This window comes from Nicotiana sylvestris, chromosome 11 (assembly GCF_000393655.2).
Source record: "Nicotiana sylvestris chromosome 11, ASM39365v2, whole genome shotgun sequence".
Lineage (NCBI taxonomy): Eukaryota > Viridiplantae > Streptophyta > Magnoliopsida > Solanales > Solanaceae > Nicotiana > Nicotiana sylvestris.
Window position 1 is genome coordinate 80,344,169 of NC_091067.1, and position 72,089 is coordinate 80,416,257.

General features: G+C 38.5%; 2 protein-coding genes across 3 annotated transcripts; both read right to left on the reverse strand.

The window, feature by feature from the left end:
* Positions 1-29,839: 29,839 nt before the first annotated feature.
* On the reverse strand, positions 29,840-33,683 carry LOC104221891 (aspartic proteinase A1-like). Of its 2 annotated transcripts, none has more exons than XM_009773033.2 (14): positions 33,557-33,683; positions 32,895-33,273; positions 32,541-32,601; positions 32,337-32,431; positions 32,121-32,233; positions 31,839-32,007; positions 31,714-31,753; positions 31,577-31,641; positions 31,360-31,473; positions 31,205-31,269; positions 30,684-30,837; positions 30,497-30,616; positions 30,318-30,406; positions 29,840-30,185 (listed from the first exon to the last, which is right to left on the reverse strand). In XM_009773033.2, the coding sequence occupies exons 1-14, from the start codon at positions 33,586-33,588 to the stop codon at positions 30,101-30,103; spliced, it is 1,581 nt and encodes a 526-aa protein (XP_009771335.1). In that variant the 5' UTR covers positions 33,589-33,683; the 3' UTR covers positions 29,840-30,100. The 2 variants fall into 2 exon arrangements, with proteins under 2 accessions (XP_009771335.1, XP_009771336.1); XM_009773034.2 differs by having other exon boundaries at positions 33,493-33,592.
* Positions 33,684-40,089: 6,406 nt separating this feature from the next.
* On the reverse strand, positions 40,090-43,054 carry LOC104221890 (glucan endo-1,3-beta-glucosidase 3-like). Its single transcript, XM_009773032.2, has 4 exons — positions 42,824-43,054; positions 40,961-41,677; positions 40,740-40,875; positions 40,090-40,658 (listed from the first exon to the last, which is right to left on the reverse strand). The coding sequence occupies exons 1-4, from the start codon at positions 42,906-42,908 to the stop codon at positions 40,469-40,471; spliced, it is 1,128 nt and encodes a 375-aa protein (XP_009771334.1). The 5' UTR covers positions 42,909-43,054; the 3' UTR covers positions 40,090-40,468.
* Between the last annotated feature and the right edge of the window lie 29,035 nt (positions 43,055-72,089).

Consider the following 72,089-nt stretch of genomic DNA (forward strand, 5'->3'; position numbering starts at 1 on the left):
ATGAGCATCCGCCTGAGCCTTCAACTTATCATAGTTGCGCTTGGCTCAGCCAACCTTATCTCTAAGGTGCTCCAATCCCTCCGCCTTATTCTGCAACTAAATTAAACAAAACATTAGCTTAGGGAGCTAGCAGGAGGAATGATCGCTCGCTCGAGACAAAAAATACCTTCTCCTTCATGTAGCTCTCATAATTTGAGCTCCGACTCGCCTCATACAATAAGTATGCCAATTCAACTTCCCTTTCATCGCAAAGGAGCCTCATGGATTTCTCCTCATCCAGAGCTTTCCGCAGCCTGGCCTCACGGTGAAGCATCTCAGACTTAAGCTTGTCGAAGGCCTACAAAAGAAAACTCAGTAAGGAAGGGAAGGCGCGAAACTCAAAAGGCCTGTGCCAAAAACTCACCACAGAGTGAAGTTGTTGTTCTTTCCCGAAGGTTGAGTGCACATCTGCTAACCTAGTTCCCTTAGCTCTGAAAAAGTTGACCCCTGCCGAGGCACGATCGCACGGTGCATATGATCCCGGGTTTCGAGTATCCCTCGAAGCACCTCTAATGGATAAAGAAGGTGACAACGGAGGATAAATCGCCTATCCAAAACCATAAATCACGAACGCGGTAGGCTCAATGAATACTTCCACTTTGGGGCCCCGGCCTAGGTTCGCCTTGCCCTGAGCGTCATCGCACTGCAAAGGTATCTATTGCTTATTGTTATCATTCTTTAGCCCAGAAGCTAATGCTACTTCTTCCCCTCCCCCCAAGGGGACACGGCCACACCTTGGAAGGCTCCCCGATGCCTATAATAACAGGGCTAGCACGTAGAAAGAGAAAGTGCTTTTTCAACTAAAAGAAGGGAATAGATCGCACGGCATATACCATGGTATTTTTCCTCCTATCTATCCTTAGATAAAGTTCACCACTTACACTCGTTGTAAGTAGAGTGGGTCACTAACTTCTAAACTCAATCCGGCAGATCGTGAACCTCGCCCGACATCCACAAAATTGTTGTAGAAAAAAAAGGCACACTTACGAAACACCCCTTCGCCATGATTGAAGAATTGTGAAGGCATGAGTGTACCATTTACGTGTATAATTCCATTCCTCATGGAATGGCATAAACTCCATGGGGATAATATCTACATTTCATACTCGAACGAATTGACTCATCTACTCCCGACCCCCATCTTCTTCATCATCGACAATGAACGGTGTGGCCAACTGGCATCGTAAGGTTAGTAGACCTTGATGATGAAAGGGCAGGTACCGTCTGATAAGATGGCTAAGCATAAATTCAAGCCCTGCCTTCTCCGCAAATAACCTTACCATCAACACTATCTGCCAAGATGACGGGGGAATGTGGGCCAAGGTAACCTGATACTTTCTATAGAAGTCAAGCACAATCCTATCAAAAGGGGCCCAGCATGAAGGGATATGTGAACACATTAAGAAACCCCTCGGCACGGTTCGTAACACTCTCATCCGGGGAAGGTACCTGCAGTACTACCTTTTTCCCCCATCCACAGTCTTTTCTCACCGACCCAAGGTGTCCCTCTCCTATCAAAGAAGTAAATTTCAATGTATGCTCCCATTGATCCTGAGCATCGGGGAGCTTTTCTGATGAAAAGTCCCCTCTCAAAGCATAATGCCCTAAGCCAACAAGGCGAGAACTGGAAGCGGAGACCTCTCCTCCCTGCCAAACGGGTCCTGATGTAGCAGTCATGACCACAACAAAATAGGAGAAATGGAGCGGGAATTTAGGCTAGAGCGTCAATACTGAAATAATGAAAAGCCTAATACAGGAAAAAAGGGTAACTTCTCAGAATGGTGGAATCTCCTAAAAGGCGAAAGTAGCCCTATAAAGGGAAAAAGCGGCAACGATCCACCTGCCTATTAAAATGTTGGCCAAAACCACTTTGGGAAGATGTGTCGGCGGAGTCGCCTTGGTTATTTTACAGCCGTGTCGTCCATTTGACAAGCGTCGTGTGACCTTTTTGGGGTTGGAGACCCCCGTACCAAACAAGTTTTGAGGTGGTGCCCGACCTCAAGGACCTCCATCAAAAAGAAAAAAGGATCCAAGAAGCCATTAATATTACTACCAATTCCGAGGTGGTACCCGACCTCGAGGACCTCCATTAAAAAGAAGAAAGGCCCCAAGAGGCCATTAATACCACTACCAGTCCCGAGGTGGTACCTGACCTCAAGAACCTCCATCAAAAAAAATGTTAGGCTCCAAGAAGCCTTTGGTATCATCACTAGTCCCGAGATGGTACCCGATCTCGAGGACCCCCACGAAAAAGAAGAAAGGCTCCAAGAAGCCATTAATATCACTACAAGTCCCGAGATGGTACCCGATCTCGAGGACCTCCATCAAAATGAAGTTAGGCTCCAGGAAGCCTCTAGCATCATCGCCAGACCCAAGATAGTACCCGATCTCGGGGATCTCTCCAATGGGCCATCGACGTCATTACAAGACTTGAGATAGTACTCGGTTTCGAAGGCTCCTCTCAAGGAGAAAAATAAGCACTTAAAACTCTATTCACACGGGCTTGGCCTCGGGATACCATCTAAACCCGGACAGTCCCTCATCCGGGATCTACCTACAACACCTTAAGGCTATATACACTAAGTTCAAGACAAGTTTCTAGACGGCCCGAGTTAACCCTCACTCGGGGACTGCTCTCGAAAGCCTAAAGGTAGTCTCCATTCTCGAGCTTCCGAGCGAATACCCCCTTGAAGATTATCACCGGGTGTAAAGGCTAAATCTCGATTTGGGGGTCCGAAGCCCTACTCTCATTCAACTCGAAGTCAGGGTCCTGATGACCTGAGTTTATCAGTCCAACTTGGGCTTGATATTTGCACCAACCGATGGGGTCATGCACTTAGATTCTACACAAGAATAAATAAAGGTAAAATAGTATGCATCAGAGACAAACAAAACATTTTTCATTCATAAACATTCGATTACAAAAGCCCACGAGGGGTCTTTACATATAATTACAAAAGCCCACAAGGGGTCCTTACACAGAAACAAAGAAGCAAAAAAGGTACATATGCAAGAACATCCTAGAGTCTAATCTCTGCTCGAGGTTTCATCCTCGGTGGCAATATCTTCGAGCACCATCCCCTCAGGTATGATTCCTTGGCGGTAGTGTCTTCGACCACCACCTCCTCGGGGGTCTTATCTCGGTCCTCTAAAATGGTATCTCCAAGGGAGAAGATGAAGAAGAGGAAAGTGAAGAGGCAGAAAGGGATGAAAAAACACCATAGCCCGCCACAGAGCAAAGGCTTTCACCATACCAGGAAGATCACGACCCAGTAGAAGACTTGGCAGGCATCGGCCTCGCATGCACGACTACTTTGAGTCCACTTCTTGGCATATTGTGCCGTGCAAGCCATCGGCCATAGGTACCACTGCACTCTACGGAAAGCAAAAGGGGTGAAGTGCCACACTAGGTCGGGGTAGGAAGGTGAGAAGCGATGTATAGTCTGAACACCCTCATGAGTAGCAATATATAGTCCAAATACCTTCCCAAGATGGAAGAGATCAGCCTCCCTATCTCCTCGTCTCGAGCCAACAGTGACAGCAGTAACAACAACAATAACAACAACAACAACAATAACAAGAAGAAGAAGTTGTTGTAATCTTGCTCGACAAGAAGGGGCCCCGAGAAAAGGCCACAGGCCTCAGGCATGGAAAGAAGAAATGGGAGAAAGGCTAATTGAAGAACACTTGAATAAGGAATTGTTTCCAGAAAGCCCCATTTATAGAGAAAGGGAAGGGTAACCGGCAGGCACAATCAATACTCTTTTGAAAAATGCAACTGACGGTGCCATCAATGTCCTTGAAAGACTTATCGACAGATGCAATTAATGCATTTTGGGAACTAAATTGGCGGCGATATTATCGTCTAGAAGGACAAGAATCGAAAGTACATTGAAAGGTACTGAAAAGACAAGTCAACAAGATGCCTGGGTTGCCACAAAAGCTATGTCATAAGTATGATGTCATCAGTATAACATTATCGTGGGAAATTCGGAAAGATGATTATCAAGATCGGTTCTTGTCATTCTACTCTAACGGGACAGCACGATTATGCTCGACAAAGGGAAGTCCCGGCAAAGGGCCACAGCACGATCTAAGAGAGCTCCGCTAAACGACTTTGAGTCCATGAGCCCCAAGCATGATGTTCAATGATAGAAGAAGATAATAATAAGGAATAGGCAAGCAAGCCAACGAAGGCACTGGGATAGGAAAAACAACACCAAAACACCCCCATTTATAGGGGGTTACAAAAAGGTCATCAAGGCTTTGAAAGATTGACCGACAGACGACATTAATGTATCCTTGGAAGACCGAATCAACGGTGGTACCTTAACCTTGGGGAGAGGAAATTGGGAGTGCATTGAATGAAGTCAAAAATACATAAGCCTGCGGATGCCCCGGTTACCACAAAGATCGCACCAGGAGTCGCATCATCGGTATGACGTTTCCATAAAGAGCTTGAGGAATCAAGTGTTAAAATTGTTTCCCATCACTTCACTCGGGGAAACGCGAAGACTATCTGTATGCGGCAAAATCATATGACTTGATTTCTCGCTCTCAAGTCACTTTGCAAGAATGCCTCAAGACCCCGAGGATAGGAAGCCACGGCCGAGTTCCCGAGCTTGGGGCTCGTCGAGGCCCGACTCAGAGAAAACGGAGATCGAAGCCAGGACAGAAGGGGAAGCTCCCAAGGCACACGGTTAAGTCTGACAAGGCTGGCCTATCCACAGCCTATGTTGAGGCATCGCATCAGGCCATCCCATCTCCAGACTTTGTAATTAATGCCCACGTACTTGTAGCCGAGTTCCCCTCCTATATAAAAGGGACTCACCCTACCTTGTAAAGGGCTGATGTTGCTCCATTTCTCCACGAGTGCAATAATATCTCTCTCTCTTTTCTTTCTAACTTGCTTGTTCTCATTGGCCCGAGGTAACCTTAATACCCATCACTCTTCTACTTGTTCTTCATCATATAGCTTAGTATTGGCCGTGAAGAGCCTTGTTTAATCATATCTTTAACTGTTATCTCATCCCCGACTATCCCCGATAGCTGGAACTCAACCCTGACGTCGACCTTGAGGTCCTCTATCGACTAGAGCTATACCCCGGCAGCAGGCCCATCGGTTTGATTACTATCTCGTTTTAGCTCGCATTCCATTATTAAACTGCATATTATTAGCATCAACTACTCTAACAACTAGCTCGGGAATAGATCACGTATTTTTAGAATCCCATTTACAAATTTAATTGTTGTTACCATTTTTATGGTAAACAAAAGTTTATCCGGAAAGAATATTGAGATTTTTACATATTTTCATGCATTTCACCCATTTATATATGTGCATTGACCCATGACCAGATGGTGTTATACACACACACACACACACACACACACACACATATATATATATATATATATATATATATATATATATGGGAAAAGATTACGGCATTATATATGCACGACCACCTGATCAGCTGGTATATGTTGATGATGTTGCCCAAAGTGGCCGAGACGATATGATGGGATGCCTTCAGTGGCTTGATAATATAATGTACACCCATACTATGCATGGCACGACATTTATATGCATGTGCATGACATTATAAATGTTTTAAAATTCACAAAGTTATTCAGGTTTAAAGATGTGTTTCTATATTCTATGTTTCATCTATGTCTTTTACGTACTAATTTTCATGTCTTACATACTCAGTACATTTTTCATACCGACGCCCTATTTCACGGGGCATGTGTTTCAGCAAGAGTTAGCTGACAGTCCCCCTTCTTAGGATCCCTGAGCAGCAAGAGTTGGCGTGCTCCACTTGATCCGAAGCTGCTCTTGATTTTGGTACAATATGTTTATATATATATATATATATGGGTATGACGTGGCTCAGTCTCATCTTTGTACAATTATGTTTCAATTAGAGGTCTGTAGACAGTATGTTTCCATTTCGGTTATTGGATGTATAGTTGTCTGTAGCAGTCTTACCGGCTCGCCTACTGTATTCTACATGTATACGTACATATGCCTTGTTGGCAGGTCTCCTTCATGTATGTTATCTTCATAATTTAGTAGATGTTATACAGGTTCATATCCTAGACGTATGCTTAGGGGTGTTTGACAGGTAGGACTCAGGCACCCGTCGTGGCCTATCGATTTGGGTCGTGACATCTGAGAAGGTTCAGGTTGTTGCTGATTTTAAGCTTCTGTAGTTATTTGAATAGGCTCTTCATGAACAATATGATCATTTAGTTCAGTGTACATATAGTTTGTTGGTATGTCTGAATAGTTTTATTCTCTTATTTCTTGATTTGCATTGGATTCTGCTCTTTCAATTCTATCTGACTAATTATTGCTTGTGGTAATTTCTTATCTTGTTTCAAAAAATACTTCATTGTTGTCAAAAGATACTCCTATTTTTGATATGTTATCCACAAACACAGGCTTTGAGATACATTCTTTATTTCCAACTGGAAATATATCTTTTCTAAAAGTGACATATCTTCTAACAAAGAAGGATTGATTAGAGAGATCATATAAGATATAGCCTTTTTGGACTTCTGAATAGCCTATATGAACAGATAGTTTTGCTCAAGGCCTCATGCTCCTGTACAACTTTTGCAAAGCATAGGCAACCTAACACTCTAAGGTGTTGTAGAGAAGGTTTTCTTTTATGTAGCTTCTCAAATGAAGACATATTTCCCATAACTGAACTAGGCAGTCTATTTATTTGATAAACTGTAGCTAGTATGCAATATCCCTAGTACTTAATAGGTATTTGATCTTGAAATCTTATAGCTCTTATAACTTCCAATATATGTCTATGCTTCCTCTCAGCAACTCTATTTTTCTGAGAAGTATATACACAAGTTCTTTGGTGTATAACACCCAAGGTTCTAAATAGATTTTCACATATAGAGTTTACAAACTCTATTCCATTATCTGTTCTGATGATTTTTATTATCTTCTCAAATTGAGTTTTGACATAGTTAAAGAAGTGCTGAATTTATACACACACATCAGACTTTTGTTTTAGCAGAAAAACCCATGTCATTCTGGAAAGATCATCTATAATAGTCAAGAAGTATATGTTTCCATCCAAAGTAGCTATTTTATATGGCCCCAACAAATCTACATGTATTAAATCAAAACAACTTCTACTCTGAATACTACTGGTAGGAAAGAGCAGTCTAATCTGCTTGGCACAAGGACAAACAATGCACTTATTTATTCTACTCTTGATAGTTTCTAAATCTACTGGAATTAACTTCTTTAAAACATGTATAGATACATGACGAAATCTTCTATGCCACAGTATTACATCTGATTTTTTTAGCTTCAAGTGTCTCATTACTTATTGCAGTTAGTGCCACCACTTTCTCCTTTTCTCTTGTATCAGTATATAGTAGGTAAAGTCCATCATATTCCTTACTAATACCCTTCACCTTCCTAGTGAAGAGCTCCTGAAACACACAAGAATCAGGAAAGAATGTAGCTGAGCACTGTAATTCTTTGGTAAGTTTAGAAACTGACAGTAGATTGCATTTGAATTGAGGAACATAAAACACATTTGTTATCATGATGCTTTCTGATATCGAACTGGACCATATATGAGTGACTACTGTAATGACACCATTAGGTAACAAGATTTTCTTTAGATTTCCTGTTTCAACAACTGTTTCTTTCTTTAACAAGCTAATATCAGAAACTATGTGATTTGTAGCCCTTGTATCTATAATCTATTGTCTAAGGCAATCAGTAACTAGTAAAGTTGTGTCAATACCTGCTACATTAGATGCTGAGGTAGTGTTGCTTGGCAAAGTGTTTTTGTTCAATATTTGAAGAATCTACTCATATTGACTCTTTATAGGTGCATAATTTCCCAGCTGACTCAGGATTCTCAGTGTTGAAATTGTTAGAACCACTTTTAATAGTCTGTTATTCACATTAGTATTCTTTCCATAGTTAAATGCAGGCCCTTGTTAATGATCTTGAGCAGCTGAACTATAAACAGAATTACCATTTTTTGTTAGAAGGTTGACATTATAGGCTACATTTGTACTTGTACTAACATTTCCTCTTCTTTTGTTCTTGAAATCTACAGGGTATCCAATAATCTTGTAGCAATTTTCTTTGTTATGTCCCTACATCTTGCAGAATTCATAATATGCATTATAATTCCTTCTACACCTTTAATTTGGATTCTGATTTCCTCCAGCCTTGGAGTACATTACAGCTTCAAAACGTCCCATTTGACGTGTTAGGTTAGCTCCCAAGGTTCCTGTAGTAGCAACAACAAATTTTTGTCTCTCATCACTCACAATTAAGGCATATGCCTGATTGACAGTAGGAGTGGGTCTTCTCATTAGAATCTGACTCCTAGATTGAGAATAGGAGTCATTTAATCTCATCAAGAACTGATACAACTTTAATTTCTACAGGTAACTTACAAATTCCCTTGATTTTGTACAATCACATCCAGGTGTTGGCACCAAGGCTTCAAATTCTTCCCACAGATCTTTCAATTTTGAAAAATACACGTAAACTGAAAATGTACCTTGTGATAAAGTAGTTATTTTCTTATGTAGATTGAAAGTTCTTGAGCCATCCCCTTTGTTAAACCTTTCTGGTAGTTATTCCCAGACTATTTGTGCACTAGATGCATGCATGATTCCTCCAAGAAGACCTTTTTTCCACTGAATTCATGATCTAAGAAAGCATAATTGCGTTCACTCTTTCCAAATAATTCCATATGATTTATGAAAATCTTTCTTTCTTGCATGTGTCATCCACCATATCAAGCTTGTTTCTTCCTAACAAGGCAACTCGCATAGATCTAATCTAGATAGAGTAGTTTTCAATCCTAGTCAATTGAAATGATATGATGTGAATTCCACTCAAATAAGGGATGATTATAATTAGTCTCATTAGCTTGATTCCCGATAGATTGGCTTGCATGTTCAGTAGTGAACTGAATTCCTGGACTTTGACCCAATGAATCATCAGTTATCGCTATTTTCTTGCTAATTCAAGAGTTGAATAGATCTGATACTAATTTCACTAAAAATGAACAGAGATAGGAAATAGTGGTTAGGATCGATATACAAGCTATGAATTTTAGTTTGAATGCTTTGATACCATGATATAATTCACACAGTAGTGATTAGAGTTTCAGAAAGATGAAGGAAGAAGAAAGAGGAAGAAGAAGGACATGGAGCAGTCGTTTGAAAGAATAGAGATAAGACAATGAAATATTATTTCATTACTCAAAAGTAGGCAAAATATATAAGTTGTCACCTAGCCTATGGCCCAAATCCCCGTTACACAGTTTCTGTGGACGATAAGAATATTACACACGCAACCTTTCTAAAGTGTATCTAGTACACACCTCTTTTGACTCGCGTGTTTACACACAAAAGAAGCGCGTGAAATTTTATTTTTTTCTATCAAATTATTTATTAAAGTGCCACGTGTTCAAACTTTATTTAATCTTTTTAATTGTGTCACAACCACAAATTGGGGGAGTGAGTTCAGTGCATGAAGATGGAGAAGAAGGGTTTGTGACTCTTGATACCCAATTTTTCCCTATATATATTTTCAAATATGCAAAATACTTTCAAAATAACATATGTATGCATATATAAGTATGTCCAATTGTTTTATTATTTTTTCATCATTTTTAAAAGGTTTTAAACCAATTTATTTCCTTATTTACATCCCTAAAATCCAATAATTTCCAAAATTAATATTTTGATGATTCATTTATTGGATTCTCATATTCATACTAAAATATAGAGAATATAATTTTTGCATATTTTTACAAAATCACTTAGTATTTTTAAAACTAAATTGCATATAATTGCAATATTAGCCACTTTTAGATTTGATTGTGTTTATATTTATAAAAATTAAGTCCAGTATTTTTAAATTGATAATTATGTATTACAAATCATTTTAGTACCTTCAATTTGTTTTTAGAAATTAATTTGCTATTTTTTATAAAACAAATAAGGGAAAAGTGGCTATTTCAAATCTAGCCCCAATTGCATTTCAATTACAGCCTGAATTGGAGCCCCAATTTAAACCCAACTACCCAGCCCAATTGCCATCTGAACTGACCCAAGCCCTAAATCCGCCTACCCGACTCAAGACCCGCTAAATCCTGGTCGTTGATCTAAAAGATCAACGGCCATCACGATTCCTTTCCTTTTTTAATTCCAACGACCCCCAACCCTAGCCTCATTTCCAAAATCCGCCACCTCTGAATCCCCCTTCTCTCTTAATCCTCTCTCAAATATTCTCAAACCCTAGCTGCAGCCATCAAATTACAACCTTAATACCTCCCAAATCTATGGCTTTTGAGGTCATCGAAGACTTGTATCCACCTCTCATGGCTTCTACGTGTTCGATTTTGTGGTCTCATGACCAGATCCTGAAGGGGCTTTGTCCAGTCTTTGCTCGATGACTGTTTTTCGGTCGACTCTGACCTTTCTCCAGGCCAGAAATGGCTATTCGAGTCAAACTTTTGACTCTCCTGCTTAGATCGAGGGTTTTCAAAGCCTTTCTCATCATTTGGGGTTCTTCTGAAACCCTAACTTCTAAGGTTCTTTCGATTTCTCTTAGATCCATTTCAGATCTATGTTTGCTCTGAACTCTTAAGCGTTTTTCTCGAAGTTTCTTTTAAAACTCTGCTTTCAAAACTCCTTATCTTTTCAATTAGGGTTCTGTTAAGTTATTTCAAAAACTTTTTCTTTGATTTTTGACATATTTTGCTGTGTTTGCTCGTATTATTCTTCTGCCTGAGTTTGCATGTTAAAAGTCTTAATTCCTTTTGAATTGTTTATTAGACTAATGTTGGTTTGCTTGAGTTTTGTCCGATTTATTTTTTATCCATCTTTTAAAATTCTTCTATTGTTGAAAACCCTACTGCTTTGGATCTGAGACTGTTAGTTTAAGTACAAGGCTCTACTTGAAGTTCTTTATTTCGAAACCTCTATTACTTTGTGTGATCCTTTTGATTCTGGGCTCCTATTTCCTCAAGAACTCAAGTATGCTCGAAACCCTAATTTTTCAAGAGGGGTTTTCCTTACCTGCTACTGCGAGACCTTCGCATGCTTTTGATATTCTATGTTTCTTCACTACTGATTCAATTGACTATCATGCTTCGAGTGTTGCTATCCATTGAATTTTCTTTTTGTGCTACTATTGTACGCTATTTTCCTTTTTCCAACAGGTTTGGCCTCGCATGTATAATGTTTATACACCCTATTTTTATGCCGAGTCTCCTTCCTTGACTAATTTTCAAACTTGTGACTGATTTCAAACTTTTCCCTTGTGAAGTTCTGATTTTACCCGCCTGTTAAGGTTAATTGATTTCTTTTCCTATTTTGCCTTACTGAATCCTTTCCAAAATTAGAGTATTTCTATACCCAGACTCTATTGTTTGCTTAATGTTTTACTATTTCTTTTATGGCAATTGTCAGCCTGCTGACAAATTGATTTCTTTCCTTGTTTTGAATCTGTCAATGCCCATTGAGCAAGTGATCCCTTAATTAAAGGGAATCACTTGTATAATTGATTCCAAACCATTATTGTTTCCATGTTTGTATCTTATTACCTCTCTCTTACTCGTTTTCAAAAACTATAAATACCCTGCACTTCTTCTCTTTCAAACACACGAACACAAGGCATAAGCACTTGAGTTCAAACACACACTACACTAAACCTCTCTCTCTTCTCTGCTACTACTATATTGTTGTCTTGCCTAGCCGGCTGAAAGCCAAGGCTAGGCTGTGGGGAAATTTGCTTATTTTCTGCATTTGCATTTCTTAATGGTATGTTCTAATTAAGTTTTCTGCACCAACAACAACATGTGTATCCACAGTTTCTTGCATTCTTGTCTGCCTACTCTTTGTATTTAACCCAGTATCATTATTTAGCATGTTGTAGTTTCCTTTCTCCTGTTCTGAATCAATGTATTATGACCTGTGAATCCCAAATCCCTACCCCGGTGTGTTTAATACTTGTGGTTGGTTTGGGGCATGATAGCATTGGAAATTGTTGTGCAAGACCCAAAGTTAATCCATGCCTAAGTGTATAGGCTCCTTGCAATGGATTCCCAATCCCCTACCCCTTTGTGTGAAGTTATTGACTCCCTGAAATGTTAATGGTTGTCTCCCATCACCCTTCCCCTCTCCTTTATTCCCTCAGCTCCTAAAACTCAGTTTCTGCACTTTCACTCTCTTCTTATACTTATGTTCTGCCCCCCTCATGTGAGCCTTGCCTTGGGACCCATGAGCTCCATCCAAACTTGGACACACGAGGGCTGGCATTTTCACAATGCACTCATCTCTATTCTGGTTATGTAACTTGGGTGTGATCACTGGCTGGGGTCCTATTGAGGCCCTTAGAGAACTCTAACACACTCAATTCTGAGAAAGGCTTTGGATCAATGGCTTTGAGGTGGTTTATTCCATAACTCAGAGAGGAAGTCAAGAATTAGGCTTCCTCTGGCTGTAACTTTTCTTTGCACTCTTCTGATGTAATTTAGTATTCTTGGTTTGTAATAATTTGTAATGAACATTTGGGGCTGGCAAGTGAAAAAGGGTTAGGTAGTTATGCATGCATAAGGGTAAAAAAACATGCCTATAGGACTGCTTTTTGTACATGTTCAATTCGCATTTAGAAAACATGCCTATAGGACTGCTTTTAATTCTGCGTATTCACATCACATTTAGAAACCATGTCCATAGGACTTACTTTAAATCCTGCTTGTTCACATCTAGATAAACTGCCTATAGGAATTATATAAAATTATGCACGTTAGTCACCGTTTAGATATCATGTTTTTAGGGCCCAATTGGTTATAACCCAATAGAATGTTAAAATTGGTATAATGTATAGAAATCATGCTTATAGGAATTCCTAGTAAGAACCTGCCTGTTTCCATTGTCTACTAGATATTATGCCTATAGGGGTTTGACATTATTCAGATACTAGGGTTAAAATCAGCAATTATGTTAATAAGGGTTTAAAATCAGTAATCCTAGATATCATGTTCATAGGAGTAAAAATTAGCGATAGTGGATACTGTCATCTGCAGAAACTGTAAGTAGTCTAATTTAAAATTCGTCCATTCTGAACTTTTTTTTTAATAACCTAATTCCCTTATTTTAACAAGGTTTAGCAATCATGCCTATAGGATTTCAAGCAATTCGTTTTCAGTTATCGCTATTTCACCACCTTCTGAATTAAGTAGATATCATGCCTATAGGACCCCGTCTAAACACTCAAGCAAGCCTTAGAGTAATAGCTGTAAAATTGAATTCGCTTTTTTTGTTAATTGCTACAACCAGCAGGCAGGCCTGATTCGTACTTCTTATCTGATTTATGTAATAAACAAGCCTGCTTCAATAATCAAACTCCCCTCGTCTTTAGTATTTTTAATCAGACCTAAATACTATGTGCAAGTCATGCTCTATATGTGCTTTGTTTGAGGAGGCATACTTGAGCTTTTATTTGCTTGCATGCTTTCCCCTAATGTGCAGTGTTATTTGTTTTGTATGTCGCCTTAGACTTTTATCCTTTGAAACCAGTCAGCCTAATATCCCACCCTTTAGGACTAGTAGTCTTAAGTGTCTCGGGACTGATAGGAATGGGATGGGTAATAGCATGCAATAGTAATCGATACCAATTTGCGCTTTAATACCTGGGTGGGAAGGGTAGATATGGATATGATGACCGGTGCACTAATGTCACGTGTAACCCATCTTTTGAGGAGTGATTACCGGGTATTGCATTGACGTGATCCATATTAAATATAAACCTAGGACCCCCCCCCCCTTTCATTTATTAACAAACTCTTTTTACTCTTCTTTTAATTGTTCTTTCTTTTTATGTGTTTAAATCCCCCAATATTTGAGCCCGTACTTGTATATTTGCTAAATTCACAAAAAAACTATCTGGCCGAGAACCACACTAGTGGATCCTGAGGGTTGCCTAACACCTTTCCCTCGGGATAATTTCAAGCCCTTACCCAATATCTGGTTATCTAAACAAACTTAGAATTGAACCCCATTAGTGTCTGAATGCACCTCAAATCATTAGATGGCAACTCTTCAAAATGCAAAACCCAGTTCCCAAAAGGAACGAGTTTCCCTCCAATTATCATAAGCCCGATTTCACGAGAAAAAAAGGGGCGCGACAGCATGGCAACTCTGCTGGGGATATTTAGGCTTTTGCCGTTTCAGACTATTATTGTGGATTTATACCTCTTTATGTGCAATTACTTGTTTATTTCTTTTAAGCATTCAATTCCCTTTTCAACTGCAAAACTGACTTGTCTTCTTTGTTTCTTTCCTTGCTACTGCTTTAAATTATGAAACTGCTGTATTTACTACTTTCTTAACGTGAGAATACGTGCCAACATGCTTTTAATTATTACATAATCATGCTCAACATCATACTTCACTCATGCCAAATGAATACAATAGCAACGCTTATAATGAGTGGTTGGGCTCTTCCTATATTATTTCCCCTAAATTCGAAAAAGGCATATTTGCGATAAAATCAGTCGATCAACGGTGTAGTCGATGGTTCCGTACCTTTCCCCCTTGAGTTGTCCACTCAAGGGTACAAGTCTAAAACCCCATGGAAACCTTACTCTGTTCAAGTTGTGCATGCATCACGGTCAAACCTAGCCGGGTCAGTTATGTTGTCCACATAATGATCCTTTAAGATAGTCTTGTCCAAAGTCCACTGAGTTTCCCTAAAACCTAAACGGACACCATCACGTTCTGTGCATTTATTTGGAGAACTAAATGTTTTATGCTAATTGTTGATGTTAAATAGTCGAGTCTGGCAGGGGTAAGGGCCTAACCTTGTTTGTCTTGCAGAAAATGAAGAACGAGGTCCCCAGTTTTAGTATGGTTAGCACGCCCCCACTCTTTCTAGACTGGTGGAGGAGTCTTTCATCAGATGACCAAATGAATGAGTGGAAAGAGAGGGCCGCCAGAGCTAGCGAAAAGTTGGAATATCTGGAATATAGTCTACTGGAATTAGAAGGAAAAGTGAGGAAGAGAGTCACTGACTGCCAGAACGCTGAGGGAAACGAAGGAGAACACCTGGCTAAGGCATTTTTACTGGTGAACCTATGCGAACTGGAGGATTTGATCAATGAGAGCATTCAACCTAAGGAAGGTCCTTCTAGGACCAAGTAGATAGGAGTTTTTCTTTTCGCTTTACAAAATGTAATAAGGCCAATGGCTATTAGTGACATTTATTTCCTGTTTGTTTAGTGTCGATTTGGGATTTGTCTTATTTTCTATCAATAAAATGAGGCATTTAGCATTCTATGTTCTCCAAATTAATTTGTCGCTAGGCCTACCTCAGGCAGAAAGAGGTTCCCAAATTAGGACACATTTTACATTCCGCACTACGTGTTTAAATATTGCAACATTTTTATGATCCTCACTAGCTTGTTACCTTTTGTTTTTACTTTTGTCTTATTACTCCCCTCCCACGAGATCCAGGGGCCCTCCACCCACTCCTTCTTTTAGTCTTGTCAAAAACAAGAACAAAGGGAAGATGGAAGATTTGAATAACGTCAAAAAAGAGAACTCAACTGAACGGGTAGAGGTCACTCATGGTCATGGTACTCAGGTTCCTAAGGAAAATGCATCCCAACTCGAACAAAAGCTGTTGAAATTCCAAGAAGAACTTGATCAGGTTCGGAATCTGGCAAATCTGTCATTTTCCCTCACCACCCCGGAAATCAATTTCCCAAATGCTCAGAACCTTACACCTCCACAGAATATCCCAAAGCAACAAAACCATCTCGTGTCTCACTATCACTACAACACCTGCCATACCTCAAACAACACCCCATTACTCATTCCAAAACCCCAAAACTCCACAAACAACCACTTTCACACCCACCATAACACCCCTATCTATATGGAGACTATGCCACAGTCTACCCAACCCATCTCAAGTACACTCGAGACTGATGATAAATACTTGCTCATCAGGAGCTTGGCTGAAGAACTTAAGAAATTGACTAGCCAGATTCAAGGCGTTGAAGGGAGTAAGGGAATGGAAGGGCTGAACTACGAAGATCTTTACATACAACCCGATGTCGAACTGCCCGAGGGGTACAAACCTCCGAAGTTCGAAATGTTTGATGATACAGGGGATCCAAGAGTACATTTGAAAACGTACTGTGACAAGCTGGTTGGGGTAGAAAAAGACGAAAGAATCTGCATGAAGCTTTTCATGAGAAGCTTGAAAGAAGATGCTTTGTCCTGGTACATTAGCCAAGATCCGAAGAAGTGGTTGAACTGGGTAGGCATGGCGTCCGACTTTATGGATAGGTTCAGGATCAACACAGAGAATGCACCTGATGTGTTTTATATTCAAAATCTAAAGAAGAAGCCTACAGAAACATTTGGCGAGTATGCTACTCACTGGAGGTCCGAAGCTGCTAAGGTCAGACCTGCCATAGAGGAGGAACAAATGAACAAATTCTTTGTCCGGGCTTAGGACCCATAGTATTATGAAAGGCTAATAATGATCCAGAGCCACAAATTTTCTGACATTATCAAGCTGGGTGAAAGGATTGAAGAGTGTATCAAAAATGGTATGATTACAAACTTTGAGGCCTTGCAAGCTACAAATAAGGCCTTGCAGTCAGGTGGTGTGTCCAAGAAAAGGGACGTAGGAGCCGTAATAGTTACACAGAGAACCAAATCTCCGGTCAAATACTAAATTTACCCAACACCTCCACTCACATATCAACCAACTCCGAACTACCAAGCACCCTCACCCTCCTACCAAACTCCACCACCCACTTATCAATCACCTCCACTTCCCACATATCAGCCTACTATTCCCAACCCACACATGTTTGCCAAGCCTACAATGCTCAACCATCCTACTATCAATCCCCTCCTACACGCCAAAACTTCCCTAGACCTCGACCAAATCACAAACCTCCGAAACATTATACAACCATTGCTGAACCCATTGACCAGTTGTACGAAAGACTCAAAGCTGCTGGTTATGTCACCCTCATCCCTGCTGCAACCCTTGAGAACCCTTCTCAGTGGGTTAACCCAAACAAATCTTGTTTATACCATTCCGGCATGAAGGGACACACCATTGACGAATGTCGTTCTCTGAAAGACAAGATCCAGACTTTAATTGATAACAAGATTATTGTGGCAAAGGAACCTGCTCCAAATGTCCGCAATAATCCTTTGTTGGACCACAAGGGTGGAGGCATTCACATGATTGAAATAGAGGATGATTGGGATCCCGAGGGATCGATCGGGTTGATCGCAGAAAGTGATGACCCAAAGAAACCAAAAGTTACTCTTAATCCGATCGTAGTCCAGATTCATCCCTCTGGGGGCACCGAGGTAAATATGTCTGTACTGCTTGAGTTTGAAGCAACGTCATCTGCAAAGACACCAATGCCAATTGAGGTCGAATTCGTGTCTTTAACAAACGCATCCACACCATTTGAAGTTGCAGTTTTACCACCCAAAGCACAGGCTCCGTTCGGAATAAAGATAGCCACACCGATCCTAGTGGCGATGTCGGCCATGACACCATTCCATACAAAGGCAGTACCTTAGGATTATACAGCCGAGGTAAGGAGAAAAGGCAAGGTTAGGTTCGAAGAGACTATTGCAGCACAAGGTATGACAAGAACGGGTAGAGTTTATACCCTTGAGCATCTAGCCGAGTCAAGCAAGCAGGCCTCCAATGGTCACCCATCATCGAGATAGGGCCGAATGATCTTTGGAGAAAGATACAGGCCAAGGAATACTCGGTCATCGACCAGTTGAACAAAACACCGACGCAAATTTGCTATCCTTGCTTTGCTACAAAATTCTGAGGCACACAAGAATGCCCTGTTGAGGGTGCTAAGTTAAGCATACGTGCCAAGCAACATCACTAGTGGGAAAATGGCTAACATGGTAGGACAGGTATTGGAAAGTCATAAAATTACTTTTCATGAGGATGAGCTGCCACTTGAAGGGTTGGGTCACAACAAGGCGTTGCACATCACCGTGCAATGCGAAGACTATTTTATCACTAGAATCCTGATCGATGGAGGTCCAGTCTCAACATTTGTCCGCTGGTAACACTCAAGAAGTTGGGTAAGGGACTACATGAAATAAAGTACGGAGCTATCAATGTGAAAGCTTTCGAAGGCTCCCAAAGGTCCATCATTGGGGAGATTAGTCTGTGTTTGCAAATGGGGCCAACTTAGTTCGATGTTGATTTCCAAGTGATAGACGTGCCAGTATCTTACAATCTGCGATTGGGACAGTCGTGGATTCATGCTGCTGGGGTCGTAGCATCAACATTGCATTAGGCGGTAAAGTTTGAATGAAATCACTAGGAGGTGATCATTCACGGCGACGGTAGTAACCCTATATACAGTTGCCAGACCATTCCGCCAATCGAAGGAAGAAAGAAGCTAGGTAGAGAGACTTACCATCACATCGAACGGGTAAATGCTGTTGACAAAGACAAATTATGGGATAACAAGATTGAGAGTATACTGAATTGGAGTGGGTACAAACCTGGCAAAGGGCTCGGCAAGAACCTCCAAGGAATCACTAAGCCCATAAAACTTAAGAAGAATGGCACCACTTTCGGTCTGGGATATGAGTACACCTGGGAAGAATTGAACAACCGGTCGCCACCATGGCGCATTCCTTACTATCCACTAGAGCAGCCAATAGCACATCTGGAGCAGACTTTCCAACCAGCCGATATTATTTATGGGTCAGATGAAGAAGAAGCACTAGCAGCTATGAAGAACTTGTTCTTAGAAGACAATGACATGGACTGTTGTGTTGTTCTCGAGTAGGAGGGGGAGGAAGGCCCTTCCATACAGGCCGTAAGCAGAAGGGCATGCCTCAATAACTGGACCATCAGGACAATCAGAGCCCGACGAGCCTCGGGGTAGCAAGGCTAAAACAAGCATCATGCACTGTTTTTATTTACTAAATGATTTTCCTTTCGCATTTTAATTCCCGCAATAAGATCTCCAATGTTCAAAACGATTATGCAATTTATCCAAGCATTTTAACTTTTCTTATAATTCGACGCTTATTATTATTTTTCTCTCATTACTTTACTTATACAGCATTACTATTACTTATCTTGATGAGCCAATGACTGTGACATGCAATGAGACAATGCAACAAACGGACATAGATTCAGGGGAAGATGACATACCAGAGGAGATCGTTAAAGAAGTTGAGAATTTTGAAAAATATAACCAAGTCCAACCTGGACGATACCGAGGTTGTTAACCTGGGAGATGCAGAAAACTTCAAAGAAACACGAATCAGCGTCCACTTATTGCCATCAGAAAAGAAGGAATACACAAATTTTCTAAGAGAATATGAGGACATATTCTCCTGGTCATATGATGACATGACTGGTTAAAGTACATCTATTGTGGCTCACAAACTGCCAATCGATCCAACATGTCCTCTGGTAAAGCAAAAGCTCAGAAAGTTCAAGCCTGATATGAGTCTGAAAATCAAGGAAGAAGTCACTAAGCAGGTCAAAGCTAAGGTTCTCAGGGTAGTAGAATACCCAACATGGTTAGCCAACATTGTACCGGTGCCAAAGAAGGATGGGAAGGTTAGAGTTTGTGTCGACTACTTGGATCTCAACCGGGCCAGTCCAAAAGATGACTTCCATTTGCCGAATATACACATCCCGATTGACAATTGTGCCAAGCACGAGTTGCAATCATTTGTAGATTGTTTCACTGGTTATCATCAGATCTGGATGGATGAAGAAGATGCTAAGAAAATGGCTTTCTTTACGCCATGGGGAATGTACTGTTACAAGATGATGTCGTTTGGGCTAAAGAATGCTGGGGCCACCTACATGAGGGCCATAACTACCATTTTCCATGATATGATACACAAGGAGATAGAGATATATGTGGGTGATGTTATCATCAAGTCCAAGAAGGCCACTGATCACAGGGAAGATTTGAAGAAATTCTTCAATAGATTGCGGAGGTACAACCTAAAACTGAATCTCACAAAGTGCGCATTTGGGGTTCCCACTGGAAAATTACTGGGGTTTATTGTGAGTCGCCGATGAATATAAATAGATCTATCAAAGGTCAAAGCCATTCAAGAACTACCACCGCCAAAGAATAAGAAGGATGTGATGAGTTTCTTGGGGAGACTTAACTATATCAGTCGGTTCATAGCACAGTCTACAGTTATTTGTGAGCCAATCTTTAAGATGTTGAAGAAGGATGCTGCTACCAAATGGACTGATGACTGCCAAAAGGCTTTCGACAGAATCAAGGAATACCTGTCAACACCACTAGTCTTAGTCCCGCCCGAGCCAGGTAGACCCCTATTACTCTACCTCGCAGTATTGGATGGAGATTTCGGCTGCATTCTGGGGCAGTATGATGAAACAGAGAGGAAGGAGCAGGCCATTTATTACCTCAGTAAGAAGTTTACCCCGTACGAGGCCCGGTATTCTCTATTAGAGCGCACCTGTTGTCCTTTGACTTGGGTAGCTCAAAAGCTGAGGCATTACTTCTGTGCCTATACTACATATCTCATATCAACGATAGATCCTTTGAAGTACATCTTTCAGAAGCCCATGCCCACTGGCAAGCTAGCCAAGTGGCAAATCCTGTTGAATGAGTTCGACATTGTTTATGTAACTTAGAAAGCGATCAAGGGACTGGCATTGGCAAATCACCTTGCTGAAAATCCTGTGGATGGAGAATATGAACCCCTAAAAATATATTTTCCTGATGAAGAGGTATCATTCATAGGAGAAGATATTGCATAATCCTATGACGGTTGGAGAATGTTTTTCGATGGAGCAGCAAATTTCAAAGGAGTTGGCATAGGAGCAGTCCTGGTTTAGAAACCGATCAGCATTATCCGGTGTCCGCCAAACTCAGGTTCCCGTGCACCAACAACATGGCCAAGTAGGAAGCCTGCATCCTAGGGCTTAAAATGGCCATTGACATGAACGTTTAAGAGTTGCTAGTGATTGGAGATTCGGACCTACTATACATCAGGTCCGAGAAGAATGGGCAGCCAAGAACTCCAATATACTCCCGTATCTACATCATGTACAGGAATTGAGAAAGAGGTTCACAAAGACAGAATTCCAGCATGTTCCCAGAATTCAGAATGAGTTCGTCGATGCATTGGCTACCCTGTTATCTATGATACAGCATCCGGACAAAAACTTCATTGATCCCATTCCAGTAAAGATCCATGATCAGCCAGTTTATTATGCCCATGTCGAAGAATAAGCAAATGGAAAGCCCTGGTTTCATGATATCAAGGAATATTTGGCAAAAGGAAAATACCCAGAACTTGCAAATCCTACTTAGAAACGCACACTTCGGAGGTTGTCCAACAACTTCTTTCACAACAGAGGAATCCTGTATAGAAGGACTTTTGATTTGGGGTTACTAAGGTGTGTCGACGCAAAAGAAGCATCCAGGCTACTAGAGGAAATTCACGCTGGGACCTGCGGTCCACATATGAACGGTTTTATCTTAGCAAAAAAGATACTCCGAGCTGGTTACTTTTGGATGGATATGGAAACGGACTGCACCCAGTATGTCCGGAAATGCCACCGCTGTCAGATACATGCAGACATGATAAAGGTACCTCCAAATGAGCTCAATGCAACAAGCTCACCATGGCCGTTCGCCGCCTGGGGAATGGAAGTCATTGGACCAATTGAGCCTGCCGCTTCCAAAGGGCACAGATCTATCCTAGTAGCAATCGACTATTTCACCAAATGGGTCGAAGCAGCAACTTACAGAGCAGTAACTAAGAAAGTCGTGGCAAACTTTGTCCTAGACCGTATTGTTTGTCGATTCGGTATTCCAGAGTCAATCATTACTGATAGTGGCTCCAATCTCAATAGTGACTTGATGAAAGCTATGTGTGAAACTTTCAAGATCAGACACAAGAATTCTACAGCCTACAGGCCTCAGATGAATGGAGCTGTAGAAGCCGCCAACAAGAATATCAAGAAGATATTGAGGAAAATGACAGAGAAGCATAAGTAGTGGAACGAGAAGTTATCATTTGCTTTATTGGGATATCGCACCACAGTCCGCACATCAACTGGAGCAACCCCCTATATGCTGGTTTACGGTACAGAGGCAGTCATTCCCGCTGAGGTAGAAATTCATTCCCTAAGGATCATACAGGAAGCTGAGCTCGACAACGCAGAGTGGGTGAAAAGTCATTATGAGCAACTAGCCCTTATAGACGGGAAGAGAATGAATGCAGTTTTCCATGGTCAACTCTATCGGAACAGAATGTCCAGAGCCTTCAACAAAAGAGTCAACCCAAGACAATTCACACCGGGGCAGCTGGTGTTAAAGAAAATTTTCCCGCATCAAGATGAAGCCAAAGGAAAATTCTCTCCCAACTGGCAGGGTCCATACATGGTTCACCGGATTCTGACAGGAGGAGCCCTCATACTTGCAGAAATGGACGGAAAAGTCTGGCCAAAGCTCATCAACTCAGATGCAGTCAAGCGTTACTATATATAATCTTTATGATTTCCTATATTATGTAAATTGAACTATGCCTGACCTGATTCCCATTTAAGAGGGGATGCGTAGGCAGCCTAATGGGTTCGGTCACAATTCAATAAAATTTCCATTTCCCCCGCAATCGGAAACTGGGGCAGAATTTTGAAGAGGACCCTCAAAATTCCGAAGTGATTTCAGCCAATCGTCACAAGCAACGGTCAGAAGCATCTACCCATTAACTAGGGCAGAATTTTGAGGACCCTCAAAATTCCATGGCAAAAGAGGTTGCAATGTCCTGAACCACATCATAGTCGTCGGTTCATCTAAAAGCATTTCTTAATTGTATACTTATATCGTATTTTTTACAAAATCATGCATGTTTATTACTGAAGTTGCCTTGTTTAGCAATGCTACCCCAATGATACATACAGTATCACCAGATCAAAGCCGAGCAGGTCAAGCAGAGCCAGCGGGGATACGAACTAACCTTCCCCCTTTACAAAACTCATGATTTTTTTTTGGATGCAGGCACTGGGATTACGAAAGCATCAGACATACTATACACTCACAAGACAAACATTGTTCAGGAATACAACTCTCAGAACTGTCGCACTTACAAACATTTGCTATCCACACACGCTAGTGATATTCCGTATGTCACAATATCCCCAGCAGTCACAATATCGCAACCTACTATCAGCTAAGAAAGCTCTATTACCGATTGCCCTTTTATTTCTTGCATAAGGCTACCATTCTGCCTTATGAGACTAAACGCTATCTCCATCTGCATTTTCTGCATTGCATAAGGCTACCATTCTGCCTTCCGAGACTAAACGTTGTCTCCATCTGTATTTCTGCATTGCATAAGGCTACTATTCTGCCTTCCGAGGTTAAGCTCTACCTCCATCTGCATCTACATGACTGAAATATCGCCACCCTATATGCATCTGCATGGCGGAAAGATCGCCACCTTATCTACATTTGCATGGCTGAAAGATCGCCGCCTTATCTACATTTGCATGGCTGAAAGATCGCCGCCTTATCTACATTTGCACGACTGAAATATCGCCACCTTATCTACATTTGAATGACTGAAAGATCGCCACTTCATCTACATTTGCACGGCTGAAAGATCGCCGCCTTATCTACATTTGCACGGATGAAAGATCGCCACCTCGTCTACATTTGAGAGCTTGAAAGATCGCCACCTTATCCACATTTGCATGGCTGAAAGATCGCCACCTACTGCATTGCATGGGCTGAAAGATCGCCAAACCATCCGAAGGCGTCATTGTTTGGAGGCACCATTTTCATAGCCCGAGAACGCCATGTCATGGCCTGAGGACCCCCTTTTAATCTTTTGCATATCATTACTCAAAGGCATCATGGTTCGGAGGCATCATCCTCATAGCCCAAGAGCATCATTTCATGGCCTTCAAATCCTTCATTATACGCTTCATGGTCCAGGACATCATGGTCTAAAGACGTCATTCTAACCGTCTGAAGACAATCCTCATGGTCCGACGGAAATTGCATCATGTTTAAATTTATGCACAATATATGCTTGTATTGCTTATTTGCAGGTAAACTGGAAAGCAAACGGCCATCTTAGCAGGAGCGATTCCGCTCCAGTTCCCGCAGCCCTATCAGACCTTAACCATTCACCCCGTCCTAGATATTGTGTCTCCATCGGCATACTCCGCCAACGGATTCTGAACTACATATGGCCTGATTCCTGTAAAATCAGGGATATATAGGCAGCTCAGAAAATAGGGCACGGCCTAAACCTCTTTGAACCGTCTCGCTCGGTCAAAATTGTCCATCATATCTTTACCCGACAACTTTTTCATCCTTCCCGGGTAAAAAGGGGCAGCTGTTGATACCTAATATTTCCCTATATATATTTTCTAATATGCACAATACTTTCAAAATAGTATATTTATGCATATATAAGTATGTCCAATTGTTTCATTATTTTTCCTTAATTTTTAAAAGGTTTTAAACCAATTTATTTCCTTATTTTCATCCCTAAAATCCAATAATTTCCAAAATTATTATTTTGATGATTAATTTATTGGATTCTCATATTCATACAAAAATATAACTAATATAATTTTTGCATATTTTTACAAAGTCACTTAGTATTTTTAAAGCTAAATTGCATATAATTACAATATTAGCCTCTTTTAGATTTGATTGCGTTTATATTTATAAAAATTAAGTCAAGTATTTTTAAATTGATAGTTATGTATTACAAATCATTTTAGTACCTTCAATTTGTTTTTAGAAATTAATTTGCTATTTTTTATAAAATAAATAAAGGAAAAATGGCTATTTAAAATCTAGCCCCAATTGTATTTCAATTACAGCCTGAATTGGACCCCCAATTTAAACCTAACTACCCAGCCCAATCGCCATCTGAACCGACCCAAGCCCTAAATCGACCTACCCGACTCAAGACCCGCTAAATCCTGGCCGTTGATCTAAAAGATCAACGGCCCTCACGATTCCTTTTCTTTTTTAATTCCAACGACCCCCAACGCTAGCCTCATTTCCAAACTCCGCCGCCTCTGAATCCCCCTTCTCTCTCAATCCTCTCTCAAATATTCTCTAATCCTAGCCGCCACCATCAAACTACAACCCTAATACCTCCCAAATCTATGGCTTCTGAGGTCATCGGAGACTTGTATCCACCTCCCATGGCTTCTACGTGTTCGATTCTGCGGTCTCATGACCAGATTGTGAAGGGGCTTTGTCCAGTCTTTGCTCGTTGACTGTTTTTTGGTCGACTCTGACCTTTCTCCAGGCCAGCAATGGCTATTCGAGTCAGACTTTTGACTCTCCTGCTTAGATCGAGGGTTTTCAAAGCCTTTCTCATCATTTGGGGTTCTTCTGAAACCCTAACTTCTAAGGTTCTTTCGATTTCTCTTAGATCCGTTTCAGATCTATATTTGTTCTGAACTTTTAAGCGCTTTTCTCGAAGTTTCTTTTAAAACTCTGCTTTCAAAACTCCTTATCTTTTCAATTAGGGTTCTGTTAAGTAATTTCAAAAACTTTTCTTTGATTTTTGACATGTTTTGCTATGTTTGCCCGTATTATTCTTCTACCTGAGTTATCATGTTAAAAGTCTTAATTCTTTTTGAATTGTATATTAGACTAATGTTGGTTTGCTTGAGTTTTGTCCGATTTGTTTGTTTATCCATCTTTTAAAATTCTTCTATTGTTGAAAACCCTATTTCTTTGGATCTGAGACTGTTAGTTTAAGTACAAGGATCGATTTGAAGTTCTTTATTTCGAAACCTCTATTCCTTTGTGTGATCCTTTTGATTATGGGTTCCTATTTCCTCTAGAACTCAAGTATGCTCGAAACCCTAATTTTTCAAGAAGGGTTTTCCTCACCTGCTACTGCGAGACCTTCGCATGCTTTTGATATTTTATGTTTCTTCACTACTGATTCAATTGATTATCATGCTTCGAGTGTTGCTATCCATAGAATTTTCTTTTTGTACTACTACTATATGCTATTTTCCTTTTGCAAACAAGTTTGGCCTCGCATGTATAATGTTTATACACCTTATTTACATGTTGAGTCTCCTTCTTCGACTGATTTTCAAACTTGTGACTGATTTCAAACTTGAAGTTCTGATTTCACCCGCCTGTTAAGGTTAACTGATTTTTTTCCTGTTTTGCCTTACTGAATTCTTTCCAAAATTAGAGTATTTTTGTACCTAGACTCTATTGTTTGTTTAATGTTTTACTACTTCTTTTTTTGCCATTGTCAGCCTGCTAACAAATTGATTTCTTTCCTTGTTTTGAACCTGTCAATGCTCGTTAAGCAAGTGATCCTTTAATTAAAGGAAATCACTTGTATAATTGATTCCAAATCATGATTGTTTCCATGTTTGTAGCTTATTACCTCTCTTACTCATTTTCAAAAACTATAAATACCCTGCACTTCTTCTCTTTCAAACACACGAACACAAGGCATAAACACTTGAGTTCAAACACACACTACACTAAACCTCTCTCTCTCTTCTCTGCTACTAATATATTGCTGCCTTACCTAGTCGGCTGAAAGCCAAGGCTAGGCTGTGGGAAAATTTGCTTATTTTCTGTATTTGTATTTCTTACTGGTATGTTCTAATTAAGTTTTCTGCACCAACAACAACATGCTTATCCACTATTTCTTACTTTCTTGTCTGCCTACTCTTTGTATTTAACCCAGTACCATTATTTAGCATACTGTATAGAAATCATGCTTATAGGAATTTCCAGTAAGAACCTGCATGTTTCCATTATCTACTAGATATTATGCCTATAGAGATTTGACATTATTCAGATACTAGGGTTAAAATCAGCAATTATGTCTATAAGGGTCTAAAATCAGTAATCCTAGATATCATGTTCATAGGAGTAAAAATCAGCGATAGTGGATACTGTCATCTGCAGAAGCTGAAACTAGTCTAATTTAAAATTCGCCCATTCTAAACCTTTTTTTAATAACCTAATTCCCTTATTTTAACAAGGTTTAGCAAGCATTCCTATAGGATTTCAAGCAATTCGTTTTGAGTTATCATTATTTCACCACCTTCTGAATTAAGTAGATATCATGCCTATAGGACCCCGTCTAAACACTCAGGCAAGCCTTAGAGTAATAGCTGTAAAATTGAATCCGCTTTTTTTTGTTAATTGCTATAACCAGCAGGCAGGCCTGATTCGGACTTCTTATCTGAGTTATGCAATAAACAAGTCTGCTTCAATAATCAAACTTCCCTCGTCTTTAGTATTTTTAATCAGACCTAAATAGTATGTACAAGTCATGGTCAATATGTGCTTTGTTTGAGGGAGGCATACTTGAGCCTTTATTTGCTTGCATGTTTTCCCCTAATGTGCAGTGTTAATTGTTTTGTATGTCGTCTTAGACTTTTATCTTTTGGAACCAGTCAGCCTAATATCCCACACTTTAGGACTAGTAGTCTTAAGTGCCTCCGGGACTGATAGGAATGGGACGGGTAATAGCATGCAATAGTAATCGAGACCAATCCGCGCTTTAATACCTTAACGGGGTGGGAAGGGTAGATATGGATATGATGACCGGTGCGCTAATGCCATGTGTAACCCCTCTTTTGTGGAGTGATTACCGGGTATTGCATTGACATGATCCATATTAAATATAAATCTAGGACCCCCCCCCCCCTCTTTTCTTTTATTAGCAAACTCTTTTTACTCTTCTTTTAATTGCTCTTTTTTTTTATGTGTTTAAATCCCCCAATATTTGAGCCCGTACTTGTATATTTGCTAAATTCACAATAAACTGTCTGGTCGGGAACCATACTAGTGGATCCTGAGGGGTGTCTAACACCTTTCCCTCGGGATAATTTCAAGCCCTTACTCAATCTCTGGTTATTCAAACAAACTTAGAATTGAACTCCTTAGGTGTCCTAATGCATCTCAAATCATTAGGTGGCGACTCTTCAAAATGCAAAACCCAGTTCCCAAAAGGAACGAGTTGCCCTCCAAATGTCACAAGCCCGATTTCGCGAGAAAAAAGGGGAGCGACAGTGACCCAATTAAAAAATTAAATAAAATTTGAGCACGTGGCACTTTAGTAAATAATCTGATAGTAAAAAATTAAATTTCACGCGCTTCTTTTGTGTGTAAACACGTGATGGTGTGTACTAGATACACTTTAGAAAGGTTGAGTATGTAATATTATTATCGTCAACAGAAAGTGTGTAAGGGGGATTTTCTCTAACAGTAATTAACGGCTCTCTAACAGCCTCAATGTACAATGACAGTTATACCCTTTATATTATTTAATAGAGTTTATCTGGAACGTCCCATTATTTGACCCCATCGCAAATTGGGAATATCGAGGTAAATATAGTTATAAACTTGTTGTATTTCTCTTGGGAGGTAGAGGCCTTATGCTTGTTAACCGAGGAGGTGCAAGAGTCAAATTTCGTGGTGCTGTCTCTTTTATAGGAAGGGGAAAAAATGAAAAATCAAGGGATTGACTCTTTAAAGAACTTATCAACATGGTGAATTGTAGTGGTTGAAATAGAAGTAGCAAGGAAGGATAAGAAGGGCAATTCCTCTACTACTGGTGTTTCTATATAGTGCATGTGTGATATGGTATGTTGATGTCTTTTTTGTTTTAAAATTGGAATGAGCTATTTGGCTCTTAAATGTCAATAACAGGATAGTCAATTGTTTTAATGTGATACTTCATGTGGTATTGTTAAGTGTCTATTCTGTTTTCTAATAGTGAATTGCTCGACTTTATATGTCTGCTCATCTTTTGCGAATACATGTACATAAATATGAGTATATTGCTCATGTAAGATCTGGGGGAACCATCATTCGATGCCTCAGTCCTTAGAAATGAGAGTTATGACTTATGAAGAATGAAGCGTCCCAACAAAAGCTCTGCATCCTTGAGGAGGATGCATTAGACCTAGTATATCGGAATGTAGAGGCAGATCCTAGATTTGAAGTTTATGGGTTCCTACGTAATATCAAATTAATATACAATAATAACTGAGTTCACAGTTATATATTTATTAATATTTAATGGATTTTTTAATAAAAATACAGAGTCTACGCAAAAGTTACTGGGTTCGCGGAAACCCTGTAGGTATACTCTACATCCGCCACCCGAATGAATTTTTGCATTGTTGCCCTAGTTGTATCTCATTCAATTCGTGTTGTGTAATAAACTATAAGCATTTCTTTAATGACAAGGATTGAGCTGTCTCCCCCAGCAGAGTTGATATACTTAGGTGCAGTGTTGTCAGATTTTACATTTGTTATTGTTGATATTTGATTTACTAGAATAATAAGTAGTTTAGTGGTAGGAGTCTGTCTTTGACTATTAACATGGAGATCAGGAATGAGGGACTCGAATTGAGGAAACTTGAAAGCATATTCTCCATCACTACACTAGCAATTTAACAAATCTAATTTTTGGTTCAACTGTAAAACCTTAAACGAGCAAGACCTGTTGACTAATGCACAAGGTAACTAACGTATTTTACTTTCACAACTGTCTCGGTGTATCACATTGCGTTCGTTGTTGCATGCATTTGTGTAAATAAGTATATATATATATATATATATATATATATGAGTCTCGTGTGTAATATATTGCAACATATTAAACAAATATTTAAGGTGAACAAACTTCATCTCTGTTTGGTAAAAAATTAAAGATATGGTCATTCTGGGCATCAATATTAACTCTCATTTTTCATTATTTTACGGCTTGAAGCAACATTGATAATACAAAAGAAAGAAAATAATAAGTGGTATACCATCAAAAAGACGCCTACGGTCGAAAGAAAAGAGAAAATTGCATCTTATTACATCACTAGGATCGAGCACACTGAATTCACCAGCATTGCTGAGCACACTGAAAACTACAATTATTCATCTATTTTACATTATTTGGAACCCAGTGAATAATGTGCAAAGAGGGGCTATCACGCAGCTTCAGCAAAACCCAGTTGAAGATTACCATAGTCAAATACAGTATGATACACCCCCATGAATACATTACCAAGAATCCTGCATGTACATGAATCTTTTCGTATGAAACAGATCGAGAAGCTTTTGAATAAATTGAGGTATTCTTGTCTATGCATGCAATTTCTATGACCTTATTAAAGCGAAATGGTTGTAAGAATAATAAAAACGTACCAAAGAGGACCACGAGGTGGTGGCACATCCAAAGCAACAAACCCACTGAGGCAAATGGTAGCAATCCCCTCTCCAGTTTTCAAAATATACTGGAAACAGAAACAAAGCCACAGTTGAAACAAGGCTGAGTATGCAACATAACAATGTAACATATATAAAATTAGGAAGAGAGGCATAACCTGATCTGGAGTCAGGACAAAATCCTTATCACCAATATTGAATGTAACATTTGGCATGGATGATATGCTATTGCAGTCGATTACGGATTGCCCCATAGGACTTGGTAATTTCTCACAAAGCTGTGAAATACCAAACATTAGGCATTAAGACAATGCTCTGCACTACTTAAAGAGAAAATTCACTCACCTGATTCACATATTCTAGCACACTCTCCTTTGTTGTCTTCTGTTTCAGCTGGTTCTGCATCCAAATTACAGCCATCTCACAGGCAGTGCACAATGGGGCCTCTCCTATGGAACTTCCTTCATTTTCCTTCTCAACCACACTTCTGATATTCGAGCTGCAAAATTGGTTGTAGATTGTCACATGGTTACACAATTCAACATGTATTGTAACAGACATAGATCCTTGGTTCAAATCTCATTACCAACCTTCATCATAATGAATTTCCAAGTACTAGGCCCATGAAAAGATCATACTTACACGTAAGAGAGCATGTCCAAGATATAATAATAATTGAATAAGATTGTGACATCTTTGACAGCTTAAGTTTTTAAACGAGATGGTTACACAATTCAACGTAAACAACATAGCTCTAGAGCCTTGACATATGTTCCAAAGACAGATTGTCCAGTTCAATTTAGTAACTTCACCAAAACCACCTTAATTCACATATGCTCCAAAGAACAGGAGAAAAGCATCCATACCTCAAATGCTGAGCTCCATTAAGATAACATAAACCTACTTGTAAACAAATTTGATCTGGTGTGACCTGCAGACAATTACAAGTAGCATTATATCTACAATGTCACATGCAGTAGTGGCCGGCTCAAATAAATAAAAGAAGAGAAATAGAACAAACCCCTGATACTAGTAAATCCCAAATCATTTCCCCATATTGAGAAATGGTTTCTTTACATTCCATGCTCAATACTCCTTCTGCTCCAATGGCATGGTTGACTTGTGTCACAACAGCCTGTTATGTACTTGCTATAATTACTTTCAAGAATTTGTTCAAGATAACTAGATAGTCGAAAGGTCTACAACTTCTGCAACAACCCAACTAAAGTAAATCATACAGTTGGACCAGCAAGCAATGATGTTCCAGAATCAACTATAGCAGCACAACCGCCTTCACAGAAGCCTGTAAGGGAAAAGTATTAAGACAAAAAGAAATTATTCTTATCTTAGGCTCGTAATCAACAGCAACGCTCACCTGTTGATTGGTTCCCAATAGAGAAATCTCCCATTTTAAACTGAAACAGAAAAAGGAAAAGAACAGATGGGGGGACAAAAGGCAAAAAGGAATGGAAACCATAGTGGAAAAAACAATTCAAGTACCTGCCAGTAACCTTTCTGAGTCAAAGGAACATAAGTATGTTTATCCTTGAAGTGTTTTGGATCAACACCACCAAAAACAAGTTCACCTCCCTCTTTTGCATTTATATCGCGATTAAGCCAGAAAGAGAACACAGGCTCCTTTACGAGATCTTGCTTCACCATATTGTACCTGCACATATATCATGAATCAAACAGACAAGATTCCAAAAACTGAGAAGAAAGGAAAACAAGATAGAATTGGTTAAAAACTGAACTGAACAAATCAATTGCAGGCCTTATTACCAGACAGGTGTAGTGTTTCCAACAGCAATTTCCTTGAAACCAAGCCCAAGTATTCCATCAAACTTTGCAACTATAAATGTAACACTTGATTCCCGTGTCGCCTCAATAAAGACCTGAAGAAATTGATGTAAAAAATTCTCATCCATTGTGTTTTCAGAAGAGCAGAAAGGACCATAATATGAGGCAGTGATGACTTATTGCCAAGCAAGATTTCACCTGATCCGTGACTACAAGATCGCCAACTTGAACATTATCTTGACTGAGAAATCCTGAAATTGATCCAGATCCATAGTGGATTGAACAAGATTCTCCTGGATTAGAATAAACATCAAATATAATCAGAAGCCATCAATAAATAACTTCTTAGTCTTTCAATTAATGTGAAAGAAATATAACATTAAACTATGATATGAACATCACCTTTTTTTGTGTATGTACTAGACTTCCTTGCCTTGTATTTGGAATGGATCCAGCATGCAATCTGGAAATAATTCAAGTTTAAGGAAAAATTCTGTATAAACCGGTAATTCAACAAAGGAACAAATAACTAAAAGAATTCAAGTTATATACACTAAAAGTGTAAGGATTTTTGTTACTATCAGTATAGTTTAACTTCTGATAGAAATAATTAAGTACCAATTATTGTTACCAATTAATGTTTTCTTATAGAGATTTACATGTAATTACCTTATAAGTGACCTGATTATATAACTAACCTTTGCACCGTTAGCACATATAGAACGTAAACATTAACTAAAAAGAAGCACAACTTACAGAGAAATAACATCTTGATGATGGAACCCAGAGATTAGAACTTCCTGTATCAAATATGACAGTGAAATTTTGAGGGGGTGAACCAATACTAATATCTCCATAATATTGAGCATCCAAGTAGTTCTTTAAGGACACTATATCTGAATTTGTGTCAGATTTCTTCTTCTTCTTCTTCTTCTCTATGTCCTTCATCACATGCTTTCCATATCTGTCTTCAAGTCTTGCTACATTGGCTACATTTAAGCTACTGATATCTAATTGTCGCTTCTTCAGACTAATTCTTAGCAAACTATCAGAGGAAGCAGGAAATACAAAGCAGGCAATGGCCAATAAAAGGAGAGCAGCCCAAAGATGCTTCCTTTCCATGTTCAAACAGTGCCTGTACAACAGCAAAAACCAAGTTTTATCAGAATGTCAAGCAGCAAATATGAATGCAACTTATCTTCAATGGGGTTGATATGCTTTATACATGGTGATGGTTGTCTTAACATGACATGAATTATCAAGTCAAATGGAGAATCAAAAGCTGTTCCTCAACAAACATATAATTCAAGAAGAAACATGCAGAGTGATGAAGATAAAGACACGAATGTTAGACCTTAAAGAGTGGTTAGAACTAGAAAAGAGTAGAAGCTTTGAGATACAGATTACATTCAGGTTACCACAGAGTACGAAGAGTTAAGAGATATTTCATGGAGAAGGTATTGCTCTTTGTCCACGACCAACTAAATAGCCGAGACCCGAGAGAAAAGAACAATATGATTGTACGTACGCTTTTGGCATGCAAAGTTTGGTAATACTAATACATTATCAGTAGTATATATATTTAGTTATGATTAAGTGGTAAGTGTTATGTAAATTAAAGCTAAGACAGGTCATATAGTCATTGATTCGGTGAAATACCAGGGATATATAATTTTTTTCCTCAAATGTGTGTGGTTGGTTTTGAGGATTTGTGCGACAACACAGATTTTTGGAAATATTTCTATGAAAAGAAAATACTTCATCTGCTTCATTTTATGTCCGTTCCAATTTATGTGAACCTGTTTGACTGGGTACGGAGTTTAAGAAAAAAAAGATTTTTGGAATTTGTGATCCTAAACAAGTCAAAAAGCGGCCCAGACTATTTGTGTGGTTATAAAAGCTTCTCATTGAGGGTAGAATTGTAAGTTTAAGCTAAATTATTACCAAATTTAGAAAGGGGTCATTTTTTTTTTGAACGGACCAAAAAGAAAATAGGTTCATATAAACTGGAACAGATGGAGTATTTGACTGGGCATAATATTTAAGAGAGAAAAAAAATTTGGCCCATGTCAAAAATACAGGGATAACTTGTAATCTTAAATATGTTATAATAATTTTATGGCTATAAGAGCATGTCAGAGAGATGGATTTGGGATTTGAAATGTGTTCAAATTCAGAATTACATGTCATTGAAGGTAAAATGAGAAATTTAAATATAAAGAGCTCTCAAATATAGAAAAATAGGACTATTCTTTTTGGAACAAATTAAAAACAAAAGAGTACATACTATTATGGAATAAAAGGGGTACATTACTCTTTAATACTCCCTCCGTCCAATATATGTGGCAACGTTGACTTATGAAAATTATGATTTAAATTAAGCCATAATATTTGTGTAACTATAAATTATCTCATAAAATTAAGATAGAATATTTTAAGTCAAATTATTTCTTAATAAGAAAGTATGATATATTTTTCAGAACAAACTAAAAAAAAAAGTAAACCACATAAACTGGGACAGAGAAAATATGATCTTTAAAAAAAAAGGTGTTTCGATAATTGTTGTTTTTCAGAAATTTGTTCTGTGTCTTAAAAAAAAGTATTTTTTTTCCGGAAGGTCTCTCAAAATTTGATTGCAAAGGTCAAAAACTTGTTATACAAATTAAGCGAAAAAGAATAATAGAACATAAAATAGGGTCATGTAAATGTTTTCAAAAAACAGAGACTCTCAAAAACCATCTCAGACCCGCCCCCCTTTTATTTAATTTCTTCTAAATAGTGTTTTTGCCCTCAATTTCATGTTATTACGTTTTCGTGCAATCCTCTCCTAGAGAATAAAGACACCTCAATATTTCGGTTCATTTATATTCTGGAAATACGCCTTCAATTTCATAATTATGTAATGGTTACGTAGTAGTTTCTTCGATATGCTTGTGAGCAGTAGTTTTTTCTAGAATATTTTTGAGAAAACCATTTTATTTGCACATACCTTGTTAGATTTTTCTTCTTTTAAAAAGACAAGCAAAAGATATTATGTTATACTAAAATTAAAGAATTTCGTTTTAAAAGTTGTACTCTAAAACATGCTTATAAACTGTCAAAACACCAAATTTTTGTATTAAGCTTTCCAAAAAACTTTGAGGTGCTTCTTTTAATAGTAACCTTAATTTTCAAATCAAATAAAATTACTTTAGATATGCTCTTTTGAAATCATATAAAATTAGTAAAGTTTCTATAAGACTTTTCCAATATAATGGCCTTACCAAATAAGGAAAAGAATACAGGTTCCAATCTTTCAGCTATTATTATGATTTTTATTCTCTTCTTCCTTTGGAATTTAATGCTGTCCAAACAAGTTAACTTAACTCTAGGGAGCACTAGTTAGAAATTGAAGAACTAACTAATCGTATTTAGGTGATAAAATTTTTATATACGTAGACAACATGTTATCCATATATTCATTTGGTGCAATGATTCAATACAAATATGTTTTTGTCTTTTTCATAAAAAAAGTTTATATGAATGTGCACACTACAGTATATGCAAAGAAGACCTTGGCATGATTTTTGGCATTTGAAAGCTCGCGCTCGTACTTGAGATATGGCAATAATAACATCTTGATTAATCTTTGAGGAAATGACCTAGAAATTTCCTTCGAACAAGTAGACAAAACGATTGATCACTAAACATGGTTACAAAATCGGATGATATAGTTACGTTATCCCTCTGCCAATACGGGGCCGCAAGGGTGAACCCTTTTCTTAAAATTATATTGTATATATAAAGTCAAAATTATTTTTTATGTATAAATAGTGGATGTTGAATTCTCTTGTCTTCTTTGTATGATTATATTTTTAAATTTTGAATCGCCTTAGTGAAAATCTTACAAAATGTAGTAAATTACAATCATCCACTGTAATTCTTTTTTTTTCCTTGTAACGATCGTTTTTATTTTCATTTCAAGTATTATCAAAATCTGCCATGTTCAATGATTTGGCGATCCCAGTAATATATAAGATGTTAGCCCTTAAGGGAAATGACGTAGAAATTTCCTCCGAAGATTTGTTGACAAAAGATTGATCGCCGAACATGATTGCAAATGAAGGTTCTTGCGATCCCCCAAAAATGTCGTGAATTGCAAATTAATTACTCCCCTACAATTTTCTTTCTTTTTTACCTGTTATAACCCTTACTGTTTTCTCTTTTTTTTCTCTTTATATTTTGACATTTCATTTTCCTATACTATTTGGTGAACTTATAAACCTTGCCTATAAATATTTCAAAAGGTTACGATGAACACTAAAAACCTACGCCAAGAAAATGTTAATCACTTTGGTATCATGTATATTTCTAAAATAAGTTTTCATTTCTACACATATTTAATAAAATATTTTATTGAGTTACTTTTGATTTTATAGTGAAATTAATCTATTTATACAATAAACTAGGTCTATTTACTACAAATTTTAGATGATGAAGACTTCTACAATATGTAAACATGTTACTCCATGTTATAATGTCATAAAGAAATATCTTAGTAGGAATTAACATCTCCTATATTTGCTATTTTTGATGTGCCAAATCGCTTTCGAGAAAACAAATAGAAAGATGACTCCCAAATCAGGATGTTGCCTTCTTTTGGTTTGTGCATATCGAAACGTCGTAACCAACCTGTGCAGTGACTCTCAGTTGATATCATAAATTTTATCTCACTTATTATTGTACCCTCAGCACCCCTATCAGTGGCTCAAAGCTTAGTTTGATGTTCACTATCTTAACATGCTCCCAAATGACCATGGCAGATTCAATTTGGTGAAGAATGACTAGAAAAGCAAATTGAATTCAAATTGATAGACTTGTGAGAAGAGGAAGATCATTGATATATAGAATCTCATTCAGTTTGTATTTGCTGGTACTGATTATGACTTGTGAGTCATAATTGTGAAAGCAAAATTTACGATATATATGAGATCTAGAGGGCCACTAAGCATATTTTTGTGACCAACTTGAAGATTTTGATGAAGACAACGAGATGCTCTATATTCCTAACAGATGTACATCAACATGCTCGATCGCACGACCTATTTATCATTATGAAATGATGCAAGAGAATTTAAAAAAGAATATGTTTTTCCTAGCTTGGTGGAGCTACAACACTCCCTTATGTGTGAGTGAGAGATATTGGAGAAAAGCTATCGGTCAGATCCACCCATAAAGTGTGCTAATTAGCCGATTAGCTTGTCCTCCTCGTTAACCTACATAAAACCTATAAGTACACATTAAAGGGTGCAGGAAAATAAGATTTGAAACAAACGACGTCTAGGTTAGTACTTCCTTGCATCATAATAGGATATCAAGACTATGAAAAAGGGAGTTCATCCGCTTTATGAAGATTTTCGATGACCGGTAATTCAAGTTTGGTTATTGCATATCCGCTTCCGCAAAGGAGAAACCCGTAAATCTCCTAAATTAGTATTTAGGATTAAACACTTCATTATCTAATGTGGATTCTGACAACCACGCAGCGCTGGAGGGCTTTAAAATTAATTTTAAACAACGCCAAAAATGTAATTTGATCATGGCGGGGCGGTGACTATGGTTCATTCGGTCATATTTGATGTGCCGGAAAAATATTAGGTGATCCGAAAATTTAGGTGTTTGGATGAAATCTCACAGAGTAGGAGGACAATAATCTTAAAATTGAATAAGTATATGTGTCTATTTGCCAATAAATTAATCATAATTTACTTGCCTGGGCTACCATGTCGCTATCGCACTGTTTACTTCTGCAGTAATGTTAAGCTCAGTTAGTAAAAGACTATGGAAGGGGTATCCTATGTCTGCCAGTGATGCTCAAATATGATTGCCGTTTCTTTACTTTACCTTTTTAGTTTTTACTACCTCAAAGTACAAAAATTAAACTGTTCAATCATCTTTCAAAGTTGCACCGAAACTGCACATGGAAAAACAGGGAAGAAATAATAAGTCAAGAATTTTGACAAAATTACTTGTCCAGAAAAAGTCTAAAAATTTTGAAAAAGTTTAATTGTCCTAAATCCAATGAATATTTACACTATTCAATTAATAATGTCATCCTATATATTTTTCACAGTTTTTTTTATCAAACTCCATTTAGTTATTCAATTTCTATTTTTTTTTGTTTTTGAGACATGTTCTTGAGTCTAAGGGTTTCAAGCTGAGCAGGACGAAGACGGAATACCTGGAGTGTAAGTTCAGCGCTGAACCGGGAAAAGTGGGCGTGGATGTGAGGCTTGACTCACAGGTCATCCCAAGTAGATGCAGCTTCAAGTACCTTGGGTCGGTTATCCAGGGGGAGGGGAGATCGACGAGGATGTCGCACACCGTATTGGGGTAGGATGGATAAAGTAGAGGTTAGCATCTGGAGTCTTGTGTGACAAGCGAGTGCCACCGATACTCAAAGGTAAGCTTTATAAATCGTTAGTTAGACCGACCATGATGTACGGGGCTGAGTGTTGGCCTGTTAAGAACTCACATATCGAGAAGATGAAAGTAGTTGAAATGAGGATGTTGAGGTGGATGTGCGGGTACACTAGGATGGACAAGATTAGGAATGATGATATTCGGGAGAAGGTGCGTGTGGCTCTCATTGATGACAAGATGCGGGAAGCGAGGCTCAGATGGTTCGGGCATATACAGAGGAGAAGCCTAGATGCTCCAGTAAGGAGGTGTGCGCGACTAGTTGTGGAGGGCTTGAGAAGAGGTAGAGGGCGGCCTAAGAAATATTGGGGAGAGGTGATAAGGCAGGACATGGCGAGGCTTCAGATTTTCGAGGACATGGCCCTTGATAGGAAGATGTGGAGGTCGAGTACTAGGGTTGTAGGTTAGGAGATAGTTGAGTCTTTCCTTACTTCGTCCCTTTGTGAGGCTAGTCTGGTAGTTTTCCTAGTCATCTAGTGGTAATGTTGTGTCTTACTACTATTTCGTTTTTCATAGCTCCCGGTCTATACATTGTCTATCGTTTTTCCTTTGCATCTACTTTCTCATTTTCATGATGTTATTTTTCCTATGTTTTCTATTGGAGGTACTGATATTGTGCCTTTGTGTTTTCATCTTCTTGAGCCGAGGGTCTTTTGGAAACAACCTCCCTACTTCTTCGGGGTATGGGTAAGGTCTGCATACACACTACCCTTCCCAGACCCAACTAGTGCAATTTTACTGGGTCGTTGTTGTTGTTATTTGCCCAGGAAAAAGTTTGAAAATTACTTGCCCTAAATCCAATGAATATTTTCATTATTCAGTTAATAATGTCATCCTATATTTTTTTCACAGTTTTTTTTTAAAAAAAATAACTCCATTTAACTATTCAATTTCTATTTTTCTTTTCTTTTCAATTAACCCATCAAAATAGTTCATAACCCAGTACTTTTAACATTATTTTCCACTATAACTAATATAAGTCAAACCGAGTATCAAACAGCCATCAAAGCAGGAGATTAGTAGTTTCCTTTTTAAACAATCTTGGTCTGTTGATCTTGTTGGCTGTATAATGTTAATCTTGTCTATAGTTGAGGGGATTTTTATCCCTGTATGGCTGTAAACTTTGCAGGGAACACATTCTTAGCGGGCATTTGGACATAAGAATTGTAAAATTTGGGGGGAAAAATAACAATAATGTCAAATGAAAATGGTTTTTGAAAATTAAATGTGTTTGGACATGAATATAATTTTGGATTGTTTTTGAATTTTTGTAAGTAATCTGAGTGAATTTTAAAAAACAGTTTTTTGGACATCTTCAAGTGAAAGTTGAAAATTTTATGACCAAATACTGATTTAAAAAAAAAAAACTGAAAAATTTTCGAAAAAAAACTGAAAAAATTTTCACGGCCAAACGGGCTCTTAGAAAAATAAGGATGACAACTGACCCAAGCGTCCATGAAGAAAGGCAAAAAGAAAAAGCAAAGAGAGCAACTGATTTTGCTGGGCTTTCTACTCATTTCATTCAACTTGAACCATAGGCAACATATTCAACCTAACAATTTCTCCCAATATTGGATTTCTGCTGCACTGATCATACAAGATCTAGGACTAGTAACCTCCTTCCTCATCATATAAACAGTTCGACTTCGGACCTATTTAATTTTGGTGGCGCGAAAGTTACTTCAGAGTACAAGACATGGATTTTGCCTCTAAAACCAATTTCTAAAATTTTCACATCTGAATAAGTAACTAACTTAAGCAGTGTATAGGTATGTCATATCTAAACCTTGAGAGGGTACTACTAACTGCTTTTGTTTCCTCCACAAAAACTGTACATAGCTTCTTACTTGAGAATTGAGCTTCTCTTTTCCTCAGATATCCAAAACAAGCTTGACAGTCATGAGGGAAGTAAACAGAATGATGCAGCTGATAAAGGGTTTCAAACTACTCGACATGGATGTCGACGTGGTAACAGTTGGAGGGATGGTATCACCGAAGCCTGTGGGCATTTCTCCCAAAGCAGGATTGCTCGCATTCAACACTGTTGGAGGTGCTCCGGTGCTGCACAAGTACATCAAAATGGGGTAAATGAAGAGCCTATAGATAATCTTTTCCATAGATATTGATTAACTTTGTTCTCACCCTGGTACTGCAACCCCTGTTGTTGATGATGTCGTTGGTACTGCTGTTCCAGGAGACGGGGTTGTGATTGTTGGAGTAGATGTCACAGGCGATGAAGTTGAAGATGCCGAATTCGGAAAAATGCAAGAACCAGTGCCTGTACATAAAAGATAAGGAAAATTCTGAGATGTAGGTATTCAGTAACAAGACACGATAATGAACGATCTTAATTTTTAGCTTACTTGGATTCGAATTGGTAATCATGGCAGTCCCCCCAAAATCACAGCTGGTTTGTGTTGGATTCTTTTGAAAATAACTATTGAACGCATAAGATGCATGATTTTGCAGAGTATTAGGATTGTAACAACTGCTACCCTGTTGGATGGCCGAGCAATCTGCACCTCCCATTCCACAAGCATAATCAAGTGCTGACTGAAGAGCAGTCTCCATCGCTCCATTCTTTGCAACACACCAGCTCTGCCCTGGAGCAATAGGTGCATTTGTCATAGCAGGAGGCGTTACTGGGGTGGTGACAGGAACACCACCTACTGGTGAAGGATTCGTCGTTACAGGATTACTCACCGGTGGATTTGTGCTCGGGGTGGTAACTGGATTGGTTATTGGTAATGGTGAATTGACAGGATTTGTGTTCGGGACAGAAACAGGAGTAGTAGAAGGAACAGCTAGAGGTGTCGACCCAGGATTTGGAAATCCAGTGTTAGGATTTGTAGCAGGGACAGTAACAATCGTCGGAGCTGAATTATCTGGTGGAGCATTAACTGGAGTCGAGACAGGATTAGTGACAGGAGTTGTAGGATAGACAGTTGGTGGATCTATCAAGTCATGTTTAGTTGCTTTAACGGGTAATAATTCAACCAATTCTTTACGGGACAAGTGGAATATTTGTTCTTTTTCCCTTTCTAGCTCTTTGTGCTCAAAGTCTTTGGCTAGTGATTTCCCTGCAAAAGAACATCTTGCGTGAGACTTGTTTACTTTACTTTTAACATTAGAGTTTAACTGATATTTTCAAGCTCTTGTAACACCAGATATCAACTCCATAAGCTGTATAAGGAAGCAGCTCATTTTCAAAGTAGACATGATCAGATTTTAACATGCTTACTTCGGATACCAACTTCTTTTTCCAAAAACTAGCGCCTGGGACCAAAGGTGAATTGAGGGTTTAAATCAGATGGGTTCAACCTTTATGTTTTCACCACTGAACCATAGCTACATTAGCAATTATGGGTTCAGAACTTGACTATAAAATTTTAGTAATCTTCACACGCATATCTGCTTACGTCTAAAAAATATTGAGTTCTATGTTGACTAATTCATCGAGAAGCCTGCTAGGTGCGAGAAAAACTAGATAGGAACGGAAGAGCTCGCGGAGTGTTGTAGACTTGTAGTTAGGATTTGTACCTACTCCACTGTCTTAACGCTTAAACCATACCATTGGAATACCAACTTCAAGCAGTACAGACCAGCTTTATGGATGTCCAATTCATTAAGCCATTTTCTCCACTTAATCTCTGAGCCTAAACACACTTCGTACAGATATTTTGTCTTAGATTTAAACTCCATTCTTCCTCCCCCAGGCCTTAACCCTACCCCACCCCCACCCCCAACCTTAAGGCCCAAAAGCAAAAAGGTGTAGAGACCAGTCAATATCCATGGAACAACTGGGGTAGGTTGAGAGTTTCACTTGAAAAAGATAAAAAAATCAGATCTTTACACACTACATAGCCATTTCCTTAGAAAATTAAAAACCTAGTCTAAGACTGACATACATAGAACAGTGGCTAATCCTTCCAGGAAAAAAAAAACTAGCACTAACTCACATTTAATCCTTCAGGTATATCTTATTTTGGAAAATAAAAAGAAGAGCAGGAAAAGCAAGAAAATTGGTGTTAATTAACAGAAGAGCAGAAAAAAAGAAGCTTGCTGTTGAACAACAAAAAGCAAAAAAGCAACTTGGTAATTAATCATCAGAAAGTGCAGCAAATGAAGAAACTTGCTGGAAATCAAACATTCAGACACCAATATCTTTGTAAGTACTCAAACAAAAAGTACAATAAATTTCATATTTCAGAAATTAAAGTACTAACCAAGAATGCAGGTAATAAGGAGAATAGACAAGAAGAGCAAAAAGATCAGTTTAGAAGGTGCTGTAGCCATTATGAGGAGAGTCATTTTCTTCTTGAACAGACCCAAATGCCAAAGGGGATTGTAATGTGAAGAAGCACTAAAGGGTGGTGGTGGTGGTCTTTATTATAACACATGACACACAGAATGAAAAGGTGACAAATAGGAGAATAGAGGGAAAAAATGGTGTGTATAGAGAGAATGGGTAAAAGGTGAAAGGGAAACGAATATATCTTGTTCAACTATTTTAGAGATAAGAGATTCTTTTGAAATAAATAATTGTTGCTTCTCTACTGTGAAAACTTAGGGAATAAAATACAAAGAATTTTTTTAATGTTATTTGGATGTTAAACTATATTAATATTATATATATATATTTGAAAATTATAAAGTGACTCCTTATGTCTCGTTTTATACGAAAGTATTTGATTTTCTCCGATATCGTAGAAGCTCTGATACCAATATGAAGGAAAATATTTTATTATTAATCTCTATGAAAGCTCTCTACAATTCTCACAAATTTTCAGACACAAAATAAGTTATCAATACCTCTATTTATAATAGTATGAAACTTGTTTCAACTAGAAACATGAAATTCTATTCCTACATTTATTCTAACTGCAATTCCTATTTAGACATGAATTAAATAAACCAAATCCTAAATAATTATGGTTTCATATTACAACTTTGAATTAGTTTTCCAACAACAAATAATTTTTTTATTTTTTTTTTGGAATTCTCCTTTACTGAATTTAAAAGAAAAAAATGGAACTCCTTTAAACACTAGCATGCACCCTCGGTTTCTAGAAAATGACCCGATTCAAGAATTTTATTTAACCTGAATTTACATAATTTAATTTACATTAATCACTATAGTCTTTTCACCTTTTTTTTTTTTTTACTGAAATAGGGTGACTTGATTATTAGTTTCAAAAAAATTGTAGTTATATCTAAGTTTTCATGCGAAGAAGCTATTTCGGAAAACTGTAATAGCTCTTTCTAAACTACTTAACATTCAGTTATTTTTTCATCTCGTATCAAATATTTTTATATGTTTTTACCCTAGAAATCGAGTAACAATTAAATTTGTAATATGATTTTAAGAATACATGATTTCACTTAATAGCAATTAATTAATTTAGAGATAAATGATGAGAATTAACAAGAATGTAAAACAAACCAATGCTTGGACAATGCCCTCGAGCTGATGAACCCTCGAGAATAGTGAAGTAAAAACAGCGAAAGAGCAATAAGTTGATGAGCAGAAGAAATAAATATTATATTGTCTTGATATTCGTGAATGTAAGATGTTTATAAATGATGGAACCCCCTTTATAAACTAGAGGACTCTTAATTATAGTACAATTTTAATTACGGAAGTAAATCTCATGATTGGTACAAATAATCGCCCTTGATTTGATCTGTTCCGAGATTTCCGCCATGATCTCCGATCGGTTACGGATATCTCGCATTTCCGTTATTGCACTTCACTCGAAGTCGGTCATACTTAATCTCGATTGCTGCTGGCCTCAGTCTCAACGGACACGTAGATCTTTAGACTCGATGACTTGTCTTCGAGCTCGGGTCTGATTCATTACGAGGCTACTCCCGATGCAACTCCCTTGTCTCGATCAAATAGTAAAATCAGGTATGCCCGATTTTAATCGTATACAATATTTGTTTACCCTCCAAAATGAATAATAATGAAGTCTACCTTTGTAATGTCAGGCTGAAAAAGGGGGGATAGCACTAGAGAGTCGGGAACTTTCACTGCAACTGAAGAGGCTCACACCTTACTAAACTTGCTCTGATCTAGTGTGCGTCCGCTCCTGTTCGGGCTCACTCAGCAGAAAGCCCTTACCCTTTCGGTCGAGCACAACCTCCCGAGCGCTAGGTTCAAGCAACTTCATACCTTAAATTTATATATGGTTTTAAGGATATGTGGAGTAATTCAATACAAATGATAAATTGCGTTAGATTAAACAGATAAAAGACGTAATAAATTGTCAAACCACTTGAGAGGAATGATTCTGGACTCGGTTACAGCCTTAATAAAAAGCTTGCCTTCGATCCTGGATTCACAATAACGAAGCACCGATGAACAAAAGTGAGAACTTTGAATAATAGAGAAAAATGAGAGTATATTGCTTTGGCTTGCGTGTTACAATGTGGTTAATGAATAATCAGACTCCCCTTTATATAGTAGGTGAATTTTACCCTGAGAACAATTCCACAAATGGTAAAAATCTTCCGTTTAACTAATCACCGGTGCTCTGCCGATATATGCCGAGATTTATGCCGTGATACCCAGCTAGTCACGGATATCATGACCCTTTGTTAGTCGTGCTCATTATCTGATAACGTTCTTCGAAGTTTAGGGGTCCGAATCGGTCTTGGGGGCGTGACTCCCATTCCTCCGAGGATATGTGTTTGCTCAGGCCTCGACTCGAGGGGCTTCTTACCTCGATTCCAACTCCTCACATTTGCATTTTTGCTCTGTTTACTTCATCAAGAACCGAGGTGTTCAAAGGGCTCGGTTTTACCCATATACAGATAGTCTCCTCGTTTTTTGGAGAGTAAGTTTATGGAAGCGACGAGAAACGATATATGTACTTCAAGTCCTTCTCTTATACGTCGTGGCATAAACGACAAAGAACCCGAAATGTCTCGTCAGTCATGTCATTATGACCTCAAACACGTGTCAGCCACCGATTGGCTATCTTTGAACGTGAAACACCGTGGAGCCTCTATAAATATTCCCCTCCTTCATTCATTTTTTACTTTATGTTCAAGTTTCTACCCTTCTTCTTACTCTAGTATTTTTACCTCTATTTTTCAAGATTTCTCAATAAGTTACAAATTTTTACTCATCTTCTATCCAAACCACCGCACTTGAACCTTCATCTTTCATCCTTCCTTCATCTTTTTCAAGCTTTTTTCAGATAACAATGTCCAAAACTTCCAAATATGTGCCGCAAAAAGTCACTTCTTCTTCTCAACCGACCACCGAAATCGATGAAACCACTCCCGATGCAGTCGACCCGGAGAGGCCCGCTGCTGACGTGGCTACCAATGAGCTGGTTGTTGAACCTCCGTTGAAAATGTTCATTCCCGGGGATTGTTCGATCAACGATTACTTTAAGGTTGAGAAGCTCTCTTCGGTACAGGGTCGGCGTGAGGAGGCATCAAGATATATATGCTCGATCAACGAAGATGTCCTCACTGAGGTCCGAACGGACTGTAACAGGGCAGATAAGGACATAGTAGTCCCTGGTCGGTTCCAAACCTGCACTACTATAGAGTAGCAAGGATGGTCGATGCAGTTTTACCCAACAATGGTCGGGATCGAATCCACAAGGAGTTAATTAGTTTGGATTTAGGTTTATATCTAAGTAGAGATGCAGGTTTTGCTCTTAATTATACTTCCACAAATAGTTGGTTTTGTTATCTACTTCTACTTCTACTTCTATAGCATGCAATAGTTAAAGCTAAGTACAATATTTTTGTTGGTTGTTTTCAAGGATTAAAAGGGACTCCTGTAGTGACTTCCACCTAGGTAGATATCTAACGGGTATCGTGAATTCAATGCAAGCTTGTTATGATTGGGGTCGTGATATAACTATCACACATAAGTGCTCACTCTATAACTCTTGGTAGTTTGAGTGAATTTGTCTAATTTGGCTTTCTCAAGTCCAAATGGGTGTTCATGCATAACAAATGATATTGGCTCAAGTCGGGTATTACTATCTCTAGGTTTAACCCTTTAATTGGAGCTATCAATCTCTTGAATGCACCCCAATTCCTTGTTAACCTAATTTTTCTAGACTTAGTCTCTCTTTCTCAAGAAGAGTCTAAGTCATAAAGGCACGAATCAGTGTTTGCAACCACCAATGCCACTATTAAAGCATGAATTAGGCTAAATACCACTAATCCATACACAATTAAGCCCTAAAATTCAAGACCCATTAAATACCCACACTAGGGTTTGGTTAAAATCCTAGCTATGGTTTTAGCTACTCATAATAATAGCAGAAATTAAAGATAAAGATGAAATATAAGCCATAATATTCAAATACAAGACGAAAGCTATAAAGATTGAAGATAAATCTACTCTAAAATTACTCAAAAAGGTAAAAATCAGTTGTTCACGTGTTCTCCTTAACAAAACTTAACCTAAAAATATGAAAAAGATCTATTTATACTAGGCTGAAATTTCCGGACAAAAATGCCCCTGCGGAGGTTTTGCGGAGGCATAATTTTGATCGCGTCTGCGCTTGAGCTATTGCGACCGCGTAATAATGAGCGCGGTCCGCGTTTCTTCAGTTCTGGGCTTGGGTTGGACTTGATTTTGCGAATAGCGTAAAACCCACCGCATCCGCGTTAGCTTCAACTGCGGCCGCGTAATTTGGACACGGACTGCGTTCCTTAGTCAAGCTTAACTTGTAGAGTCTCTGAACTTCAATCACCGCTCTCAGCGAAAATACCACCACGGCCGCGTCAGATATTCCGCGGTCGTGCTTTTCCATCGCGGTCAGCGGTAGAACTTGTGCTCAAATTAGCCTCTTCGAACTTTACTTTCGTGAGCCGCATATTTGTGGATGCCTCAGCGGTGGTCCTCAATCGGCCGCGTATTTTGTCCTCTCTCCGGCCAGAGGAGGAGGGAGTATTGTTTGGGGCTAGTCGTATTTTGTTTACACCCATCCGATAGTATTTGGAGGCCATCCATGATGACATTGATCATGATATACCGGAGCTTCATATTAGGTGGTACACAATGTCGCTGCTGATGTTTATGTTTGGAGGCGTATTGTTCCCTAACACTTCGGGAAACCTAGTCAGCTTGAGATTAATTTCTTCATCATATTGAGCTGCTAGATGATTTACCTCAATACAGCTGGGGTGCTGCTGTGCTTGGTTACATGTACCAGCAGATGTGCCGGGCATGCATGGGCACCCAACGAGATGTTGTAGGATTTATGCCGCTACTGTAGGTGAAAACATAGACAAATACTCTCTTCATTATAACATACATCATAAAAATATACCTTAAATTTTACATCCAAATTGTATATTAGGTTTGGGTCTGGGAGAGGTTCCTACAGTTTCAGCCACCTCTACCACCCATAGCTCAAGATACACCACCTCCAAGTTGAAGTGATTCCCACTGAATGTGTCCATTTCACAATTGCAGATGCTAATATATTTACCCATTTTTCACATATTTGTTTTCTTCTTTATCGCATGCAGCATCCAGTTACAACTAGTAAACCATCTATGACAAATAACCTTGTATACATCCAGAGATGACTCCCATACGATCATCTCACGGCACTTTTTTACGTTGTACATTTTCACCACCCTACTTAGGCGCGCCTTATCAGGGAAAAACATGCCCATTAACAGCACCGTTGGTCTAGATTCATCCCACATTGCTGTCTGAATTTTGTCAATATCCCTTGTGAGGGCATCTACATCCGGCGTACTTAGCAAATGATCAAGGTAGGGAATATGCCTTGAATGAAATGACATGTGGAACTCGTACACTCTTGGTCTAACGGGAGGTAGAGCATGCTCCCTTGTCAAATTAGGTCCGGCATTCTCTTCCTCCTCATCATCACCCCCGTCAGGGAAGGGTGTGTCATCTCCAGACTCATCGTCATGATTGTAATAATCACTATTATCTTCTTGACTCTGCGCATCTGCCAAATTTCGAGTAAATACGTCGCCTACGGGCAATTGAGTGAGGACAGGACCATCAAGTTGCTCGTTTTCACTGCACAACTAAAGAAATAATGAGTTACTGAAATTGGTCCAAACAATATATATAACTTTATATATTCACTTACGAATCATAATGTGTTGATATCCTATGATGCACATTATCTTGTTGATGCTGACTCCCAGATGGACCACCATGATCCAACACACCAAAACTAGCCATATTCTTGTTGATGCTGACTCCTAGATGGACCACCATGATCCAACACACCAAAACTAGCCATATTCTAACTGGCTGTTAGTTCATAACTTGTAAAATTCATATCTGGTCGGTATCCCTTGTGGAATATATGAGTGTTAATACAAATACAATACACACAAATATACATCGTAACACAAACGATAATTGAAGTTTACCAGTCGGCTTGTGGATTTTGTATACTAGGGGAGAAATTATTTCCTCGCTCCTCATTCGCCTGTGGAGATAATTTAGATCTGGCCAAACTCTTTCAACCGGAACCTGTTCGGCTAAAACTACTCTAAAATAACAACCCGGTGATTGAGGGATTTCCCTACTTTGCGCAACCTCATTATTGCGAACGTTTTCAGCCTTGACGTACATTTCCAATAATTTTATCACAATAAATTCCATGTATTCATCCGGAGTCCCCAAAAAATCTCTCAGAGTTTTATCATCTTCGATGTTAAACTCAGCATAACAAGCAACCCCTTGCGAAGTCACAGAATACGGATATCTTCCGGTTATTTTAAAATTCACCGAACATTTGCTCACACTCATTTTATTACATAACAATGATTGAGGGATTTTCCTACTTTGCGCAACCTCATTATTGCGAACGTTTTCAGCCTTGACGTACATTTCCAACAATTTTATCACAATAAATTCCATGTATTCATCCGGAGTCCCCAAAAAATCTCTCAGAGTTTTATCATCTTCGATGTTAAACTCAGCATAACAAGCAACCCCTTGCGAAGTCACAGAATATGGATATCTTCCGGTTATTTTAAAATTCACTGAACATTTGCTCACACTCATTTTATTACATAACAACGATACCAATCTTTCGTACTCCATTGTAAGTGGCAACTTAACATGATACTGTGGAGATAAACTATAGCTTACTGAGTTATTCGTCACCACAACCTTTTTCCCCCAATATAATGAAATCCTAATTTTTCGCTCTTTAGACATTATGACAAAATGCAAAACAAGTTAACAAAGAAAAATTTCAGAACACTTGAAAAATTTCAGAACAAAAATTTTAGAACACTTCATATGTTTATGAATGGATTTTTACAAAATCTTTCACCTCTTTAAATAAGGCAAAAACCAGCCCGGGGTACAATTATTAGAGGTATAGCATTTTTTTTAAAAACGCTATACCCAGTTGAATTATTATTATGTCAGTTAACCACAAAAGAAATAATTTGTGGGCCCACTTAATATGTATAGCGTTTTAGTAAAAAATGCTATATATATAACGTCTTTCAAAAAGACGTTATATTTAACTGGCCAAACGGTCGTTAAAGTATAGCGCCTTTTAAAAATACACTATATATATATTTTATAATTATTTTTTTCCACACATTTCGGTCATTTGAGTCACAAAGAACCACATTTCGGTTCCGGACTCCCCCCCCCAGTGGTTAATGCTCTTAGTTATACTTATATTTCTTCTAATTTTCTTTTTTCTTTTTATTTTTATTTTCTGGAATTTAAATGAACATCGCACTAACAGTGTACATGCGACATAGTTTGCAAACACAATTATCCAAAGGGTGACGGATAAAACTCATTTTCTCGCTTTGTTATTTTATTATTTCGTTTTATCTTATTCTTTTGAAGTGAAAAGGATTAGGAATCCTCATTACAACTTGAGGAAATAGTTTCGGTAAATCATGTTGATTTAATCGTTGTGCTGAGGTAAACAATCCGTCATAAGTTTCACAATTAGTTCAAATTTAATTTCTTTTCTGTTAACATCATTAAATAAATAGAATAAAAAATACTCCCTCCGTTTCATTTTAAACGAGATACTTTCCTTTTTAGTCTGTTTCAAAACAAATGACACATTTCTAAATTTTGAAATAATTCAACTTTAAACTCTTTCATTTTACATATTTATCCTTAATGAGAAGCTTTTATGGACACACAAATGTTATGGCTCCACAAACTTTTTACCCCTTAAGCTTTTAAGACCACAAATTTCAAAAATCTTCTTCCTTTTTTTTAAACTCCGTGCTGAGTCAAACTACCTCATATAATATGAAACGGGGAGTAACATGTTAACGAATTGTATTTACTTATATGTTTATGGTTTCCATTGGAGCTTTTTTGTTACTAACTCTAATCATGGTCTCAGCACTATCAACTTTCCTGGCAACAAAGTGGAAACTTATATGAAAAAAAATAATCCACATGAAATTCGATAATCAGGAATTCAGTGCATTAGCTTTATGTTGTTGCTCTATTATTTGCATGAGTTTATATATATTGGTGCATGAGTTTCCTTAAACAATGCTATTTGATAATCGATCATGTAAACGAGCATTAAGGAAGTCTTATTCGGCTGCCTTTTTTTTTCTTTTTCTTTTGTGCATTTTAGAGTAAGCTTTTTTATTCAGATAAATTAGAATCAAATCAAAGGGTCCACGCCCATGTGGGCTAATTTCTATCGCTTAATCTTTTCGCTCAACATGAATCAAAAGTAACAAGTGTGACTATGTCTTATATCAGCATGAATAAAAAAGAAGTCTGTTCATCTCTTTTTAAACGAGAATGATAAAAAGCAGGAACATCCAATAAGACATAATCCTAGCTTTTTTCTTTGTATATCTTTTCCAATTTGATTGTTTAAATTAAATTAAAAGTTGAGATAAGTGTTATATATGTCTTTAATTGCGCCAAACTAGTCCAAGAATATTATATTAACATGATGTGGTATTATCCCAAAATTCCTTCACACAATTTAGCATATTCCTACATACACTTTGCATGTCATTTCTTTTTTTTTTTGATTAACTTTTTATATAGAACTTTGTCCGCACACCCTATACCTCGTAGTTACAAAATTGCGGATGCGATTTATATAGTTGATCAAATCTATAGGTGGGTAGTAGAGTATAAAGGAAAGTTGGTACAATTTGCATTAAAGCGCAGGGACAATATTGGTATGGATTAGCCATATCCATTAAATTCTATATATTTGGCAGTAGAAAGTTTTGATAGGTCCACTCTGAGGTTCCAAAAAAGAAATTAATCTTTGGTGAAAAAGGTGATAGGCAACGTCTGCATGAGTTGTATATGTTCACGATTTATGGAACACAACACGAGTCGGCAAATAGCTTCTTGGTTTAGAGGAAGAGCAATATAGTTAATTGATTTTTTAATGTGTTGGTCATTGTACGTGCTATAACCTAAATTCAAAGATAGCAATGGCATTGACTGGACATTTTTATTTACTTTTGATTTTTCATTTTGTTTGATCAATAGTTATTCAGATGATCATATTCATGGTTAATGACTACTATATATCAAAAGCACAAGCAGCTGAAGTTGATGCCAGCTAATTGCTTCGGATCCATGCATGTTAAATAACTTGCTGATATAAAGCTGACATGCAAAATAGTATGTAAGTAATATATTTAATTCTAACATGCGACTTCAGTTGTTTATAGCCTACCAACTTTATCATAGATTGATTATATGATTTCTTCAACAGCTAGCAATACGTCAACCAAATAGTAGTATTAATTTAGCAATAGCCCAGTGATTGTAATTGTATATACATAATGTTGTAGTATTTGCTTAGGTCTATGGTTCATTCCAGGGCGGCTCAAATATATACGTGGCCTAAAGTCAAAGTTTAATATGAGACTTAAAGTTTTTTCTAAAAATTATTAATAATCTATATATTAATATAAAGTATAGTCAAAGGAAGGTGACATGACTTTCTCATAGAGTAGGATTCCTACTTATCTTTTTCCTTATCTTTTTTACCTTTATTTTAATTTTAAAAAAATTATAAGCGTCTGAAAATGCATTAAGAGGTGCGACTTTACAAAATAACCGTTTTAGCACCTTTCAGGTTCTTAAAAAAGGGTCATTTACCAAGAACCGGTTAGAGGGAGAAGGAGAAGGCTGCAAATTCTTAAAATCAAAGATCATAGAGGCCAATGAATTGAGGGGGATGCTAATATTGGCAAGGCAGCTGTCCATCACTTTCAACAGTTCTTTAACATCAATCATCACTACAATGATCATGATATCATCAACTGTATTTCTCGATGTGTAACTGATGCAGATAATGAAAGTTTCACTGTCATTCCTGACACAAAGGAGATTAGAGATGTTGTCTTTAACATGGATCCTGCAAGTGCAGCAGGGCCGGATGGTTATAATGGGAAATTCTTTCAATTCTGTTGGGATATCATTAAGGAGGATATCACTAATTTTGTTCAAGCTGTTTTCAATGACAGGAGGCTCGCTAAATTTTTTTCTCATACTTGTTTAGTTCTTATTCCTAAAGTTGACTCCCCTTGTAGTTTCTCCGACTTGAGACCTATTAGTTTGAGTAACTTTACTGCCAAGATTATCTCCAAGATCCTTTCCAAAAGGCTGAATCCTATTCTTGGGAAGCTTATATCAGAGAATCAAAGTGGCTTTGTGAAAGGAAGATTGATCACTGAAAATATCCTTTTAGCTCAGGAGATTGCTCAGGGCGTGAACAAGAAGAACAGAGGAGGCAATGTTATTATAAAACTTGACATGACAAAAGCTTATGAAAGAATTTCCTAGACCTTTCTGATAGCAGTTATGAGGAAATTTGGTTTCTCAGAGAATTGGATTGACATGATCTGGGGACTTCTACAAGATATATGGTACTCTATCATCATCAATGGGGCTAGAACAGGTTTTTCACATCTACTCAGGGCCTCAAACATGGAGATCCCTTATCCCCTTCTTTGTTTATTATTGGTGCTGAGGTTCTTTCTAGATCTCTAAATGCTCTAAATGACTTTATTGGCTTCACTCCTTTTAGCATGGATCTGAGAGGTCTGATGATCAATCATTTAGCCTACGCTGATGATATTGTTATATTCTGTGGTGGAAACAACATGACTCTCAAGTTAATCAAAAAGGCTATTGACAGGTATGGAAAGGCTTCTGGGTAGAAAGTTAACAACGATAAGAGCTTCTTTATTACAGCCTCTCACACCTGCGATGATAGAATCAATAGAATTAGGAAAGCTATAGGCTATATGAATAAGTTTTTCCCTTTCACTTATCTGGGATGCCCCATTTATTTGGGGAGGAAGACTAGCAATCTTTTTGACGGTATGCTCTCTAAGGTGGTCAAGAAACTTAATGGATGGCAAGCCAATATGATGTCCTCTGGAGGGAGAATGATCTTGATTAAACATGTCTTACAATCCCTCCCCACATACATCCTTTCTGCTATGAACCCTCCTAAAGGAATTACTAAGCTCATGGAGAAACACTTTGCAAACTTCTTTGGGGCACAAATGAAGGTAAAAACAAATATCATTGGTCTTCATGGAATAATCTTTGTCTCCCCAAAGATGAGGGAGTAGCCGGTGTCAGAAAAATGGAGGATATCATAGATACACTTAACATTAAAAGATGGTGGAGATTCAGAACTCACCCCTCCCTATGGGCCAACCTTCTCAAGAATAAATATTGCAAAAGAGCCCATCCAGTGAACAAAAAGTCAAATCCCACTGATTCTCATATTTGGAGAAACATGCTCAAAATCAGAGACAAAGCAGAGGAAAATATTAGATGGGAAATACATAAAGGTAATTGTAGCTTTTGGTGGGATAACTGGACAGGTAAAGGTGCATTGGCCAACATATTTCAAGGTTGTGGAAGATCCTCTAAAGTACAGTGAAAGACTTCATAATTAATGGAGAATGAAACATTGTCAAACTCAACGATGTTCTTCCCGTGCATATTATGGATAGTGTTGCTCAACTGGATATAGGTGACCCAAATGAGGATGATTTCCCGATTTGGACTACTTCTAATGATGGGAGATTTTCTTCTAACTCAGCATGGCATTCTATTAGATTCAAGAAACAGAAGAATTTCTTCATAAACAAAATCTAGCATAACTCTCTCCCTTTTAAAATGTCCTTTATCTTGTGGAGAATTTTCAAAAATAGGTTACCTTTTGATGATGTTATTTGTAGATTTGGTACTAACATTATTTCTAGATGTTCTTGTTGTTCTTCTACGCAGGTAGAAATAGTTCAACATGTCTTTAATGGTAGTGAAGCTGCCATCTTCATATGGAACAACGTAGGTAATGCATTTGGAATCAAACATCAGAAGGAGCCTATTATTGCTACCTTTAAAAGATGGTAGGAAACAACGGCCAACAATAAAGTGCACAATCAAATGCTTCAGATAGCTCCTACAATCATATGCTGGAAACTGTGGAAATAAAGAAATGCATGCAAATATGGAAAACAAAAGAAGTTTCAGTTGAACTCGATGAGACACCAAATCACATGGACATTGAAAACGACTATCTCCAACATGGTACCAGGTGAATACACTCAGATGGAATGACCTTTATTATGTGATAAGGTCGAGAGACTCAGACCATATCAGAAATGGATACAAGTTACATGGGAGTCTCCACTACTCGGCACTATCAAAGTTAATACGGGTGGAAGCTTTTGCAAAGAAAGTGGTAAGACATGCATTGGAAGGATTGTCAGGAACAGTCAAGGGGACCTTATTGCGGCTTTTTCTATTCATATCAGCTGTGATGATCATACCATGGCAGAGGCTAAAGCAGCAGAGTTTGGAGGGAAATGGTGCAGTCAGAATGGGTACACTAATTTCTCTATCGAACTGGACTCAAAGATCATAGTGGATATGCTCACGGATGGAAATCCTAACAACATGAAGATTAAAAAGGTTATAGACAGAGCCTCCCTCATCATTAAACAAACTAGAGCTACGGTCAGACACTGTTTCAGAGAGGGGAATTAGGTTGCGGATTGTCTTGCTAAATTGGCTACAACCACAAATCAGAGAAGGTTGTATCACTCACTCCAAGAATTGCCTAGCAATGCAAAAGGACTCTTTCTCCTTGATAAATGGCAACTTCCCAGTATAAGGACAAAGTATGAAAAATCTAATTTCTTTGTTAGTTAATGTTGTTCATAGATCTAAGGAACCTCATGTCCTTCTTTTGAGGTGATTGCATCACCGTTGTTGTATTTTTGTGAGGTCAGGTTTAGCCCCCCTTTTGCACTTTTTTGAATACAACACAACCTAGTTGTCTGTCGGGGCAACTTTATTAAACAAAAAAAAATTGTATTCCTTGGAAGGTGACCGTATCGATTGTTGAGTACAAATAAATTTTTTAAAAAAAAACAAGAACCGGTTCATTTTTAAGATATCTTAGTATGTTTCCTTGGTTCCGAGAATGTGCAAGTACGCAAAGCATACTAACTCAAAGCCTACTAACTCAAAATTGTAATAATGGAAGAGAATGGAAGAGGAATAAATAGGTGCGCTTTGACTGATTTTCCAGTACCATACCTAACATTCTGTGTTTTTTTGTCCTTGCGGGTTTTTATTATTCACTTGATTACTTCTATGAGTACTTTCTTAAACAAAATTATTTAGAACTTGCAAATACGTGATTTTTGCCCTATGAAAGAATTACTCCTAAAAAATCCAAAATTAAATGATTTTCCTTGGTGTGCAATCTTGAGAATTTTTGTGATATTTTTGGATAATTATTTTGTCTGTGCATGTTTATTTGTTAAATTAATAAAAATACAAAAATATGCCGCATTTTGCATGTATGATTTAATTCTACAATTGTTAGTAATTAAGTTTGTTTTACAAAAATTAAAAATTACAAAAATGGGCATCTTTTGCATTTTTAGCATTTAATGTCCAAATATACAATTTTATGCTTAATTATTACTTAATTGTGCGTTAATTTGCTCTTTTATAACTTAATTTAGTTCTTAATAATAATTTAAGTATTTTTATAATTTAGTTTTAGAAAAATAAAAGAAGAAAAGAGGACAAAAATACAAAAAAAAATCGGATTGGGCCACTTCTTCAATTTCAAACCACAGACCCAAATAATTGCCCAACCTTCCCCATGACCCGGTCCACTTCAAACTGGGTCGACCCGGTCCGCTCCATTAACCCAAATACCCAACACCCTTTCTTCATTTTTGTCCAACACAAAACAAAACCAAAAAAAAAAACAAAGACAAAAACCCTAAAAAACTAAAAAAAACATCTGCCCCCTCTCTTCATCCTCTCCAAACACCAACCTCCCCATCAATGACTACCTTCACCTCTGCAAGACCAGCTCCCATGGCTGCCCTCGCTGCTTCCCTTCTCCCTCACGCCTCACTCACGCACACACACCACCAAGAAGCCCATCTTCTCCACGTCGAGCTCAAAAGCTCGTCCATGGCGGCGTCTTCGTCGTCGACCCGTCGCCATGGCCATAACGCCATGTTTGTTGCTTCTTCTGCTGCCCGCTACGAACAACCAACGACCACCCCATCGATGACCCACGCGAACAGGTCGCCGCTGCTTCGTTTTCGACCATGAACAGCCCAGGCGACCACGCGACTTTGCTTGCTTCATCTTCTTCGTTCTTCGTCAAGCTCGAGCTTGAGCTCGACATCCATGGCTGCCCAGCTCCACCAAGCAGTCCGCCATTGCTACTGCTTCAACCTTTTCTACGACTTCATCGCTGCTTTCAGCTTCTTCGCGCGAACAAACCAAACGCACCCCCAGCTGCTTCTGTTTTGTTCGCTGCTGCCCGCGCCATTGCTACTGCTTCGGCGTTGCTTCAGTTGCTTCAGTTGCTTCTTAGTTCGTCTTCGTTGTCGTTTGGTCGAGCTTTGGTCGAGGTTTGTCAAAACAGTCCGTACATATTTCGTGTCGATCCGGTTAGTAGATTTTAAGTTTTATTTTTGTACGTATTTTTGTTTTGATATTCTCGGATCTAAAATCGATAAATGCTCGATTCTTGTTTTGTTCATGTTTATCGTCGAATTAATTTTTTAGTTTGTTCATGTGTTTGTTGATTTAATTTTCAGATTTCAAATTGAAATTCATGTTTATTAGTTTGTTCATGATTTCAAATTCATGTTTATTAGTTTAATGTTTGTCAGATTCAAATTGAAATTTAATTGATTATTTCTTCAATTTGTTTCATGTTGTTATGTATTTTCCAGAAATTATTAATGTTGTTTGAATCATTTAATCCGTCATGTTTGTTGTTTAAAAATAGATTTAGTTCATGTTCATCTTTGTTTGTAGTTCATTTTTAATCCAGTAATTTAATGTGAGTTTGTGTTTTTGATTTGTTGATTTAGTTTGAATCATGTATTTGTGTTATTAATATTATTGTTTCCTTGCTCATCCATTTTTGGTCTAAGTTAACCAGGATTGGTTCCCGATATGGTTAACTTATTTCCATTAATTTGAATTTGTTGTTCATCTGTGTTCATATGATTTGTTGTTGAAGATTGTTGAGAAATTGGTCATCTTGGCTATATTTTGGTTAATTTATGATTAATTGATTGTTTAGAGCTGATGGGGGTGGTTTGGTAAATTGCAGTACGTTCAGGGTTAAAATGGTAATTGCAATAAGGTCGGAGGGGTAGTTTGGTAATTGAACATTATTGTAATTCTTTATGTTTAAGCATGAGGGACAAAATATAATGGGGTGAGGTTTGATATAATTGTTTAACATAATGGGGGACAAGACATAATGTAGTGGAGGGGAATATTGTATTTGTTTATGTTAGGCATGAGAGACAAATTATAATGGGTTGGGGTTGATGTATTTATTTAATGTAGGCATGGGGGACAAAAGTTAAAATAAAGAAAACATTAATTAGTGGGGACAAAACATGCCATTGGGGGAATATTTTGGGTTAAAGGTTCAAGACACGGGTCTTGCTATAAAGAGGAGTCATTCTTGACATATTAACGGGACTTGAACATTGAAAGAGACAAGACTTGAGAGAAAAAACTTAGACTAAAACTTGAAAGATTTTTTAGGATTATTTTGAGAGAGGAACACATTCTGAAAGTCTGAAGAGAGTGTGATAGAGTTTAAAAAGAGAAAACAAAAACAAAGTGAGAAACGAGTTTAGTTTCGGGTTTTAATAAACGCGTGGTTTGTTACTGTTTAGTTGGTTTACAAACTTTGGGTTTGTTCTATTTGAGTTGTTCGGTTTTTCTTCAAAGTTTTCTGGGCCTTGAATCTGATTCGAATTGCTGCTGTTGGGTTGCTGTGTATTTACACTACTGCTGCTTCTACTGATCTTCATCTTCTTTCCTTGCTTTCCAAATACCAGGTACACGAACTAATACACTGGTTCATCTTGTAAGCCACTCGAAGCATGAATGCAAAAAAATGAGAAAGATTTGAAGTTGTAATTTAATGTAGCCTTTTCTTTCTTTTCTGTCTGTATGTAGAATATTCTATGTATTGCCATGCAAACTCCTTAAACAACTCACTTTTGGAACTTAACCATAATAACTCGAAAGTATGTAAATAAAGTAGGACCTTATCTTCATTTATTTTAGAAAACAAAAAATAGAAAATGTAGTCGTGCTAAGATTATCCTTTAAAAAATAATGAGACGAGCCTCGCCAAATAAAAATGCAAATTGCGGGGCCCTCAATAATTGATCATAATAAATACTTAGAATTTGGGATGGACTGTTTAGTGAATTTCACTGCCTTCCCCAAAGATAATAACGCGTTAGACTCTTTAGGCGCGACTTAATTAAATTACATTCTTAAATTCGGGTGCGCATTTATGTGACCCAAATTCAAATCTCAACGGAGTCGAAATGTGTTAACAACTACGGGTGCATTGATTGTGACGTGGTTCGAGATGCATTTTCACGACGTTGCAATTCTATAAAAATAAATGATAATAATAAAAGCGGTTTAAACTTAATAAAAGCACATAAGTCACAACATGTATTTAAATCAGATATTTAGCCATTATAACAATTTAAGCGACCGTGCTAGAACCACGGGATTCGAGGGTGCCTAACACCTTCCCTCGGGTCAACAGAATTACTTATTTAGAATTTCTGGTTCGCAGACTTCATTTGGAAAAGTCGAATATTTTCCTCGATTCGGGATTCAAGATAAACCGGTGACTTGGGACACCAAAAGTCAAACCTTTCCCAAGTGGCGACTCTGAATTAAATAAATTATCTCATTTCGAATATTGTCACTTAAATTGGAAAAACTCTCTCGCGCATCTTACCCTTCGGGGCGGGGCGCGCAAAAAGGAGGTGTGACAGCTCTGGCGACTCCGCTGGGGAATAGACCCAGAACCACTTGTTCAGGGTTCAATAATTCGAGCTTAGAATAATTGTTATATTTGGTTTTATCTGATTTTTACATGTTTGAGCCTAATGTGCTAAATGCTGCTTTTACCGCTTTGATATTATTTGACTGTATATATAAACTGTGCCGAATCCTTCTCTCTTCACCTCTGGGGATGTGCTTACTGGTTGAGACTCCCTATTCTATTAGTGTCAATATCCTGAAATAAAAAAAAGAGGCTCGGACAAGTTACAAAGTCGGATGGCCTTTTGGTTCCCGGTAAGTTGCCCCCTCCTCGACTCGAGTTGTCCGCTCGGGTACACAGTCTAGAACATATACCCAGGTTATAAACCTAGTATAACGAAACCTCATGTCGGATCCCTAGTAGGAACGCTTATTTGCATCATGTTGCATTTGACATAGGGGACTCAACACAGGGGTTGGGTCCGTCTAGGACATGCAACCTGAATTGAAAAGACCATCCTGCTGCATCCCGTCTGTTTTGCGCATTTATTGGCTTCAGATCTGCATGCTGACCGGTTTCTAAAAAAAAGAGGAAAAAATAGCAGCGTAGGGAGATAATTACTTATTTTTGGAAAAATAAAACCAATGTCCAAGTAGTGTTAAAACCTCGCCGAAATTTTCTTAAAAAAGAAAAAAAATGAAAACAAAATTTGTCTTTTAGTTTGATTTATTAAAAAAAATAACATATATAATACAAGAAAAAATTTCCTTTTTAATCACTTTCAAAATCCAAAAAAAAAAGTATTTGTTTAAAAAAAAATTTAAAAAAAGGAAAATTCAAAATTCAAAAAAAAAATACTTTTTCTTTTATAGTATCTCTTTCATAAATTTAGACTATTAGTCCAAATACTTCCTTAGAAGATTTTTCGAAATTTTAAAAAAAAAGAGTGAAAAGAAGTTAAAATTCAAAGACAAAATGTTTCTTTAGTCATCGTCTCTTTTCAAAAGATAATAAAAAAAAAACAAGTTAAAAAAAAAAAATCGAAATCCAAAAATATTTTCTCTCTTTTTCCTTGTAAGTATTTTATTCAGAAAAAAAGGGTGAGTTTATTTTCTCCTTTCTGATCCGACCGAACTACGCGGGTCTGATTCTCACCGGATGTGAGATACGTAGGCAAACCTCATCGGTTCCGACCCCAATTTTCAAAAAGTCCAAAAAAATATTTTTCATTAGTTCCTTCTTTAGAAATCTTTCCTTAGAAAATTAAAAAAAAAAAAGGTAGTTTCCTTCTTTCTGAAGTATTTCATACGGAAAAAGAAATAAAAGAAAAAAAAATAATAAAAGAAATAAAAAATCAAAATCCAAAATACGGGTTTCCTTTATTTTGAAGTATTTTTCCAAAAAAAATCAAAAAAAAAATAGAAAAAAGAGAATCAATATATATATATATATATATATATATATATATATATATATATATATATATATATATATATATATATTCGTTCTTTTAAAGCCTTTCCTTCTTTAAAAGTTTTTCTTTCATAAATGTCATAGATTTAAAAATTAAAAGTCTAAAAATATTTTCATTTTTTCTTTAGAAATACTTTTGTAAATTTTTTTTTAAAAAAAAGAAAAACTCGAAAATCCAAAATATTTTCTTAAAAGTGTCTCTTTCAAAAATTCAGAGGCGACAGCCAAAATCCAAAGAAAATATTTTCTTTCTTATTTAGAAAAAGAGAGAACAAATGAAAATTCAAACAAAAATATTTTCTTTTTTTTCTTACTTCTAAAATTCTCGAAGTTCCAATCAAAAGAAAAGGAATTTTTAGAAGTCTATCTTTCAAAAATAAAAATAGAGTCAAATTCAAAAATCCAAAAAAAAAAATATCCTTTTCTTCTTTTATAGCATTTTTTTTAGAAAAATCCAAAAGAAACAAAAATCCAAAAAAAAAACTTTATTCTTTTAAAGCATTTAAAAAAAAAATTATTCCAAAAAAAGTTAGTTTACTTACTCTATTCACGATCGCCCGAACTACGCCGGTTTGATTCTCACAGGGTATGAGATACGTAGGCAACCCTCATCGGGTCCAACCTCCCCTTTATCAGAAATAGCCAAAATGTCAGAATTTTAATTTATGAGTCAGGTGATGCTGTTTTGTCAAGAATAGCTGAATGTTCCCGAAAGGGACGCCGGAAGGCTGACTTTGCATAAACAGCCATTTTTGGTCATTTTTTTTAAATATGTTTTTGACCAAATTGCCCAATGGCCTTAGGATCCTCGTCCCTGAGGCTCTGCGAGGCCATGTTCCCAATGTCGGGTCACCATTCTGAAAAAAAAAGAGTCATAAATAAATCAAGTGATGCTGTTTTGTCAAAAATAGCCAAATGTTCCCGAAAGGGACGGCGGAAGGCTGATTTGCATAAACGGCCACTTTCGGTCATCCTGAAGTCTGGATCGATTGACCCTCACAGCCTTAAAATCTTCATCTCCGAAGTGCTGAAAGGCCGTGTTCGAAAATCGGATCTCTCTTTTCTAAGAAATAGTCAAATCATTTTTCGAGTCAAATCATTTTTGCTTAAATCACCTTAATAAATGTGCAGGATGAGCACAATACAAAATGAACAATTGTTTCTTTATTTTTGCACTTGTTTGTCCCGAACTACGCAGGATCTGATTCATGCGGGGTCATGATACGTAGGCAATCTCCATCGGATTCGATCATAGCTATAAAATAAAAGAGTGACAAAAAAAAAGAGAAAAAAAGAGTGACAAAAAAAGAGAAAAAAAGAGTGCAAAAAATAAAAGAGCGGCAAAAACAAGATCAAGAGTGGTTAAAGAGAGGCAGGAATAAAAGAAAAGAGGTACATAGTGAAGAGGGCTAGTTTAAAGCCGGAATAACGCATGCCTTCGTTGCAAACATGTTAGAAATTCACTTAACTGTATAGGTGCATCATGCCCCAACGTGAGATTACCTATCTGTTACTTGTTTCGAACTAACCGCTTGTTTGCCGTTGAGTCTTTCCAGGTTTTTTAGAAAGGTGTTTGGTTTGGTGGAAGTCTGGCCTCGCATTCATATTTCACGAGGTCAAAAGGGAGTGTTCAGTTACCCGTTATTAAGACAAAAGGGGGTATTCACACTTACTTCACAAGATCGAAGGGGAATATAGCAATGTCTTCGGAAATTCCTTTGCCGACAATTCCTATCTCTGAGGAGAGTTCAATCTCGGTCGTCCCAACTTCCGAGTCAGCAACTGCTGAGGAAAACAGGATCCTGAGGCTCTGCATGATGGAGATGTTGGATGACTAGCATAATGGAAGGGAACCACCAAGTGTTATCCCTGTATTCCCTGAGTTTCTCTACAGAACAAGTGGGACTTCAAACATTCCCATAAGCTACCCAGCTACCCCGTTCGGGTACCCGGCCATTTCAGTCCACTCCGCAGGATCACCATCTGAGTCTTGCCCTTTGATGTCAACGACGGATGTCGCTACAAGCATCTTCACCGCACCGCCCTGTCCAATCATGGCACAACCCACTACACATAGGCCCAATTTTGACTCCTCCTCATTCACCTTTCAAGCACCCTCCTTCTCACTGGAACCAACTCGGTTCACCACCAACACTCCCCCTCAACAACCCCAATACGAGTTTGCACCTGAGCAGGACCAAAACCCCAAAATTGCTGAACAAGATGAGATGGCCAAAAGAATGAGGAGCCTTGAGCAAAATTTGAAAGACATGCAAGGTTTGAGCGGACAGAAGAGCGTCTCCTATACCGATCTATGCATGTTCCCTCACGTGCATCTACCTGTGGGTTTCAAAACTCCAAAGTTTGAGAAGTACGACGGGCACGGCGACCCCATTGCTCATCTCAAAAAGTATTGCAACCAACTGCAGGGAGCCGGAGACAAAGAAGAATTGTTGATGGCGTACTTCGGGGAAAGTTTGGTAGGAATCGCTTCAGAGTGGTATATGGACCAGGACATATCTCGTTGGCATATATGGGATGATCTTGCTAGAGACTTCGTAGGGCAGTTTCAATATAATATTGACATCGCACCAGACAGAAATGCCTTGTCAAACTTAAAGAAGAAACCCTTGGAAAGTTTCAGAGAATACGCCATCAAATGGCGCGAGCAAGCGTCAAGGGTAAAACCTCCCATGGACGAGATAGAGATGGTCACTACTTTCCTCCAGGCTCAAGAGTCTGACTACTTCCAAAACATGATGTCAGCCATGGGAAAGCCTTTCACGGAAGCGATTAAGATCGGGGAGATGGTGGAGAATGATTTGAAAACAGGTAGAATTTTGAGTCAGACAGCCATAAGGGCAACCTCCCAAGCCGTCCAAAGCGGGACCGGAGGAGTGGCAAGAGGGAAGAAAAAGGAAGAGACATCCATGGTGGCATCAGAGGCAGGAGAATATCATAATCCCAGGCCTTGTTCTCCAGAAAGAACCCCGCAACATTATTTCCCCCACCATAATGTGACCTATGCTCCTCAGCCTTACATGGTCATGAATACCCAGCCTTACATCCAGCGGCCGCGGCCAGCCAATCGGGGTCAAGCTCCACACCCCAGAAATCAGCCTCCTCACCAAAACCTCTACAATCATCGACCTTCCCAGAATAATTTCCGTCCTCGGGAACCACCCAGGAGACCCAACTATACATCAATCGGTGAACCATACTCCACCTTATTCCCTAAGCTTGTCCAGATGAATTTGTTGCAGCCCATACCGCCAAACGGGCAAAACCCGGGATCACCATCATATCAGCAGGGTGTCAGGTGTGCATACCATTCAGGGGTAGAAGGGCACGACACCAACAACTGTTGGACATTGAAACAAGCCGTAGAGAATTTGTTGGAGCAAGGGAAGATTGTGTTGAAAGATGAGGATGTCCCAAATATGACCAATAATCCGCTGCCCGCCCATAACAACGGGTCGATAATTGGTATGATTTGTGAAGACAAGGAATTTGATCCGGCGCTTAAGGCCATAATTGCTATTGCTAATACAGAAAGGAAGCCCAAGGCAACCCCGGAGCAAGAAAAAGGAAAAATTGATGTATCCAAGCAAGCCTATATGGTATGGGGGACGATCAAACCACCTCGGCCGAACGAGCCAGTGGTTGTTGGAGGCATACCACAGAAGCCAAAATACAGTAATGAGGAAGATGATAAGGTGTTCCCGCTCGAAGAGAGTGAGGGAATATGTGAGGCGGTGAGGAAAAAGCTATGCGAAACACACATGGTCTAGCCAGGAGAGGGCACTAGCACCACTGAGGTATCGTACATGGGACCAAGCGCCAAGCTTCAAAACTGGAAGGCTACGCCATTCTTGATCAAACGGAAGTCCTAATGGACCTGTCCTGCCACTTTCTATACACCACGAGCAACCCCAGGGTGTGACTCAGATGTTTTCTTTAGTTTCTTGTTTTTAATTTCCTGAATGTCAACTTTTTTATCTTCCCGAAATTCCAAGAAATGAAATCATGTTTCATCGCTCACTTTCTTTTTCAAGAGATCTGCTATGTTTTCCTTTTTGTTGTTCTCTTCAATTCTGATGATGCAACTTTAAGTAACATGATGTGCTTGCGGACTTCATGCCCAGATCCCGAGAACTCCGTCAGACTTCAAATAATGAGTCAAAATTTGAAATATAAAGAATCTGAGAAAATAGGGACAACTAAAAGAAAATTGGTTCATGGTTGGGAAATGTCCGTCACTAAAGCAGAGTTTGAGGACAGTAAATGGGTTTAGACCCGTACGGAATGTTAACCTTAATGACTGCGGTTTGTCACGAGCAATTGTACAGACAAAGAAGGGTCCATACGTCATTAGAAAATATTGCACAGAAGAGCATTTGTATCGGGGCGACGTCGAAAGAAATGACGCCAACCCCGCTTGAAGGCAGATGCAACACTATGTCTAGATCGCTCCGGCGATGTCTTTGCACAGTTTGAGATGACGAAGGCTTTCATTCTCACTACCCAAACACTATCAACCCTTTGCAAACCCATTTGAGCCGGTTACTCTTCTTTGATTACCCTCTTTTGAACCTAAAGTATTATTGAAAATAAAATGAAAAAAAGAGAAAAAGAAATTGAAATGAAAAGTAAAAAAAGAAGAAGAAGAAAGAATTGGAAAAATAAGAAAATATATATACAAAAAAAACAATGAAAATGAAAAAGGGAAGGGAAGTGAAAAACAAAGCAAATCAGAAAAAACAAAAATCCAAAAAAAAAAAGTTGCCTGAACTACGTTTGACTTGATTCCGAAAGGATACGTAGGCAACCTCTCCTTGGGGTTCAGTCACACCAAAATAAAAATCCAAGAAGTTCCCCAAAAGTGAAACTGGGGCAGAAGTTATAATGGTTCGGCAGTGATCCCGCCCAAAAGGTTCCAAAGTTGTAGTTCAATCCCAATTCTTTTCACCCCAAACCTTGTCCAAGTTCTTCTGATCAATCGGCAAAGACAAGAAAGTGGAAAACAACATTGTTGGAATCTGATGGAAATCAAATTGAGAAGAATAAAGTGAGAGAGTCTTATCGGTGAAAACCTTCGGGCACCATGAGGCGACGCGAGTAGAGAAATCAAAAATGAGAGAGCTTGTTTAGCAAAACTCGCAAAGAGTGCTATCAGGCGACAGTAAGAAGAGAAATGAGAGAGGTCGACTAGCGAAAACCCGCAAAGGGCGTTGTCGGCCGAAAAGATGATCCCACTTCAGAAAGTTCGGGCAAGGTTCCCGGTTTTGAAAACATAGATTCGTTTTAGTTCATGAGGAAATGCAAGTTCTTGAAGGTCGGGCACCCAGTCCAAAAAGCATGTCATGTCAATTTAAAGTCAGCATGTTTGCCTCACATAAGTCTTTCTTATCCCGAAAGGGACATTTCTATTTTTAAATTCAATTTTTTTTTCTCCGCTCTTTGTTTTATCTTTTCTTTGAATCCCTTTCGTTTTAACCCTAAATTCCAAAATGTGCTGGAAGGAAAAGTTGGCAGGACTGGTTTCATGGAGCTCCATAGTGAGAAATAAAATACCCCGCTTCAGTGGCACATTAGTCCAAACCCGACTGATCATGTCGTTGATTTGCTTTCGAAGTAAATCCCCACACGGCCTCCCTTTGTAAAAAAAAAAAATCCCCACAGAGTCTCCCTTTGTACAAATCCCCACAGAGTCTCCCCTTGTACGATTCCACACAGAGTCTCCCCTTATACAATCCCCCAAAGAGTCTCCCCCCAGCAAATCCCCAACGAGTCTGCCTTGTACAAATCCCCACAGAGTCTCCCCAATAAAAAATCCCCACTGAGTTGGCCTCGTAAAGAATCCCCAAGCAGAATGGGATGAAAGAACCAAAGCCTTACACAAATCCGGAAATGCGAGTCTGATCAGTCTAAAACAAGTCGCCTGTGAATCCAATCAATGGCAAAGTTCTCAACAGGAATTAGTCCAAGACCAAGCAATTGGAACGATCAAGGCCACCGAATCAACCACCGTTTTCAAACTGACAATTTGTCTTTGTTTAGGAAAATTGAGACAGGTGCAATCCAAAGCAACCATGCAAGAAGCAGGTACAACCCGAAAGAAGTGAAATGCGCGAGCATTGGACCAACTGCAGTGGGAGAACAACCGAAGGTAATTTTCCCCAGAACTCTTTCATGCATTTTGATAAATAAAAAAGAAATAAAAAAGAGACAAGAAAGAAAAATGAAAATCCCCGAAAGAGAAACAAATCATGGACCTTATTCCTTAACTATTCCGGTATAAACCACGGATCTCCCTAGCATAACCCAAAGAGCTTTTTCTATCCAAATCCCCAGCATAACCCGAGGACTCTTGAATCTTCCCGGCATAACCCGTGAACCTTTTTCGGCATAACCCGATGAATCTTCCGGCATAACCCGATGAATCTTTCCGGCATAACCCGATGAATCTTCCGGCATCACCCGATGAATCTTCCGGCATGATCCGATGAATCTTCTCGACATGATCCGATGAATCTTTTCCGGCATAACCTGATGAATCTTTCCGGCATAACCCGATGAATCTTCCGGCATAACCCGATGAATCTTCCGGCATGACCCGATGAATCTTCCGGCATGATCCGATGAATCTTCCCGATATGATCTGATGAATCTTTCCGGCATAACCCGATGAATCTTTCCGGCATAACCCGATGAACCTTTTCCGGCATAACCCGATGAATCTTTCCGGCATAACCTGATGAATCTTTCGGCATGATCCGATGAATTTTCCCGACATGATCCGATGAATCTTTTCCGGCATAACCCGATGAATCTTTCCGGCATAACCTGATGAACCTTTTCCGGCATAACCCGATGAACCTTTTCCGGCATAACTCGATGAACCTTTTCCGGCATAACCCGATGAATCTTTCCGGCATAACCCGATGAATCTTCCCGGCATGATCTGATGAATCTTCCCGACATGATCCGATGAATCTTTTCCGGCATAACCCGATGAATCTTTCCGGCATAACCCGATGAATCTTTCCGGCATAACCCGATGAACCTTTTCCGGCATAACCCGATGAACCTTTTCCGGCATAACCCGATGAATCTTTTCGGCATAACCCGATGAATCTTCCGGCATAACTCGACGAATCTTCCCGGCATAACCCGTGGACCCTTTCTGGGATAACCCGATGAATCTTCCGGCATAACCCGATGAATCTTCTGGCATAACCCGATGAACCTTCCGGCATAACCCGATGAATCTTCCGGCATAACCCGATGAACCTCCCCAGCATAACCCGATGACTTCCCCGACATAACCCGATGAATCCCCCGGCATAACCCGGTGAATCTTCCCGGCATAACCCGTGGACCTTTTCCGGCATAACCCGATGAATCTTTCCGGCATAACCCGATGAATCTTCCGGCATAACCCGATGAATCTTCTCGGCATAACCCGTGGACCCTTTCCGGCATAACCCGATGAATCTTCCCGGCATAACCCGTGGACCTTTTCCGGCATAACCCGTGAATCTTCCTGAGCATTTTTTCTGCTAGCCAGCATTAGGGCTCCGACCCTGAACTGAGCATTTTCCATTTAGCCAGCATTAGGGCTCCAACCCTGAACTGAGCATTTTCCAGTTAGCCAGCATTAGGGCTCCAACCCTGAACTGAGCATTGTTCTGTTAGCCAGCATTAGGGCTCCAACCCTGAACTGAGCATTTTTCCATTTAGCCAGCATTAGGGCTCCAACCCTGAACTGAGCATTTTTTTTGTTAGCCAGCATTAGGGCTCCAACCCTGAACTGAGCATTTTTCTGTTAGCCAGCATTAGGGCTCCAACCCTGAACTGAGCGTTTATTTTCTGTTCCAGCCAGCATTAGGGCTCAAATCCCTGAACTGAGCGTTTTTACCTTTGGCGACATTAGGGCTTCAATCCCTGAGTCACGTTTTGTAGACTAGAGTTTTTCCAATCCCCTCATCAGTGCTGTAAATTTTCATGACAATTGACTCACGAAATTTTCCTAGTGAAACTGGGGCAGAAAATGTCATTCGTTTGTTTTGTTGTTTCAGCAGGTCTGACCCTGAGGTGCATGGATCGAGACGACCTACGGGATGAGTCTCAATACAGAATAAAGAAAAGAAGAAAAGAAAAAAAGAAAAAAAGAAAAAAAGAAGATGTTCCCACATATTGGAACAAACAAAGGGCAAGTCGTTCAAAAATTGGATCAAATTCCCTAGCTCCGCCAATCCCATTTCATTCAATACTGCAGAAATAAACGAGCGCCTACAACTTGCAAGCATCAAGATTCGGATCGAAGTCTACAAGCAGAATCAGCTAAGACCCAAGATCAAGTTGCAAAAGAATTATAGATAGGAATCTTGTAACTAGCGGTTGACAGGCATAAGTAGTTAGATCAGTTTCAATTTCCTTTGGTTGTAATAAGGAGGTCAGTAAAGCGGCAGTAGCAACAGCAACAACAGTAACAACAAGCATTGCAATCCCATGGTAGTCCCAGCTACCAAAATTTCCCGAACTACATTAACCTGATTCCCCTTTAGCCGGGGATATGTAGGAAACCTTTGAGGCAAAGGTGCGGTTAAATCTTTTTCAAAAAATGCTTCACACGGAGTACTCGGATGGGCAAAAATCGCTCACTTTATCTTTGCACGAAAACCCTTCGTGTCTTCGGGCAAAGAGGGGCAGCTGTAAACACGTGATTTTTGCCCTATGAAAGAATTACTCCCAAAAAATTCAAAATAAAATGATTTTCCTTGGTGTGCAATTTTGAGAATTTTTGTGACATTTTTGGATAATTATTTGTATTTGTCTGTGCATGTTTATTTGTTAAATTAATAAAAAATACAAAAATATGTCGCATTTTGCATGTAGGATTTAATTCTACAATTGTTAGTAATTAAGTTTGTTTTACAAAAATTAAAAATTACAAAAATAGGCATCTTTTGCATTTTTAGCATTTAATGTCCAAATATACAATTTTATGCTTAATTATTACTTAATTGTGCGTTAATTGTTATTGGGAGTTAATTTGCTCTTTTATAACTTAATTTAGTTCTTAATAATAATTTAAGTATTTTTATAATTTAGTTTTAGAAAAATAAAAGAAGAAAAGAGGGCAAAAATACAAAGAAAAATCGGATTGGGCCACTTCTTCAATTTCAAACCACAGGCCCAAATAATTGCCCAACCTTCCCCATGACCCGGTTCACTTCAAACCGGGTCGACCCGGTCCGCTCCATTAACCCAAATACCTAACACCCCTTCTTCATTTTTGTCCAACACAAACAAAACCAAAAAAAAAAACAAAGACAAAAACCCTAAAAAACCAAAAAAAACATCTGCCCCCTCTCTTCATCCTCTCCAAACACCAACCTCCCCATCAATGGCTACCTTCACCTCTGCAAGACCAGCTCCCATGGCTGCCCTCGCTACTTCCCTTCTCCCTCACGCCTCACTCACGCACACACACCACCAAGAAGCCCATCTTCTCCACGTCGAGCTCAAAAGCTCGTCCATGGCGGCGTCTTCGTCGTCGACCCGTCGCCATGGCCATAACGCCATGTTTGCTGCTTCTTCTGCTGCCCGCTACGAACAACCAACGACCACCCCATCGATGACCCACGCGAACAGGTCGCCGCTGCTTCGTTTTCGACCATGAACAGCCCAGGCGACCACGCGACTTTGCTTGCTTCATCTTCTTCGTTCTTCGTAAAGCTCGAGCTTGAGCTCGACATCCATGGCTGCCCAACTCCACCAAGCAGTCCGCCATTGCTACTGCTTCAACCTTTTCTACGGCTTCATCGCTGCTTTCAGCTTCTTCGCGCGAACAAACCAAACGCACCCCCCAGCTGCTTCTGTTTTGTTCGCTGCTGCCCGCGCCATTGCTACTGCTTCGGCGTTGCTTCAGTTGGTTCTTAGGTTCGTCTTCGTCGTCGTTTGGTCGAGCTTTGGTCGAGGTTTGTCAAAACAGTCCGTACATATTTCGTGTCGATCCGGTTAGTAGATTTTAAGTTTTATTTTTGTCCGTATTTTTGTTTTGATATTCTCGGATCTAAAATCGATAAATGCTCGATTCTTGTTTTGTTCATGTTTATCGTCGAATTAATTTTTTAGTTTGTTCATGTGTTTGTTGATTTAATTTTCAGATTTCAAATTGAAATTCATGTTTATTAGTTTGTTCATGTTTATTAGTTTGTTCATGATTTCAAATTCATGTTTATTAGTTTAATGTTTGTCAGATTCAAATTGAAATTTAATTGATTATTTCTTCAATTTGTTTCATGTTGTTATGTATTTTTCAGAAATTATTAATGTTGTTTGAATCATTTAATCCGTCATGTTTGTTGTTTAAAAATAGATTTAGTTCATGTTCATCTTTGTTTGAAGTTCATTTTTAATCCAGTAATTTAATGTGAGTTTGTGTTTTTGATTTGTTGATTTAGTTTGAATCATGTATTTGTGTTGTTAATATTGTTGTTTCCTTGCTGATCCATTTTTGGTCTAAGTTAACCAGGATTGGTTCCCGATATGGTTAACTTATTTCCATTAATTTGAATTTGTTGTTCATCAGTGTTCATACTATTTGTTGTTGAAGATTGTTGAGAAATTGGTCATCTTGGCTATATTTTGGTTAAGTTATGATTAATTG

What these genes read in the sequence shown, in the direction of transcription:
- LOC104221891 (XM_009773033.2), bottom strand. Translation starts at nt 33,588, where the DNA reads ATGAAATATCTCTTAACTCTTCGTACTCTGTG. An exon ending in GGAAACACTACACCTGTCTG is followed by an intron (nt 32,008 to 32,120) that starts GTAATAAGGCCT and finishes ATATATGTGCAG; the next exon opens with GTACAATATGGTGAAGCAAG. An exon ending in TGCTAGAATATGTGAATCAG is followed by an intron (nt 30,617 to 30,683) that starts GTGAGTGAATTT and finishes GGTATTTCACAG; the next exon opens with CTTTGTGAGAAATTACCAAG.
- LOC104221890 (XM_009773032.2), bottom strand. Translation starts at nt 42,908, where the DNA reads ATGACTCTCCTCATAATGGCTACAGCACCTTCTAAACTGATCTTTTTG. An exon ending in CCTTATTACCTGCATTCTTG is followed by an intron (nt 41,678 to 42,823) that starts GTTAGTACTTTA and finishes GTTCTTTTGCAG; the next exon opens with GGAAATCACTAGCCAAAGAC. An exon ending in GATTACCAATTCGAATCCAA is followed by an intron (nt 40,876 to 40,960) that starts GTAAGCTAAAAA and finishes TTTTATGTACAG; the next exon opens with GCACTGGTTCTTGCATTTTT.